Here is a 53299-nt window from a genome sequence, read left to right as displayed (position 1 = left end):
GAAGCTGCCTTTTTGTGGCTTCATCTCATCGTACTGATGTAATGCTGAAAGGCCTAGCATCCTTTAGGTATGGGTCAAATGTGAGGTCCTTCCCACCCCATTATGCCTTGACATGGATATGGGGTAAGAATGGATTGAGAAGGATTTGTCTTGCTGACCCTGCTGTATGGTGCCAGACTTTTAAATGTTCTATGACAGTGCCATGGATCCAAGCCAATGGAAAGCGACTTTGGTTAACTAATAATTGTAGTTGTCCTGGCATGGATCAGGAGGTCTCTAAATGCAGCCTTTCACTTTATCAGAATATTATGTTTGGTGTGTGCTTCCCACAATTGACATGTAAAGTGTGAACGACAGTCATGCACCTGTTGTGTGGGGAGCAGGGCTTCCAGGCATGTTTTCATAGATGTTAAGGATGCACATCTGTTGTACATACTTTGTGTGCTTTTGGCAACAAACTCTCGCATTACACACAAATGTAATTGCAGGAAGCCACTGCAGGCCTCACAAATGACAGGTATGATGATAAACCTGTGTCTTTTTCTTGACTGAACCACTTCAGACTGCAAGAGTCAAGTGACCACACAATGAAATATCCTTTTGTATAATCAGTGCCCTACACATAAGAAACTAGCAGGGGTGGATTGACCCTTTAACATGGGGAAAGCTCCTGGTGGGCAACTGCTCTGGAGGGCCACTGGCTACTTGTGAGAACAAGGCCTAAGACACTGATGTGGATTTGTGCTGTTTCTCGAAAGCATCTCTGCTGTTATGGGAAGAGAGAATTCCGTTCTGGAGCTGGCAGTGGGTGAGGGCAGCTGGTGGTGGTGTTGGGGACTGTTGTGTCTCTCGGTAGGTATATGAAGAACTACTCAGCTTTTGGATCACTGCTAAGAAATGCATGGCTCTGTGCCTGCTGGGTGCCAGTCCGTGACCATGCTTCCCCTCTCCCTCTGTACAGCCACAGGGCACATGGGGGATGGCCTCCACAAGAAGAAGCACACGCGGCCAACCTTCACGGGCCACCAGATCTTTGCACTGGAGAAAACCTTTGAGCAGACCAAATACTTGGCTGGGCCTGAGCGGGCACGACTGGCATATTCCCTTGGCATGAGTGAATCCCAGGTGAAGGTGAGTCTGCAGCACCAGACACAATACCCTAGCTGCTTCCCTAGCCTTGAGTTGTGTATGGAAAGTCAGGGAACCTGGTGCTGTACTCTGTGCTGATGGCCAAAGGCCTACCTGAGGGGTATATGACACCCTTTTGGCCAAATCCACCTCTAGCTCCGGGGTTGGGAGATACCTGGAGATCTTAGCGGTGGAACCTGAAGAGGGTGAGGTTTAAGGAGGGCAGAGACCACAGCAGGGTATAATGCAATACAGTCCACCCTCCAAAGCAGTGGGGCACAAAGCCTGTTTTATTCCATATGGGAGCATTCCATGAGTGACCAGCCTGGGGCAATGAGAGTTTATGCCTCACCTGCACAGAAGTAGGAAGCCCCAGATGCCTATGACATCGAGAGAGGCCCCACTTATGCCTTCTTCTCCAGTGCAACATTGTTGCTGTTCCACCATTCAAAAGAATATGGCTAGATGAGAAGGGAGACCTCAGGTAGGCTCTCCTGAGATTTTTTTTTTAAAAAAAGAAATAGCTGCAGAGACAATTGGCTTGTGACCCAGGGTGATTTTTAACTCTTTCCCCTACTACCTTTTCCCACTTTAATTATCTTACCCCACCCTTAGAACTGGGACCTTCATACCTTCGGGGCTGCCTCTCCTGGAATGAGCCTCCTTGTCTTTTCTGATCTTCATTTCAGCATTTATTGAAGGTCCCTGGTCCACAAACTGTCTGCCTTGTGTTCACAAGGGTGAGGGCCTTCTAGGTAGTGGCCCCTGTCCTGTGGAACCAGCTACCTGATGAGGTGTGTGCTTTGTGGGACCTCCCTAAGGTTCCTCAAGGCATGCAAGACTGCTCTTTTTCAGGTGGCCTTTGGCTGATCGTGATCCACCAGGCAGCTGGTATGTGTCAGCTGTGTCTTCACAATCCATGCATCCTACCCTGCTGGACAGTGGATAGATTTTAATGGGGAAAGATTTTTAATCATTTTATATTTTTAACATTTATTCATTGCATCTTTTGTATTATTTTATTGGTTATGTTTTATATGTTGTCAGCCATCCCGAGTCCCATTCGGGGAGAGGAAGTGGGATATAAATTTGATAAGTAAAATATTGGCCTGACGGCTAAAATGCAACCAATCAAATAAGCAGACAAAAACCTTTACCAGCCCTGACAGGAAGAAAAGTTGGCACCTTGAACCATTTTGCACAGGGCATCCCTGACCACTCGCATCCCATCACCTCCTTCCCAGGTGTGGTTCCAGAACCGACGCACCAAATGGAGGAAGAAGAGTGCCCTGGAGCCTTCATCATCCTCTCCCCAGGCAGGGGCTGGACCGGGCGAGCGTTCCATCTCTGATGAGGATGATGAATATAACAAGCCCCTGGACCCTGACTCGGATGATGAGAAGATCCGTCTCCTCCTGCGCAAACATCGGGCGGCCTTCTCTGTCGTAGGCCTTGGTTCTCACAGTGGCTGAGGGAGTCCTTTGCTGGTAGGGGAGATACTTGTAGCCCAAAGTGGGTGGAGGCTGGATCGGCAAGCTGGACTTGAGGGATTCATGATGGGGGGGGAGGGCTGTTGCAGCCTGGACCCCTCAAGAGGCCCATCCCAAAAGGAGGAGAAGCCACAACTCCCAGTTAGGGTTGTCAGCTCCCAATTTGACTGCATGCAGGTCTGAGGGTGAAGACAAAGGAAACATTTTAACAGTGGGCACAGCAGGTCTTTTGGGCACAGTGTGATCCTGGTCTCACAACTTGCCTTAAGTGTACACTCCAGCAAGTCCACTGTCAGTCCTGCCTCTCCTCACACTAACGACAGTGTTTTAATCAGCATTTATAAATATATATGTCATCTACCCTTCCCTTTATCAAAAATAAAACTATAAAACATTTTAATATCAGTTGCAAAACTGTTCCTAAGGGGTGGGAAGGTGTGTTGGTGATAGACTGAGTACTAGCCAATAGGCTCCCTCCACAACCAGCTTTCCCTATTTCAGGGTGTACCAGGTTGAATGGAAGAGCTCACTCTGGGTAAGAAAAGGCACATTTATATGGCAGACACTTTACAGGCAACGCTACTGTTATGCCTACCTTCACTCTTAATTTGAGCCAGGGCTCACAAAGCACCTGTCTTCAGTGCCAGGATTCCTGTGAGGCAATCATAAAGAAGCAGCTCTGAACATACGCTCAGTTCAGTCATAACTGAGTCATCATAGTCTAAGAGCCAGTTTGGTGTAGTGGTTAAGTGTGCGGACTCTTATCTGGGAGAACCAGGTTTGATTCCCCATTCCTCCACTTGCAGCTGTTGGAATGGCCTTGGGTCAGCCATAGTTCTGGCAGAGGTTGTCCTTGAAAGGGCAGCTGCTGTGAGAATCCTCTCAGCCCCACCCACCTCACAGGGTGTCTGTTGTGGGGGAAGGAGATAAAGGAGATTGTGAGCCACTCTGAGACTCTTGAGTGGAGGGCGGAATATAAATCCAATGTCGTCTTCTTCTTGTCTTCTTCTAACTCACCTCCAGTCAGGGATACAGAGATGGTTGCAGTTAGAATTTCAGATAAAAGGAAGTGGCTACACTTAGACCCTGGAAACTACTTGGTGTTATATCTGCATATGATGCACCTTTTTCACATACACAGAGTGCCTACCACTCTCCGCAACTTCTCTCAGTAGGCCAGGCAGTCATACATCACTATACAGCTTATGTCTGTTAGAATATATAGAGAACCATGACCATTTCAGATGCCAGGTCCTCTCTAGTCTCAGAGACATCACCAGACAGCCCAGCCCCCTTTAATAATTGCCCCTCACTCAAATACTGCACAGAGTTGTAGGGCTTGGGGACTCAAACACTGTTTCATTTACACAGTGCCACCATTTATTTATTATTATCCTAATATATATAGAGAGAGGCTGCAATTTTTGCTTGTGTGTGTTTCCTTCCCTGAGACAACTGGCCCATAGGGTTAAAAAAAAGGAGATTGTAAGCTGCTCTGAGACTCTGCGATTCAGAGTAAGGGTGGAGTATATATCCAATATCGTAATCATCGTCGTCTTCTTCTTCAACACTCAAGAAAGGTAGAGAGTACAAAGTTTCTTTTCAACTGAATTTTTGAACTGGTTTTCTATTTCAGCATTTGGGATCCTTTATTACAAGCTGACCTTTTCCAGTCAGCTTTAAGTTACTCATCTTCACAGCTTCACTTAGACATGCTCACACTTAACTCTCTAATTGCTATTTTAAATTCTCTTAACTGCTGTTTTCAACTGTCTTCCTCACCAACATTCCATTAGATCCCATTGGCTGCTCTGGGGGAGAAGTGTAGCCTAACCTGCTCATCACACTGCCTTATAGACTTAAACAGCTTGAAAAGTTGTTTTGTCTTCCTTGGGAATACTGGACACCATAGTTCTTCGATGGGGCTCCCGATCACCGAATTCTCTTAAGCACACTCACAAAACTATGATTTACAGCAAGCAAAGCTGAGAAAAGCATCTAATGTAATACAAACATATACCATTTTAGAAGCAGTCTGGCAGAGGGAAGTGTGATTTTTCCTATTTCAGAGCCAAATTGCATATGATATTGGAGTCCTTCACCAAATTCCACAGTGTATAATTTAATGTTAAATAACAGTCACTGGGGGAATTATCAAGGCCATGGTGTCATCTCCATGTTTGTTTTTATCCCAAAGGCTCAACCTTCATACGTAACATCAAATATAGTGGGTTATCCCTGCTGTCAGACTTTATGGCAAACCAGAATGTGATGAAAGGTTTCCAAAACAATGCAGTTTTCAGGTGCGTGCCCCCTGTGAGGGGAGAAGGGAGAGAGCACCAATAGCAAACAGGCTGTGTTTGTGTCTATAAGCTAATAGTTTCTTGTTGAATCTGAATGTAGCAGCTCAGGCTTATGTTTGTGTGTTGCCACATTAGAAATGGCAGCAAAACATAGTCTCTAGACTCATTTAGTTTGGATATCCATTGGGACAATTTTCAGGTACTACTTAGGAGGGGTTATTTTGCACTTCCTTTTTTATTTCCCCTTCATTGTTCTCTGCTGATTTAATTCCAGTGTTCAGCAGCACCAGGAGATTTAAAGATAGGATTTGGCAGCCCTAATAAAAACGGGCATTTTTCCTATAGCTATCCATCACATTTGTTTCTGTATAGCATCTCTATGGGATCACCTGGAAAATATATTAATATACTTCTCTATAATGGTTCCCCCTTAACTCCAAAGTCAGCTATAGAAGAGAGTGCCACTGAGCATGTACAAAGTATTTTGCCATCATCCAGCTCCTGCATATTTGGGATTCAGAAGCAAAGCTTCTCACTTCAAGATGTTCATGCTGCATTCACTGTAGCCCACCAGCTGTATTAGTTTTCTTCAGGATCTTCCGTTCTGGAGCAGGGGTTGTTTGGCTTGGTGGGACCTAGCTATTCATGTGGCTTTCTGGCAGACATTCACTCCACCTGCCATTGGGCAAATGAACCTTTGGATCTTCCTGTCCAGTTTCTCCCAGCTGTGTGGTGACTGAAGGCCCCAGAAGATCTGTCAAGGATAGGGGTGGCTGGCGACTCTAAAGGGGGATGGGAGGCTCACAGGACAATGGGCATCTTTGGTGGGATGCACTGTATATACATACAGGTAACGGACAATTTCCTAAATAAAAGTCTTAATCCTGAAGTGCATCTGGACCCAGTTTTTTCTCTGATGGGATCAGAAAGGAATTATGGGAGAGAAGAGTGGGAAGTGTTGGCTTAAGTGTAGGGCTGCTAAAGGACCATTTTTTAATTAATGTCATTATTATAACTAGGTCTCGGATTCAGTGGGAGCTCACAGGAGTGCAGCTCCTGAACCTTTCTGAGAGTTCCTCTTCCTTGTCCATTGAATAGTATGTGCAGCTGCATAACAATCCCTGGATGAGCTCCAACACCTATTTTTCTACTATTATAACTAGGTCTCGGATTCAGTGGGAGCTCACAGGAGTGCAGCTCCTGAACCTTTCTGAGAGTTCCACCTCCTCTTTCTGAGAGTTCCTCTTCCTTGTCCATTGAATAGTATGCGCAGCTGCATAACAATCCCTGAATGAGCTCCAACACCTATTTTTCTACAAAATGACCCCTGATTATAACACAAACACATTTGGTAGTTGGTTTTTTGGTTATGTTGGTTTCTGGATGTCTGTTTAACATTAATGGAGACAGAGTTTAGAGAAGGGAGAAGAAGAGAAGAGATTATATAACTGGTACAGAAACTTTCTTTCTCCCATTGGGACTAGAGTAGGCTTGCCAATCCCCAGGTCCCAGTGGGGGTTCTTCCGCTTTCCCAGGCTCCTTCCCACCCCCAGTCAGCTGGCTGGTGGGGGGAAGCCCCACCCCCAGAGGACCATGTGCCTTTCCACCTCTGGAGGCTTCAGTCTCTGGTTGAAAGGCTTCCTCTTGGGATGGTATGTCTGTGTTACTTTGAGGCAGTTGGCAGCAACTTGTGAGTAGAGAGGCCAATCCCTCCCTTCAGAGTCGCCAGAAAGGGAAATGTCTGCTGAGCACTTCATTATTCCCTATGTGGCGATTGATTCTCATAGGGTATAATGGGGAATTGATCTGGAGGTTTCAGGGGCTCTGGGGGAGCTGTTTATTGAGATAGAGGCTCCAAATTTTCAGTATAGTATCTAGTGCCTCTCCCCAAAGTACCCCCCAAGTTTCAAAATGATTGGACCAGGGGGTCCAATTCTATGAGCCCCAAAAGAAGGTGCCCCATCCTTCATTATTTCCTATGGAAGGAAGACATTTAAAAAGGTGTGCTGTCCCTTTAAATGCGATGGTCAGAACTCCCTTGGAGTTCAATTATGCTTGTCAACCCTTGTTCCTGGCTCTGCCCCCAATGTCTCCTGGCTCCACCCCCAAAGTCCCCAGATATTTCTTGAATTGGACTTGGCAACCCTAGACTAGAGCTAGAGCTGACCAGGCAGGGGAGCAGAAGGCCAAAAATCTTTCCCTGATTCACCTGGCACATGAAACTCTTTCTGATGCATTTACGGCACTGCATCTCAGTGCATGCTAGGGAGTGTAGTCCCAGGGTGCCTTACATGGTCACTCAGGTACTCCAAGACTACATTTTCCAGGGTGCATCATGGTTCAGGTGACTACAAAGAACATCTAAGGCACAGGGAGATTCTCTACCCACTGATCCCTTGTCTGGCATGCCTGGGCTGAGTCAGCTGTTGTGATGCCAGTGGCCCTGGCACAAGCTGTGGCATATGGAATGGGTGGGGAGAAAAAGAGGAGGAAGAGATAAAATGAAAATAATAGTATGAATAGGACTAATCATGAAAATAACAAAGCTGGAAAGGTCTTGTAATGAAAACAACAATTTGGCCCACTCTTACTTGCAGATACTCTGTAGTTAGAAGAGCCAGGTCTACTGTGGACTCAAACATTGTATTGAACAACTGGGTTGTGGTAGTCAACTTGCGATAGGGTTGCCAGCTTTGAGCTGGATAATTCCTGGAGCTTTGGGGATGGAATCTGGGGAGGGTGGTATTTGGAAAAAGAAGGATGCCCAGCAGAGATGTGTTGCCATTAAGTCCATTCTCCTAAGCTGCCATTTTCTCCAGAGATCAGCTCTATTGAAACATAAGAGCCCAGCTGAATCCAGAGGCCACCGTGCTTCCCTTGAAGGAAGGGCGAAAGGAACAAGTGCCCTTCTGCAGATGATAATTTACTGCAATGCAATGCCCTGTTAAGAATCACCCATTTTGTAAAAATACTTGATATTTATATAGCTCTTTCAATGTTTAAAGTATTTCATAATGCAATGTCCTTGTTGAAGCTATGCTGTTTGGAATTGGTCAGTTTCACAATGGTTGATTGTCTTGGAACTCTGGCTGTTTCCACACAGAGGCCTTTTTTCTTTTGTTTGCTTCCAACCTGGAGAGCTTTTTAGGAGGTTTCACACTACAAACTTTTTGTGTGCTACTAAACGATTCCTTTTTCACACCCTGCCATATTAAGCAGAATTGAAGCAGGGGTTCTATACAGTGTAGAAGCAGCCCAAGCTTCCTTCCTTATTCCTCAGAATAAATAGTTAATAGACTTTTACACAAATCGGTATTTTTCATCATAAATGCTTAACAATTTCCCCTTCTGGAACACAATTCCCTCCTAAGCCGTGCTAACATGATGGGAACAAATTTTACATACGAAAAATCTGAAGCAGGCATCAATGTCGGGCTCCATGTCAGCCACTTACTCTGAAATTACTGCAGTTAGTTCACACAATTTTTATGGAAAATCCAGAGAACATCATAGTCAAGCCACGGCATTCCCTCCCAGAATTTTGTTTTGTATTGCCATTGGTTTTTTTCCAGACCTCACTTATGGTTTCACTGAAAATATAATTGCAGCTCTGGCCATCTTCATGTGGATTCACAAGGAGGGTTACCCAGGTGTCCCAGGGCTACCATCCCTTTACCTTCTATTTGCCCTTGTGGTTTGAAGCTTCCAGTTATCTGCACTTCATTATTTCCAGTTCACTTGTGATGCTGTGCACTCCTGGGCACTCCTGGATGGACGCTTTTTCAAGGCTTTAATTGTCCCTGTTTTCATTAGCTGTGAAAGCGGTTTCTATATTTTTGTTATGATAACTGTGAATTACAATAGTGTTTATAAAGAAAGGAAGACATCAGGAAAAAATTTAAAAATGAATGAAAATACTTTGCAGTCAAAGAGACAAACAGTTATTCAGTGTTCTGTTCTTTTCAATTGTCTTTGCCTCTGTTGTTTCAAAGTTGCTTCTGATAGGGATGCAATGATTTCTTGTTCATTCCAGTGCCCTGCAATACCTAAATGGGTTCTCTCCTTCCAAGGTGAGGAAGGGAAGGAGGCAGGGCTCTTTTTTTGTAGAAAAAGTCCAGCAGGAGCTCTCCTGTGCCTTCTCCAGCATGCTCGTAGGCCACACACAAGAGAAACTTCCCAGTGGATCAGGCCTCGTGTTCACTGGAATAAGAAGTTATTTGGATTTTCTGAGTTGGGCCCTAAAATGTTTTGGGCCAGTCTTGCTTCACTTTGTTGTTAGACCCTGTGGCATGGCTCAGCCTGACGGTCTGCACTTGGCTGCAGGCATTGAAAAGAAAATCTTGGCAGATGTCAATTGTTCGTAGATCCCTGGAAAGAGCTGAGCTGATGATCCCTATAACTTGTCATGCGGCTCAATCAGCAGTCTGGAGAAGATTATGCCAGACAGTCTGTGCAGCATGATTTTTCTTTCGGGCTGTGAGAGTCACCCAAAGTGTCAGTTCAGAAGTCCCTCATTAGGGCCTCTTGCTGGAACATATTAGCTCCCAATCAATCTCAATTTATCTTGGGGCGACCAGCAAAAACCCATTGAGTTGTCAGAGCTGCAGGATTGATGGTGTGTCAATAGCAGTGGAGTGTTTGCTCACACTTCTGCCCTGCCTGAGGAGCCGTGCGGTGTGTGTGCAGCAAATCAGGGGCTGAAAGCCCTGCATGGAGCCTTGTTGCAGTTCTGTCACTAGGATAGGAGAGGGGTTGGTAGGGTCACTGGCCTGGGCTTGGCTGCAGCCTAGGCACAGAAGGAGCATGAGTCAAAGAACATCAGTTCATAAACATGTTGTTATGTCGATTTTTTTCAGAGTTATTGAGGGCAGTAAGGTGTGTAGGGTGGAACCATTATGCTTTCTGGTTGCTTTGGTGCCTGCAAGCCTAAATCAGTAAAGCAGGGGTGACCAACGGTAGCTCTCCAGATGTTTTTTTGCCTACAACTCCCATCAGCCCCAGCCAGCATGGCCAATGGCTGGGGCTGATGGGAGTTGTAGGCAAAAAACATCTGGAGAGCTACCGTTGGCAACCCCTGCAGTAAAGCATATTTTGCCACTAATCATTATGGAGGGGAAGGGGGTGAAATGTTAAGTCATGGGACAGCAGAAGTTACCAGTTTTTTTGGTGGGGGGTGGGTGGGTTAAACAGCAGTTTCTGAGCAGGAGTAGTGTATCTGTGCAGTGAGACTTGGAATTTCAGCCACAGTCCTCTGAAAGGCTCAGAACTGTGTTGCTGGTTTCTGGGTTTGAGAGGGGGGCATCTAGAGTTCCTGATCCAAGCATAGCAATGACTTGTTGTCCGGTGCCTTCACACCCACACACACCAGTTTCCTGATTACAGTTAATGTAACCCTTGACTTGGCTCAGCATTCGCTGAGTTCCAGAACAACCAAGATGAAGGCCGCAGATTTCTATCAGTCTGTGAAAAGTATATTGCATGCGAGTGCAGTTGTGATCTGGACAGCAGCCCTACAAGAAGGGAAGATGGGATTTAAATATTCAAACCCCTGGTTAGCTTTACTAAATTGATACCAGCACTTTTAAAGAGAATTGTATCCAGAGCTTTTTTTTTTTTTTTTTTTTAGGAACGCACAGGAACGCCGTTCCGGCTGGCTTGGTGTCAGGGGTGTGGCCTAATATGCAAATGAGTTCCTGCTGGGGCTTTTTCTACAAAAAAGCCCTGTGTAAAACAATGGTTATATCAGGACGTGTGGCCTAGTATACAAATATTGTGACTGATTGTGCCCTTCTAAAACCTGTGTCTAGCTCAGGGGTGGCCAAACTTTCTCAATGTAAGAGCCACATAGAATAAATGTCAGATGTTTGAGAGCTGCAAGACAGGCAGGCAAGTAAGCAAATAGATGAGGGGGAGGTGGAAAGAAAGCAACTTTAGCTTTAAATGCATTCTCCAAGCTGCCAGCTGGCTTGCAGAAGTGATTTAAAGAAATAAATTCCTTCTCCAAGCTGACTGACAAGGCAGTGGGAGCTTTGAGAGCCACACAATGTGTGTGAAAGAGCCATATGTGGCTCCTGAGCTGCAGTTTGGCCACTTCAAGTGGCTCACATAATGGAATGCTCCTCTTCACAATCATCCCCAGTACCCCAAAACCCAGAGTAATTCCTTTCCGTTCTTTTTTCTGTGTGGAGGGTCTTTTTCTCCTTGGAGAAGCATTCAACTATGTGACCCCTCACCAGCATTCTTAAGTAGTACAGCCCAAACACAAATTCACAACTTCTGTGAGGGCCAGACTACATGGTGCATGGAAGGTCTGTGATCATAATGCCCCTCCCCAATATTTTCTTTACTATTAAAAAGAAGACTTTAGATTTATACCCCACCCTTCTTTCTGAATCAGAGACTCAGAGCGGCTCACAATCTTCTATATCTTCTCCCCCCACAACAGACACCCTGTGAGGTGGGTGGGGCTGAGAGGGCTCTCCCAGAAGCTGCCATTTCAAGGACAACTCCTGCAATAGCTATGGCTGACCCAAGGCTGTAAGTGGAGGAGTGGGGAATCAAACCTGGTTCTCCCAGATAAGAGTCCGCACACTTAACCACTACACCAAACTGGCTCTCTGGATAGGGGTCTGGTCTGGATAGCAGCCAGAGTCTTGAAGGGAGGTGACCTTATCCCCAGGGTTCCTGACTAGCTGTCTCTCTTCCTTATTGTAGCTAGTAGTACCATGGGAGGAGGGCAAGTTTCTATCAGATAAACAGTCTAGAGGGCAATAGGATAAAGCCCTCCCCTCCTCAAGTCACCCACCTCCTTCATCAAAGTGCTCTCACTGTTGAAGAAAACATTGGGTGATGCATTCATGAATCTCCCACTTAGTATATAGTTGGGCCTGCAACCTAGGGTTGCCAAGTCCAATTCAATAAATATCTGGGGACTTTGAGGGTGGAGCCAGGAGACTTTGAGGGTGGAGCCAGGAGACTTTGGGGGTGGAGCCAAAATCAAGGCTGTGATAAGCATAATTGAACTCCAAGGGAATTCTGGCCATCACATTTAAAGGGACGGCACACCTTTTCAATTCCTTCTTTTTATAGGAAATAATGAAGGATAGGGGCACCTTCTTTTGGGGCTCATAGAATTGGACCCCCTGGTCCAATCTTTTTGAACTTGGGGGGTATTTTGGGGAGAGGCACTAGATGCTATATGGAAAATTTGGTGCCTCTACCCCAAAAAACAGCCCCCCCCAGAGCCCCAGATACCCGCGGATCAATTCTCCATGATTTTCTATGGGAATAAATCTCCATAGGGAATAACAGAGTTCCCAGCAGACATTTCCCTCCCCTCCCCCCGCTTTCTGACGACCCTGAAGCGGGGAGAGGGCCTCCAAACCGGGGGATCCCCTGCCCCCACCTGGGGATTGGCAACCCTACACCTAAGCCTTAGCATTAAAACCAAACTAGGTAGGATGGTGGCAACTATGTTTGTTCATCTACCACATTTATGATAAAGTTGGGAGGAGGCTACAAATTACACCAAAAGAAACATATAGGTGAGGTGACCTGAGCTCTCCTTCCTCTAGTACCTTCCCCCCCCCCCCACTATCAGGGGATGGGAGGATAGGGTTGCCAGATCCAGGTTGGGAAATTCCTGGAGATATGGGGATGGAGACTGGAAAGGGCAGGACCCTCAGTGAGGTTCAATGCGATAGAGTCCGTCCTCCTAAGCCTCCATTCTCTTCTAGAACTAGGCCAGAGTGAGGAGAAACGGGGTCTGACTGAATAATGACAGGGAGGCTTTAATTACTCTCCTCACCCCAAAGCCTTTTTGATGTCAGTGTGATGTTTATATAGCACTCATGTAGTGTACTGGTTGGACTAGGCCGGGTGGCCAGGTTGCCCCTTTGGCAGACAACTTGCTGTCAAATGCTTTCGTTCTCTTGCCACAGCTCCATAGAGAAGCAGGAGAAAAATGGGCCGATCTGAATGACATTTGTTGACGCCGTGACATCACTTCCAGCTGCATGACTGAAAGAAATGTCACCACGTTGCAGGGTGCTGTGGGATTCACCTGGAACTCAATGGTTTTTATCATAGATTTTTGAGTAACTCAGGATATTTTTCTTTACTCTGAAGTAGTTCTCATTTAAGAAAAGGTTGGCAAACCTAACTTGGAGAAAAGGTTGGGATAAAAGTGTACCAAATAAGTAAAATGTTAAAATGACATAGGGTTGCCAACTCCAGTTTAGAAAATCGCTGGATATTTGGAGATGGAGCCTGGAGAGGGTTGAGTTTGAGGAGGGGGAACCTCAGTAGGTTATACTGCCAGAGTGCATCCTCCAAAGTCACCATTTCCTCCAGGGGAACTGATTTCTGTGTCTGGAGATCAAGGTAATTCTGAGTGATCTCTACTGGATGCTGACAACCCTATGAACAAATACATATATCTGCGAGTCTTAGATCTACTTTGATCCCAAGGATCCCAGTGGGCCCATTTCGCTGCCCTAAACAACACCTGAACCATGCAATTGCGTACAAATGATCACTGTTATATATGATGCCATCTGTGCAGCCAATGAATTTGGGGGTAACAAATGGATAACAATGACAACATGGTAACCAGTATTTCATTGGTCGCAGAAACAACTGTGTGCAATCCACATTTTAAAGTCCCTTTTAAAAAAAACCTATCAGCTACCAGAAGTTATATAAATAAGTCCATAAAAAGGAGGAAAAAAAGAGAGCTCGATTTGAGGGACAACAGCACCACAGCAGCTGGCCGGAAGCAAACATGACTGCAGAGTCCCAGCAAGGAAAATCAATGAGAGATAAAGGAGATCATACAGCAATTAATTAATGAAGAGAGTTAGGGTGGGGGTGGGGTGCGCTGTGTGTACTGGAACTGCTACCTACTCCAAGCCCAGTGCAACCTTTCCAGATCTCCCTAGGCCTTCTCTTCTTGCCTCTTGCAGCATTACCTCGGTGCTAGACAAATACATTCTTGTCTTGGGAGCATTGGCTGGAGAAATACAAAGATATGCAGAGTTTGTTTTTGCAAGCATCACCACTTTCTTGGCCACTAGAAGAAATCCCCACTTGGCACGGTCTGAGGATGATTAAAGTTAGGAAAAGGGAAATCTCTGCACCTCTGTTCTGTCCATGTCTGATGAAGATCACTGATCTGGGGCAGTCTGTAAAAGGTCAATGGTGCACACGCCTCTGCAGCTGCTGTTAGGATCTGGGGCATGCAGAAAGGAGAGAAGAAATGCAATCCTTCGACCCACACCCTTTTTCATGAAACAAACTTGGTTTCCTCCCTGCACTTTTGTGGCGGAAAGGCTATCAAGTTGCAGCCAACTTATGGCAACCTATAGGGAGGGTCTTCAAGGCATGATGAGACAAACGGGATCTGCTTGCCATTGCCTGTCTCTGTGCTGCTGTTGGAGTGAGCGACTCAGCATGCCAGGGTCGCCAGGTCCTATTCAAAAAATATCTGGGGACTTTGGGGGTGGAGCCAGGAGACTTTGGGAGTGGAGCTTCAGCTGGGAGCAATGGTGGGATAAGCACAATTGAACTCCAAAGGGAGTTCTGGCCATCATATGTAAAGGGACCACACTCCTTTTAAATGCCTCCCCTCCATTTGGAATAATGAAGAATAGGGGCACCTTATTTTGGGGGTCACAGAATTGGACCCCCTGGTCCAATCTTTTTGAAACTTGGGGGATTTTTTTAGGAGAGGCACCAGATGCTATGCTGAGAATTTGGTGTTTCTACATCAGTCTAAGTGTGTCAAGATGTTACCTTCTTGAATGGGATGCCTCTCTTTGTCTTAACCTGGGAGCTGCCCTCTGACCCCTCCTCTCTCGCTTTGTCCTCTCACCTAATGTACATGGCCTTCCGTGCAGACACATTATTATACCATTTCCACAGCTGTGAAATTCCCCACATTGACGTTTTTAAATTGCATGTTATGTGAAATTTTCTGCAGTAGATTTTTCCTCACCAGGTGCAAACCCAAAGTTTTTTCCTTCTTACCCCACATTTTTGGAACCCCCATTTTTAGGAAGTTCTGAAAATATGGGGTAAGAAGGAGAAAACTTCAGGTTGTACCTAGGGAGGAAAAATCTACTGTGGAAATTTCATATAACACACCATTTTGAAAATGTCAATGTGGAAACTACTGTGGAAACCGTCTAGATTAGGCTTCTTTCTCTTCTTTTGACTGCAACCTGAATGTGAACTAATGTGAATTAAAACTACTTGAATAAATGTGAGTTTACCTTTGTTTTTGCAATTTCCTTGGGAGATTTATTTACCACACTCAGTATCATGCTTCTATGACTGGGCAAACTCTGGCATAAGGGAGGAAGAATTATACATGAAACAGCCACCAGTGATTACAGATGAAAAGAATAAACATCTTGTTTGTAAACTTCAAGGAGGGCTTTATGGGCTTAAACAAACTGTGAAAGCATGGTCAGACAAGCTGACCGAGATGCCCTACTCAATCAGGGCTTCAGACAAGGCAAAACTGACATCTGTCTTTACAGTAGACACAAAGATAGAAGATGGACATTTATTCTGATCTATGTTGGTGATCTGATTATTTGCCATGAAAATCAAAATAACTGGGCTGAAATTGCATCCCAACAAAACAAGGAAGTAGTAGTCAAACATCCAGGCAATGCTAATTTCTACTTGGGGATTCAGACTGAATGGGAACCAGATGGAAGTTGTCGTCTTAGTCAAAAGCAGAAGGTATTGGAAATATTGCATAGCCTGGGTTTGGAAGGTATTAATCCAATGCCCACACCAATGGAATCAGGCATCTATAAAGAAAAAGGTACCTGATGAACCACTGCAAGACAGCAATAACTACAGAAGTGTTGTAGGCAAGCTTCTATACTCAGCAATGACAAGAAGGCCTGACATTGCAACAGCTGTAAGTATATTATCTAGAAGTGTTAGCACACCCACCACAAAGGATTGAACTGCAACTAAAAAGGTGATAAAGTACTTAAAGGTATTGCACATTTTAAACTGAGATTGCCAGAAACTAATAATCCCATACTGTTGGGATATGCTGATGCAGACTAGGATGGAGAAAGATCAGTCCAGAAAAATGACCCATTAACTGCTTACCATTAGCAGTAAGCAGTTATATATTTTTCTGTGAATTGGTTCTATATGTTGGGCAAGTTCATAAACAAGAAATTGTTGTCCACTCATCTACTGAAGCAGAATGTGTATCCACTTCTGAAGTGTGCAAAAAATTAGGGGGGCTTATAATGTTACTGGAGGGTTTTGGTATCAAGAAACCTTTCTCTGGTTTCCAGGTTTGCGGTCCTCTTGGCCACTCTGCCCCAACTAATGTGGTGATAAAGGAATAGGATTCTCACAACCAAACCTCCTATTCCACGTGCAGCTTGGCAACTTATTTTGGGTTGAAAGCCTTGCCTTGAATTTTGGCCATAAGAAACACAAACATCATTTGTTTCAGATTTTGTTGGTAATCAGGGTAAGTTGAACTACACATATATGAACTTGCTAAGTGGTTGGAGGCATGTTTTGGGATTCTAAAGGGAAAGCCATTTAAAAAGAATCCGGCTCAATAGTGCCTATTTTTGTAGACAAACTATTGATTAAAAGAAGGGGATGGAGGGGGAATGAATTCCTGAAAAGCTAACTTTGTGCAGATGAACAGGTGAGATTTTAAACACCAGGACTGATGTGCTCCTTTTTCCTGTGCCTCAGGATGTACAATTGCACATGTAGTGTTCAGCTGCGGGGAGAACATTTGTGAAGGAGAGGATTCGTGCCTCATCTTTTTGCTGCTGTCTGAAGGGTCTTCACACTTGCCTTTTTCCAGGTGCTGAGAAAATAAGCAGTGTTGGCAGGTCAGGGATCTTGGGGGCTGGGGCTGCCCACCGCTCTTTTGAAAGTCTGGGCAAGTGCTGGTCCCAGAAGCCTCATGTCTCCCCTGGCAGCCAGCAGTGGGAAGGCCTCTGCCCGGTTCAGCTCCTACGGCTGGAATATGTTTTTGACATTTTCTAAGCTGTTCGGCGTAGCTGACAATTTTTAATGTACTAACTGCCTGGTCCACTGAGCTGATTAATTGGTGCTGGGGAGATCAATACAAAACACAAAATTAAAACAATTTTAAAGTGATTAAGTAGTTTAACACCTGTCTGCCATGCCGTCACCGCAGGAAGAAAAATTCAGCAGGTGGCAAAGGGGCCTCAGGCAGCCGGGGGAAATGACAAATGGCATCTGAAGGGCGGGCTGGCCCAGCTTGGCCCGTGTTTCCCAGTGGCACAGAGGAAAAAGTCTGGCTTTCCCCACACCATCCTCCATAGCCAATAAAGAGCCCACTTCTGGGTTACTGTGGGGTAAGCTCCTGAGGATGTGCCTACTTGCCTGCTATTTTAGATTCTCAAGGCAGGAAGGAAAATGGGCAGGAAGATCAGTCAGTTTGCAGCAGCTGCCTCTGGAATGTGAGGGGGGGGGGACAGGCAGACATTGTGATTTCAGAAGGAAAGAGAGAATGCAGCATGTGGTTACAAATGCAAGAGGCATGCAATCAGAGTAGCCAGCTTGGGTTGCCAACTTGGGTTGGGAAATCCCTGGGGATTTGGGGGTGATGCCTGGAAAGGATAGAATTTGGGGAGGGAAGAGGTCTCAGGGGTATAATGCCCTGGAGGTCACTCTTCAAAGCAGCCATTTTCTCCAGGGAAATGGATCTCTGTAGTCAGGAGATCAGTTGTAATTCCAGGAGATCTCCAGGCCATGCCTGGAGGTTGGCAACACTAGGTCCAGCATGGGCACCAGAACCGCCCACTATGAGTAAGCTGGAAGATAGGAGGAACCTGATGTTTGATTCTAGAGAATACATGAATGACCCCACCCCAAGAACTATCAGTTGCCAACTTGGTGTCTGAGAGGGTGGGCAGCAAGCTGCATGGCTGCAGCCCCTTGTGTACACCCACCCACCCTTTCTAGGTTGGCAACTGGAGGTCAGATGATGCCTCCCAGGCAGCTGGAGCTGACCCACAGGCCATCAGTTTTTGATGCCCTAAAGCAAGCTGCTACCGGTGTAAACCTGCACCACATTAAAACAGCTTAATTTCCAACACGGTCCCAAAGCTGTTGCTATAATTTCCACAGACTCAAAGCTGGGATGGGTGGGGCTCTTTATTTCAGCAGCCTTGGTTGTTTGGGCAAATGGCTTTAGCATCTCTCTTTTCTAAGATAGTTTTCTTCTGATTTTAACACCATACCCAGTCATCCATTCTGGACCTATGAATCCAGACAAATTCCTGAAATGAAGATTGAGCAGCCAGCATATAGTGCCTGCTGAAGAGCTTTGTCTCTCTCTAAAGTTTGCATCCTCTCATATGGTCCCAACTATTTGCATTGGAAGCACTGGAGCAGCACAAAACTCTTTGCTTGAATGCAGGAAGATACTTTCACTTATTGAACTCACTTTGCAGTGGAAGGCAAAGTTTAGCTGGAAAGGGAAGGTTTTGTTCTCGTTGTGGGTGGCGAGAGCAAAGCGGACAGCCAAAGGGGGTGTGAGAGAAGGAAGGTGGCAGCCGGATGGATGGTGTCTCCATTTCAATTCCACATTCCTTTTCTCCCAGACAAACCCCGTCGGATTTTCATAAATCAAAGCACCACACTCTTTAATAAAAATTTATTGACTTACAAGTGATTATTTATCAAAAGGCCATTAATAGCGGATCCTGGAATGATGGGCTATTGGGTGGTGCAGGGAGAGTAATAGGAAATCAATGCCCACAGCAGGGCAGAATGCAGATGAGGGGCTCTGGCGTCCCCCACCAACCCCGTGGCAGCTCCAGCCAGCCTCTGCTTCGCCTGCCGTCCATGGAGCCCTCTATTTATATATCATTTACAAATGAAATGATCGATACTTTTAATCTAGAGCTAAATTTATTAACTTTCCCATCGGAGAGAGAGATGTATTGACTGGGGCTGGGGGGGGGGGCAACGGTGGGCAGCAGGAGACTAGGACATCTGGGCCAAGATGGATGCTTTTGTAGTCATCTGTGTGGCCTTGTAGAGTGGACGCCCCCTTACCCAAACTGACCAGCTTTCTGCTTGCTCATTCACCAGGCATTCTTCAGAGATCGTAGGGTGCTTATCAGAAAGGAGGTGGGAAGGACGTGCTGACAAACTCATCCAGCTTCATTGAGGACTGGGCCCTCATCAGGCGAGAAAGGGATGCAGAACACGTCATGCAGTAAACCCCGTACAGGGAAACGAGGCATTGTGGGTTAGGGTTTGTCTGCCTGTCATGGCTGCCAAACCTACTCTGCTGTAGCAATAGAAGTGTCCATTGTTAAAATTCTCTCTGCTGTGAACTGTTACCCTTACAGTGGTCAGTAGCTGGAGGTGAGTAGGGTGTAAAGGACTAATGGCCATGAATCTCAAGGCTGGACTTTACTAGACTTAATTCTCAAGGAATTATGGGTTTTCCTGGCCATTGAAATAATACTTAATTGGGACCTGTGTTTACAATGTGGCTTTGGAGTTTCACAGAACTCTCTCAAAATTGTTTTTTTAAGAAGTGTCAGTTCTTCAGTGACAGGTGTAGCAGTGGTCAAATGGCTGTCACCATGACAGCCAGTCTGCTGAAGTAGTGTCATACCAGGACCAAAGAACCCTTAGTTCAAATGCCTTCTGCTGTGAAACTTGGTGAATGGCCTTGGAGAGAGTTACTCTGTCCCTCAGCCTAACCTACTTCACAGAGTTGTTGTGAAGATGAACAGGAGAGGAGAACTATGTCTACTGCTTCAGATTTCTCAGAGGAAGAGCAGGATAAAATATGACAGGCAGAAAAACAAACGGTATGGCTACATTAGAAGTCCAGTCTGGTTACCTGGGAAAACCGATTCACCTGACACCTACCTAAGGTATCCTGTACCACCCTCTATGGGCTGTATGTCATTGAGAACCAGATGGGTTTTGCTTCTGGTCAGTTGTTCCCAGAGAGCTCTGGGAACAGATACAGTTTGCCGAAATACCTGGAACCCTGCAAAAGAAGCTATTGCTACAAAATCTAAAGCAACAAAGAAGTGAGTGGACTCACAGAGAGGGGGAATGAGGGCCCATTTCAGGCAGTGAAGGGAGAAGGGCTTCAAAGCATTTCCAATACCATGTCAAGCCTATGTGCAATGCTCAAGCCATTCCACAGCTGCATGCATAAAAGTGTGCATCGTTCTACCTTTCCCTTTTCTCAAGAACTATTTCAGAGCTGTAAAAATGGCCCAGTGCAAGTGTTAGACTTCCTCCCCACGGTTCTAAGCCTTTTCCTCTTCCCCGAAGGTGCTATTTATGAGAATTTAGAAACCAGAGACCTGACCACTTTATCTCATGTAGTTGCAGCTACCATGTTGATATATATGAGGCATACTGTACTAGCGGAATCCAGATGTAATGACAAGCTACCCAATAGCTGTTAACAGTTAAACGGAACCTCTATATGCAATTTCTTGTTTGGGGGGGGGGGCGGGAATAGCAGGAGCATACTGTTGCCTCCATGCTCTGCCTCTAATCTTCATGGAGGCATCTAGGCATGCTGGGTAAGACAGACCTCAAGTCCAATGCAGAAGAACTCCTTCTGTTCTCAAATAATCCTGATGGAAGTGCTTTAGTAAAAAGGTAAAGGTAGTCCCCTGTGCAAGCACTAGTCATTTCCGACTCTGGGGTGATGTTGCTTTCACATTTTCATGGCAGACTTTTTACGGGGTGGTTTGCCATTGCCTTCCCCATTCATCTACACTTTCCCTCCAGCAAGCTGGGTACTCATTTTACCGACCTCGGAAGGATGGAAGGCTGAGTTAACCTGGAGCCGGCTACCTGAACCCAGCTTCTGCCGGGATTGAACTCCAAGTAATGAGCAGAGCTTAGGACTGCAGTACTGCAGCTTTACCACTCTGAGCCACAGGGCTAAAAACTGCTGCCATTTGTTCCTGGAAAGCTGTTCAGTGCTTTCCTCCCTTCTACAAAAACACCAGGTGCAGCCAGAGGAAACTGCAATATCCCAAACCCACCCTTTGACCAAAAGTCAGTGTGAAGAACATTCCTCCCCCAGCCTGTTTACCTTTGTGGGATGGGAGATGCTAAGGAACTGGGTGTGGTGGTGGCAGTTGTGTTAAACTGGCCCCTGGAAGAAGCAGGCTTCTCCTTATCAGCTCTGGGCAAAGTTCAGGGCTGAGTATACACAGGAGGGAACAAAGAGGCTGGGCTGTTTCCCAGAGGGGTCCTGGACAGAGTTATCTTCCTGTCTCCAGGAAGTGGCAACCAGGCCAGAACCTGCTGCAGGCATAGGGAAGACCTCTGCCCCATCCTGGGGAGAACAGCCCACCACCACAGAGACCAGAAAGACAGGAAGTTTCATGGAGATTATCTGCAAGCAACAAGAGAAAGGCAGCAATTTGGGTGCATGGCTGACTCGAGGACTGGGGGAGGGGAGGGCTGCTGCAAGCCATCTCTGGTAATCTTTGCCTAGGAAAAAGCCAGGCGTACTCATTAAGGCTGCTCCCACTTTGCTTCAAACTTTTTTGAGCGGGCTACAGAAAGCAAGAATGATGATGTCATTGAAAAGAGGGCACTCGACCAGGGAGAGTTCAGCTTCACCATGCTGAGATGTCAGCCCTGTGGGGCAGAGCCCGACTTCAAAGACTTTACAGGCATGAATTAAAACCTGAGTTTGCCTCAGCTCAACAGGACCCAAAAGGATGCTATTGAAAAGGACTGGGAAATTCAGCATGCCAGACAACTTGCCATTCAATGAGGTAAGAAAAACCTAGCTCTGCCTGATTGCTACCTGTATAGGGACACAGGAGGACAAGGCGCTTCACAGACTGGGGATGGGGTTGTACTTCTCAAGCTCAACATATGTACACAAAACCAGCACAGCTCTGAGTTGAGCACTTTTGTGCACTAGTTGCCCTAAATTAGGCAGTCAGCAGCCTTGTGTGTGGGATCTGCCTATCAGTCATTCACTGGACAACAGAACCCACCCAGTTTAATCCGTTTGTTTACTTTTCTCACCCAGAAAAGTAAACAAACTGATTTTTAAAAATCTACAACATTAATCAAATCTAGCAACCACTGCAGAATCCTGAGATTTCTTTTGTTTAAATGTCAAACTTCTCGCCTACATGGACATAGAAAAATAATATTTTTGCTAGATGCTCAAAAATAATGACCTGAGACTTTGCAACATTCCAAAAACAGGACTTTGGAATTTCCACTCTGGTTCCTGGAGATTATGGGCCTCCTCTCACATTATAGAGTGACAAATGGTAAATGTATGTGGGGATGAATCTAACCCTAACCCTTGGGAGGGAAAAGGATGAAACTGGCCCTGAAGCTGGCTGTGCCAGGGAATCTGAGAAAGAACTCCTGTTAGAGCAGAGGCATGCATACAGTTAGGGAAGGAACCACATTCTGTCCTGAGTAGCTCCAGTTTCAAAAGGTGGTAGCAATGCTGGGTGCACGGCTGCAATCTTGAAGAGCTACTGCCGGAAAATACAGTACTGGGCTAGACAGACCACCAATCTAACTCCCTGTGAGACAGTATCTTCTGCTCAAAGACCTTTTCTATGTTTAGGTAGAAAGTGCAATGCTTTGAAAAATGACAGCACCTTCCTCTCGCTTTCATTCCAATATAAGTATTTTATTCTTGTGTAGATGGCTGTGGGCGTGTTCATTCTGATCTGCTTTGGCTTTAAAGGGTTTGTGTCTTCTTTCTCTGGTGCCCATCCCTGGGCTGAGGAAACAGGGTGGCTTTAGAAATTTATAACAATCAGGCTTGGGAAGCAGTTTTTGAGACCTTTGAACACCTTAAGGTGGCACGGATAAAATTACCCTATGGTTGCCTCTCTCAGATAGATGGCATTTATCACATCCCCCAAATTCACTGCTACACCTTGCTTTTGTGGCTAGGCTGTGAAGTGTGGGAAGGAAGGCAAATTCTATGGGCAGCCCTCCAGCCCACTAAAGAGCTGGACATGGCAGGAGACCAGAAAAGCCCCAGCTAAAATACCTAGCTGTGCTTTTTTTTTTTTAAAAATGGGAGAACTCCTCCTGCTTTGAGCTGCACAGTTTTGCTCTAAAGGCACCAGGGAACAGTCAACACAAGGCTTCTGTTCATATCATCATTTAATTATAAAATGCAAAGTGTGTCCATGCATCCATAGTCAGTTGGGGGGGAAGGGGAGAGAAAGGAGGCAAAAAGATCTTTGTGCCTTTCCCCTGAGATTGCAACAGGGGAAAAATCTGCAGGAGGCATCTGTCACTGGCAGTAGGGGCTTGACTAGTCCAGCTGTGCTCCAAGCCACACTGGAGAAGCCTGCACACGCTCACACCCACACACACATTATATATATATATATATATATATATAGACACACACACACACACAGGCATCCTCCAGCATGTACACACACACGCACACACACAAATACGGGCAGCCCAAACTGCCACTCCGAAGCATGGCAACGAGTCCTTCGATGCTGCTGTTTGGGCAACAATGTTTAAGACAAGGCCTCTTTCTCAGTGGCCCCTAAGCAGGACCACTGGGGGGCTGCTGAAGTCAAAGACAGCCAGAGCCTGAAGAAGAACCTGCTGCTCCAGGGGGGACCTGGAAAGACAGGGCTGGAAAGAGTTCTGAGGCAGTGGGTAATGCAGTCGCCGCCATCCAGGATACTCAGGAGCGGCTCCGGTCCTCGTGGTTGCCCACAATCATCTTGCTGTAGAGTTTCTGCTGCTCCTCTTTGAATGTGTCCTTCACCTTCTCCCTCTTTAGACCTCCATCCCTAGAAAGGAGCAGGGGTTGGGTGAGATGGGGATAGAGAACAATGAAATCCTGGATAGAAAACTCACTCAATCTGCCGAAGAGAAAGGCAGGTTTAACACTCCACCCTCCAGCCCAATAAAAAACTGGCAGGAACAGAGATAGGAGGAACTTGTGCCGCACCCCCATGCCCTGCTGGTTTCAAAAAGGTCTCCTCCCACTGTGAGAATCAAGTTCTACAGCATCTTTGAACTGTACAGAAGAGCTGGCCAAGAGCATGTACAGAAGATCTGGCACCAGCTCTGCCTTCTCCACTCCCATGGAACTCTTTCATGCACAACGAATGATGGCTTTGCAAATTTTACCCTTGCATAGATCTCCTCCCATAGAATTCACATGCTGTGGGGCAGAGCAAAGAGACTTGTGTTCATGTGCCCCACTGCAACACACATGGAACCTTACAACATGACATGATGCCAGCACACATAAGCCCTGGTCTCACAAGGAGTCTGCTGTGGAAAAAGAGATTTCTGGAGATCATGTAATCCCCAGCAAACACAGAGGGTCCCCTACATGGAGGGAAGGTGAACTGAAAGCTTCCTTTCCAGTACTGGACCTGGTGTGAAACTTACACCCTGCAACTGTGTTTGAAGTTCATTTCAGCTACAGATGCTGGGGTGGGGGTGGGATTTGTGAACTAGAAATAGTAAAGAAATATCCAGAAGGAGCTGAGTTGGGTGGGGTGGAGAGAAGAAGCAGGAATGCTGAAAGAGGAGAATGGGGAGAAAAGCCCTTCCGGCCAAATTTGTTTGTCTACAGAATGGCAAGATCTCAGTCTAACAGTGCTTTCATTTTATCCACCCCATACATGAACCTCATTCATGGATTTTCGCCTGTGATGACATAGGATTTATGGGCTGTGTGCATGTACAGTGCAATCAATTAGAGATGGCACACCGGGGGTGGGGAGCCACATATGTGATTAGAGTACAGGTTCTATGTTTCTTCCGTGCCTGACAGTATCTTCAGTATAGAAAAAGTATTAAGATGCAAAGCAATCTGCAGCCTTTAAGATTCAATGCAGTATTCTGCATTGTCCAGCGTCTGTTCCCATTAATGCCAGCTCCTGAGCTCCCAAAGCTGGACCATATTAAAACCCCCTAGGTTTGGTGAAGGGAAGAGAGAAATGGCCCTCTAGATGCCAACTGCAGCTCTCTTTCCTTTTCGAGGCTCAAACTGCACTTAGTGTGGTTGTTGTTTCTAAAGACTCAAAGTAGGCTGCACCCAAACAGAAGAAATGCATTTAGAAAGCGGCTGCATAATATGTTGTCCTCCAGCCTTTTAAATCTCAAAATTGGCCTCCCAAACTGTTTTCCCACCTGCAGGGGTGAAGTGTATTCTACTATTCCCTGCAGCACTCTTCACCACCCACTATTGGTAGAAGAGCAACTTGAGGAGGATAACTTTGAACTGAAATAACTTGAGTACAAAAAGTTTAGCAGACTTTTCCTGCCTGACTTTTGTTTGCTCAGACGCAGCCTGATTTGGTTTTAAAAAGAAATGCAGAACAAGAATAAAAGAATTCCACATAATGTGTGATCTGAACATGAGGTCAGAGGTCTGGGGATGTGCTGTCCCAACAAAATGATGGGATGGCAGAGCACTTGCTTTGCATCGAGAAGATAAATAGGTAGCACAGGAATGAACGGGCTAATAATCTGATGGAGCAATCAGCCCAAGGATCAGGAGTTCAGTGAATCTGCTCCCTTCCTGCCTTCTCCCCAGAGAAGAGTCAGAAGATAGCTTTGCCTTGGGACTCACCACAAGAGATCCACAAGGCCCCCCTGTCGAGCAATGGCAGACTTCACCCGGTTGGCAAATTGCACTGCATCCTCATCAGCCTAAGGAAGAACAGAGTCGATCATTTCTGGCAAAAGGGGGTGGGGGCATGGTTGCTAAGCTACCTGTTCATCCACCATCAGCCCAATCCCAGCCCAGTTCGCTCACCTGCCGGGTCATTGGGGGCAAATACCAGACACTGCAGACAATTGCCCAGCTGCTCATCATCCTCAGCAAATAGGTCACCATGCCATACTTGCTGCTGTTAAAAAAGGCGTCTCCAAACTGGGGGTCATACTGAAGGACAGAAATAGGGGAAGCAAAACAGTGAAATGTTCTGGCACCAGCCAGGGCCAAGGCAAAAGCATCACCAAAGCTAGACAGTTTCTACACCTCCCATTCTCTGTGGCTTACAGAATGCATCAAGAAACATCCTGTAAGCAACTGCCTAAAAGGAAGAGTTCCAGTTGATGTATATTAGTTATCTGATGTGTGCTGTATCCTCTCTTCAAGGAGCAAATGGCAGCAGACATGATTTACTTCACTGTAGCTTCACAACAACCCTATGAGGCAGATAAAAGCCAGCTGCACAGCATGCTGATTGCTTGATCCCTAGGGCAACTATGAAGACCTGGGCAATACTTCAGGTTAAAAACAACAACAACAACAATAAAGGAGATTCATGACGAAAGGGCATCAACAAATTGATATTTATCTATTAAAACATGATGGGCACCTGAAAAGAAAAGGCTAAAAAACACCAAAGGTCACCCAAACCATAGAGAGAGGGGGGCAGAAATCTATGTTGAAGCCAGAGTGAGGTGTGTGGGTCAGCAGAGAAACAGGAAGAGAGTTCCCTCTGGAGCCCCCCACCCTTGCTCCAGCTCCAGGAAGAAGGTATGCCTATCTAGAATCCACACCCATCTGCCCACTGCTTGTGAAGAATCTGAATGGTAAATTACAGTAATGTTTTTCAAGTGCATGTCTATCATGAAATGCAAAAGTGTACTTTATTTTAAGTGGAAGCTGAGATTGCGCACACACACACACACAAGTATGGAAGGCAAACAATTCTTGACCAGAACTAAAGGCTGTGGAAATCTCCACAACCATCTGCACACAAGAGTGGTTTAAAAAGAAATGCAAAAGAAGAAATCAAAGAATTCCACATACCATGTGATTTGAACATGTTAAAATTCTCTCTTAAAAATCCCAAGATTCTCTCCTAAACATTAAGTGTCTAGGCTTATTTAGCTAGAGATAATATTTTAAAATAGAAAGCTGAGATTTGGGTGGGTTTCTGGCTACAGGAGAGATCAGAAAAGCACAACATGAAGGGCAAACAGGATTTATCACGGCTACTCCTCAGGATTTATTACATACCTCAACATGTTTCAAGAAATCTTTGGGAAGAACTCAGCTAAGGGGTGGGGGGTGGGGACAGGGACTTCTTCCAAGATTTTACTTGTCCAGCAAAGTGAAACTGCTGATTACCACTCCCATGCATCATCCTGAGTACTTCTACCCCTCCTTCTAGTGCCTTTGCATTTAATTAAAGCACTTCCACAAACTCTCCGCTCGGGTGGCTCCCATTCATTTCAACAGGGCTCTCGCAGCAGAACTTCGCAATGGTCTGCGTACTTCTGTTGGTCTATTTTCAGCTTCATATAATTTGATTCTTTGGAGTGCCAGGGCCTTGGTTTCATAATAGAGAATTCCAGAGCCCCTGTCTGTAAGACTGCATAATTTCTCAATGCTGGTCTCAATACAGATACTGTCCTCCAGCTCTACCCAGCAAACTTCAGGATGCTTGACTAAAAGGGGACTTATTTCTCACCTTGATGGCAACAGGATAAACTGTGGCACCGATCTCAAAGCTCCCTTTCTTGAACATCATTACAGATGTGTTGTTGATGCAGGTACCTGCCAAGAGAAACAGCATCATTGCAAGACCAGTTATCGCTAGCAGTGCAGCACAGCACAGCACAGGACAGAATTAGTACTCAAAGCCAGGGCTTTTTTGGTAGAAAGAGCCCAGAAGGAACTCATTTGCGTATTAGGCCATACCCCGATGTCACCATTGTTTTGCACAGGACTTTTTTTGTAGAAAAAGCCCATCAGGAACTCATTTGCGTATTAGGTCACATCCCTGACACCAAGCCAGCGGAACTGCATTCCTGCTCAAAAAAAGCTCTGCTCAAAGCTATCAATAACAGGGAGTGTTTGTGTGAAGGCAAGCAAGTCCCAATGAAGTCTGACAAGCAGCTTTGGTTTCAAATGGAGCAAAGCTATTTTTAGGGCTTTCACCCTACAGGTGTGAAAATAGAGTGTCTCTCCCAGTCGCCACCATAGTCCTGCAACTCAAATCACAGGTTTGAATGAAAAAGTATAAGAGCTGAGTTCATTCAGCTCTACGCTTTAATTTCCCAACTCCCATTTCCATCCATCAATAAATTGGAACACCATGGCAACATGGAATGGAGTTTTACAGGAGTTACTTGTCTGCTTTAATTCCTGCTTACCTTCTGGGAAAATCAGGATGGGTAATTTGTTTTTATCGTGAGCATGCTCTGATAGTCTGCGGGCAGAAAGAGCGAGACAGTCAGTCTGTGTGCACATTGCCAATTAGCACATCTTTGGCTGCTTCGGAGGGAGATTCTAGTGCTGAGCCTACAAGGTCCTCCCATCAGCCAGTCATCTTTATTTAGAAGCCTCCCATCCACACCCTGCAAGTGGTTGCTAACAATTCGCTCTACCGAGACAGACCACGGGGCACTGTGTACATACCTTCTGGCCACTAGATGACGATCCTTAACCTCAGAGCGTTCAAACCACACATGGGGACATGCTTTCACCATGGCCCTCTGGATCATCCCCATGAGTCCTCCATGAACCTGGCCCACCTGAGTCAGAGAAAAGATTGTAATGCTAGCCTGAAGAGGAAGATAAGAGTCTCTTGCCTTCATGGGCAGCTTTGATTAAGCTGCCTCCAGCCCAATTAAGACAGCCTTCCCAAATAACAAGTATTTTAACTTACATGCATCTTTAATTGCATAAAAACATGCCAGGCTGCAGGGCATGGGTCAAGAAAGTTAACTTTTGTCACTACCTCAGTGGGTGGGGTGCCAGTCTCACAGAAAAGGAAGGGACTCCCCCCCTCCCCTCTTCATCAGCAGGCATGGGGGAAGTCTTCAGACAGCACTGTGGAAGAACAGTCTTCCTTTGACCCATATGATGTCAAGATAGCAAACTGCTCAAGTACATCCTCCTCCGAAGTGTGGAAAGGGGTTGAGAATCACAGTGAACCACAAACAGAATCACACCCCCCCCAATCCCATAAGATTGATAGTGCATCCTGAACTCACCATGGCATAGTAGCCATCACTGGCCAGAATTATGACATCAATAGGAGATGTGTGGTTAGCCACACAGATCCCTCCATTGCGGGGTCGGTTTTCCCTGAAGACGGAAGGAAAAGAAATCAGCATGAAAGACCAAAGGTCAAATGCCATCTGCTCTAGAAGAGAATTAGAGAGAGGTTCTCTCTCAGGTGCTACCTCTTCCTAAGCACCCACCTTCCCATGAGCAATTAACCTTCATGTCCAGTTCCACAAATGGTGACCCAGTTAACATACCAAAGGCATGCCTGTGTATAGTTTGCACAAAACTGAAATTATGTTCATATTGCTCAATTCTGTGACCAGTGATATGAAAATCAAACTGATTTGCATTTTTCCTGGGGTGGAGCAAGGAGTTATCTGGAGTACTGAAGCCCCACCCTTTGAACCCTGATTCATTCACTTCGTTATATATGAGTTTTCACTAGTACCGCCCACACACTTCTATGTGTTCCTCTGCAAACATAAAGGACAAGAAACATTAATTTTTTTTTAAAAGCTGAGATCCCTAGAAATGTTTTCAATATACCATATTCTGCAGGTTTTCCCATGGAATACACAAGCCTAATCAGTGTCAACATGGGAATCAGACTTTCTTGGGAAAATGAACCACATTGTCCCACTTAATCCCCTGCATACCGGTGGTGGTAGGTAATGATAGCGGTGAGGGCTCGCACACAGATCCGATAGCACATCAAGTGGACATGCCTGCTCAGAAACTCTTTGCACCTGAAATGGCAAGGTAAACCACCTTGTTAGGTAGCCTTAATCTGAGGACTAAATTCAAATCTCCCCTCCCCTCCCCACCTTATAAATCTATCTTTTTCTTAAAGGCTAGGCCACATTGCAGGCAACTTTTAGTGTCTTAGAGAGCACTCCACAGAACTGAACTTTACAATGACCACTGTTGGGGTCTCTCTTCCCACCCCATCAGGAGAATGGCTAGCAGCATGGCTCTGAAGGAAGTCTCTTTCTAGATGATCTAATCATGAGGAATGACTCCAAGTCCAGCCTGCTGATACCCACTAGATTCCAGTCCTTTCTCAAGGTAAGATCAGGAAGGAGGATTCTGTCCTTCCTGGGGCTGGCACCTCTTCTGTGAAGGAGTCAATAGCAACCTTTCCTTGACAATCAACCAGTGAGGAAGGTTTGGCTGAGAGGTCACCCAAGTAATGGTCACATCTGAGATGGGATGGAAATCTTTTCTGCAGTCCAAATGCAAGAACTCACCTTCCGTTGGGCAGGTAGCCCACCACTGTAGTGCCGGTTATCAAGAGGCTAATGCCAGTGAAAGCCAGGGCTATCCTGCAAAAGAGAGAAAAAGACAAGGAAATGAAGCACAAACTTCAGAGGATGGGGAGGAGGGAGGGCTTTCAAACTAGCCCTTTCAAACAGGAGTGATTCCTATCATAAACTACTGCCCGCTCCTGCTCTCAAGCTACTAGCCTTGTTTTCCTACCAGGGCAGAGAATGGGTAACACAAAATGCCTAACCTGGTTTTTGTGCACATCTTTAATGACCTGGTCATCACACAGATCTTTATTGGTGTTCCTATTGGGGGCCCCCAAGCAATGCTGGATCTTACCTGAGTGGCAGCAAAAAGCAGTAGCGAATGATGACACCCAGCCCCCAGAGCACTGTGAGCCGCAGGCTGATGTAATGGAAGTTGTAGTTGGTCCTGCTCAGCAGATTCCAGGATGCCAGCTCTTCAGCTGAGAAGCGCTTGGTCACCTCATCATCCATGATAGTCTCCATGCCCTTGCGGCAGAAGTAGAAGATGTCGGAAAGCTCAAACTCAGGGGCATCCAGGGCCTTGTTGCTATTGCTTCGCCGGATCTCCTTGATCTCCTCCTCCAATGAAGTGGGTTCCTTTGCAATGATACCTAAAGCAAAAACACATGCTGAACTTTCCAGCCAGACACAGTGAAGGGACGTGCACCCCTCCCCACCCCAAGAGAAGGGGGTCTCTTACCATTGGCATAGGGCTTGTAAAGTAGATGGTTCTTCTCTTTGGCACCCCGTTCAATCCTCAGTGTTGCCCACTGCAAAAGACAAGAAACTAGATCCTACCACCCAATGAACTTCTGCAATTCACTGCCACCAGAAGGTGATGTTCAGTATCAATGGCTATTAAGAAAACTTCCATTTAGTAATATATAGCTAAATACCACAAGCTGCAGGAAAATAAGGTTGGCTTTCACCAATACACTCTGCTTGCAAGCTTCCTAGAATCCTGACTGGCCACTGCTGGAGACAGAATTCCAGTCTAGATGTTTGGTCTGTTCTAGCAATCTTAAATTTGTGTCAACAGTGGGATTAATCTCTGTCACCTCTCAAAAAGGGCAGGGGATATAAGAGGAGCCTCTCTTAGTCTGTGCAAATGCCAAGAGCAGGGCTTTTTTTGAGCAGGAACGGACAGGAACACAGCTCCAGCTGGCTTGGCATAAGGAGGTGTGGCCTAATATACAAACGAGTTCATGATGGGCTTTTGCTACCAAAAAAGCCCTATGTGAAACAATGGTGAGATCAGAGGTGTGGCCTAATATGCAAATGAGTTTTCTACCAAAAAAGCCCTGGCCAAGAATAAGATAAGCTTAGAGCACTGATCCAGCAGGCCCACCATGGCGGAAGTTTCCAGAAATCATTTGAAGAGTCTTGGGCTCTAAAGGCAGACTCAAGTCTTGCAACACCCAATTTCCTGTACAGCTTTTCAGTGTCAAGCAAAAACCTGCCCCTTTCAAAAGGCTTTCCCTGCTGGCTAATTGGAGGCTTTCATCTGCCGCTATATTTTATCTTTTATCTTGCAATAGTTGGTTTATTTACTACAAAGGGTATATTGGGGTTGTTCTTGACTTTTCTGAATTCAGATTATTTTTGTTTCTCACTTTGGATAACGTCTACCAGAAGCATACTCTCTGTATGCTTAAATAAGTAACAGAAGGTTCCCAGTCTAATAACAGGAAGGATCTGGGATTCTACTGAGAAACCAACTTCAGGATCTGAATTATAAAAATTAGTAGCTTGAGTTCCAGCCTGACAGACAGTAGCTCTGAAAAACAGGGAAGGGCTTGCCAAGCCTAAAAGACCTTTGGAAAGCTTTGGTGAAAGAGTTGCAAATCTATGGAGGCTTAGCATAAAGAACACCCCCCCCCCCGCACTGTCTCAAATTGACCCTCAGGTGACACAATAACTGGCAGGAGTCCCCTAAACAAGGCCAAGGGCAAAGCTCTTTCCTTTGCCAGATGTTGCTGCTGTTGGTATATTGGCTTTGATGTTTAAAACAATTTTATTTAGTAACATATGGTAACAATATCTATTTCTTGCATCGTTAATAACTTCTTTTTATCTATCCCATATATTACTTTCTAACCACCCCTCCCCCCGTTACTTGACCCCCGCCGGTGTTATTTACTTAAAATACTAACATTTAAAGGTACCCTTAACTAATAAAAACAAAGATTAATATTCTTCTTCCTTCTAAGACTTAATCATTATCAAAAATTGTCCAATGTCCTTTTATTTTCCACTCTTTTTCTACATATCTTCTAAACTTTTTCCACTCCATCTTAAAAACTTCTAAGTCATAGTCTCTTAAAATTCTTGTTAATTTGTCCATTTCACTCCATGTCATAACTTTTACAATCCAATCCCATTTTTCGGGTATTTTTTCTTGCTTCCACAACTGCACATACAGTGTCCTAGCAGCTGAACGCAAGTACCAGATTATAGTTCTATCTTCTTTTGGAAATTTTTCCATTTGTAATCCCAACAGAAAGGTCTCTGCAACTTTCTTACATTCGTATCCCAAAATCCTAGAAATTTCTTGTTGAATCATCTGCCGATACTTTTTTGCTCTTTCACAAGTCCACCACATATGGTAGAAAGAACCTTCATGTTTTTTAGATTTCCAACATCTATCTGGCATCTTTTTGTTCATCTTTGCCAACTTTTTAGGAGTCATATACCATCTGTACATCATTTTAAAACAGTTCTCTTTAATACTATGACATGTCAAAAGCTTTATAGAATTCTTACACAAATATTCCCAAGTTTCCATCTGTATTTCTTTATTTACATTAATTGCCCACTTAATCATTTGAGATTTCACTACTTCATCTTCCGTAGACCATTTAAAAAGTAATTTATATAATTTTGAAATTAATTTTTCATTGTCTCCAAGCAGAACTTTTTCCATTTCTGTTTGCTCTCTTCTTATTCCTTCAGTTTTAATATCATTTTCCACCAAGCTCTTTATTTGTTGCATTTGGAACTAATCATATTTATTATTCAACTCTTCAGCAGTTTTCAATTCTATTTTGCCACTTTGTATTTTTAATAGTTGATTGTATGACAACCACTTTTCTTCACCCGTCTCAGCTGTTATTTTTATTAGTTCTGCTGGCACTATCCATAACGGTTTTCTCTCGTCCCCATACTTCTTATATTTCATCCAAGTATTTACAAATTATTTCTTATATAATAGTGAGAGAAAAAAAATCCATCTTTTCCCCATAGTACATATAAGTGTGCCAGCCAAATTTATTTCCATGACCTTCCAACGCTAGAAGTTTTTTGTTTAACGGCATCACCCATTCTCTTATCCACACTAGACAAACTGCTTCATGATATAATTTAAAATCTGGTAATTGGAATCCTCCTCTCTTTTGCATCTGTTAAGATTTTCATTTTGATCCTTGGTTTCTTCCCAGCCCACACAAACTCTGAAATTTTCCTTTGCCATTTATTAAATTGTTTACTGTCTTTCACAATCGGAATAGTTTGAAACAAATACATTATTTTTGGCAAAATATTCATCTTAATTGCAGCTATTCTGCCAAGCAACGACAAATTAAGTTTATTCCATTTTATCATATCTTCATCCATTTTACGCCATAGCTTCTCATAATTGTTTTTCAACAAGTCAATATTCTTCATTGTTATCTCCACACCCAAATATTTTACCTTAGAGGTAACTTCACATCCCGTTATCTTCTGCAGTTCCTTTTGTTTGCTTACTTGCATATTTTTACATAGAAGTTTTGATTTTTCTTTATTAATACACAGTCCCGCCAATTCCTCATATTCTTATATTTTAGCTAACAAAAGTGTGACTTGTATGGGATTTTCATTTATAAACATTATATCATCTGCAAATGCTCTATATTTGTAAGTAAATCCTTTTACTTTTAATCCTTCTATTTCTTTATCTTCTTGGATTTGCATCAGTAAGATTTCAAGAGTCATTATAAACAACAGTGGGGAAAGCGGACAACCTTATCTTGTACCTTTGCTAATGATCATGTCTTCTGTAAGATCTGTATTTATACATAACCTTGCACGTTGTTCAGTATATATTGCTTTTATCATCCTTATAAAGTTTTCCCCCAACTCCATTTTTTCCATTACTGCAAACATAAAGTCCCAATTTAAATTATCAAATGCTTTCTCTGCATCCGCAAAGAATAATGCTACTTCCTTTTCTGGATGTCTTTCATAATATTCTACAATATTTACAACAGCTCTAATATTGTCTCTTATTTGCCTTTTGGGGAGAAACCCCGCTTGATCTTCCTTTATAAAATTTATCAAATATTGTTTAAGCCGTTCTGCTAAGATTCTTGTATATATTTTATAGACATTATTTAATAGTGAGATTGGTTTATAATTTTTTACATTCGTGACATCTCTATCTTCCTTTGGAATCAACGAAATAACAGCTTCCTTCCATGTATTTGGTATTTTCCTTTTTATTCTTATCATGTTCATCAATTTCTGAAGTTTCGGAATTAGCTCCTCTTTGAAGGTTTTAAAAAATTTAGCTGTATATCCATCTGGCCCAGGTGCTTTTCCATTTTTCATTGCATTAATTGCAGTAGAGGTTGGACTACTGTAATGCCCTCTACATGGGGCTGCCCTTGTGTCAAACCCGGAAGTTGCAGTTAGTGCAGAATGCCACGGCCTGGTTGTTATTGGGGCTCCCAAGATGGGAGCACATTCAGCCAGGGCTCCGGACTCTGCACTGGCTGCCAATAATATACAGAGTTTGGTACAAGGTGCTGGTTATTACCTTTAAAGCCCTATATGGCCTAGGACCTGCCTACCTTAGGGACCGTCTATCCTCACATGTTCCCCAGAGAGTACTGAGATCAGGATCTCAAAATCTGCTTGTTATCCCCGCGCCAAAGGAGGCCCGCCTGCAATCCACCAGGGACAGGGCCTTCTCCATAACGGCTCCTTTCTGGTGGAACCAACTGCCGGAAGAGGTGAGGGCCCTGCGGGACCTTGGTCAGTTCTGCAGGGCCTGTAAGACAGCCCTCTTCCAGCTGGCTTATAATTAACTGGCATTGGAAGCTGAGTGTAGTTCTGATAGACCGCCGTTATATGTTTTATATGTTTTATTATTCTACTGTTTTAACCGTGTAAGATGTTTTAAATTCAAATTATGTTAGATTTTTATGTGCTGTGAGCCGCCCTGAGCCACTTCGGTGGGAAGGGCGGGATATAAATAAACTTGAACTTGAACTTGCTTCAATTTCTATTTTTTTTCAATTGGATCATTCAAGACTTTCCCCATATTTTCTGTTAAGGGTGTTATTTTAATCTTTTGTAAATACTCTTCCATCTTTTCTTTCTTTCTTTATTTTAACACCCTTAAATAATTTGGCATAGTACTTAAAGAATTCTGTTTTTATTCCTTCTTGATCTACCACCTCTCTTCCCTCCACCACAATTTTATTAATAATTTTACTTTCTTTTTCTTCAATTGCCAGGCCAAATATTTTCCAGATTTATTTGCTCCCTCGAAAGATTTCTGCTGCAACCTTTTCAGATTCCATTCCAGTTCTTTTTTTTAACAAATGTCTCATTTGTGTTTGTAATATTGTAATCTCCCTCATAATTTTCTTTTTCCCTGGCCTTTTTCTCAGTTCTCCTTTTTTCTTTATTTCATTTTGAATGTCCAGCATCTGTTTTTCTTTTGCCCTCTTGTCTTTATTATTCAATGTAATCAATATTCTTCTCATTACTGCTTTATAAGCATCCCACACCGTCTGAAATTCCTATATCTTCTTTATCATTTATTTGGAAGAAAGCTTTAGTTTCATTTTCTAGAGATGTCACTATTTCTTTATTCTGTAGTAAATCTTCATTCAATCTCCATCTTCTCGACTTTTTAGACAATTTTGTAATCCACATTACTGGGTTATGATCAGCCCCTATTTTAGGTAAAATCTCTATTTTCCTTGTTATAAGGCCTAAATCTTTAATACCCCAAAACATGTCAATTCTGAAAAAAGTTTTATGTCTTGCTGAAAAAAAGGTAGTCCTGCACTTCAGGATTAAATTTCCTCCATATATCCTCCAAGTTTTCTTGTTTGACCAATTCAAAAAAAGACTTTGGCAATTTTCCTTCCTTATTATTCCCGCCCCCCCCCCCCCGACCTATCCAGTGTGTTCTTAATTGTTCCATTAAAATCCCCCATTATCAAAACCTGATCATATGTCACTTCATCAAATTGTTGTATGTCTTTTAAAAAAAGCATCCTTTGCTCCATTTGGTGCATACAGTCCCAGTAACGTTTTTTTTGCATTTAATATTATTTCTACCGCTACAAATCTTCCATCTTTATCTTTAAACACTAGTTTCGGGTCCAATTCTTGTTTAATATAAAAAATCACTCCCCCTTTCTTCTGTTCAGCCAATGAATGAAATTCTAGTCCCAACTGTTTATTCCATAACAATTTGGAATCCTTTTGTTTGATATGTACTTCTTGTTAACAAACTATATTACAATTTTGCTTTTTAATCCAATGAAACGTTGCCTTTCTTTTTTGTGGTGAATTTAGTCCATTTACATTCCAAGATAATAATTTGTAATCCATCATGGTGCAAATTCTTTATGTTCTTTATAAAATCCATGCAGTTCCTGTGTGCTTGTAATTGTAATCCTTTTTCCTTGTAGCTCAAAGCTTCAGGTATTATCCATCTATACCTCATTTCATAGTCCCGTAATTTTTCTGTCAATTTCTTATATGCTCTTGTCATTTATCACTTGTCTTGGCAACTCCTTCATAATTCTTACTCTGCTTACTCCTAGTATCAATGTCTTTTCAAAGTTTTTATTCATGATTTTTCCCACCATTTCTTGTGTCATGTATCTTATAACCACATTTTTGGTAGATTATTTTTTTTTGGCATATAGTGAGTTCACTCTATATAGTCATACATGTTTCTAGTCCCTTCAGGATCTTCCTCCAAAAATTCTGCAATTATTTTTATTATATATTCTTTCAAATCAGTTTCTTCATCCTCAGGTACTCCTCTCAGACGTATCTGGGTCTCCATCAATTTGCAGTCATGAATTGCCACTTTTTCTTGTATTTTTAACAAGGTGGAATCATGTACTTTCACTCTCCCTTCCACCTTCCTTTTCAAAAATGGCGGTCGCAACTTTCTGCTTCACTTTAATTTTTTTCCTTTTTTCTCTAGAGGCTTCTAAAATAGTTATTAACAGTAATGTCCAATAGTATTTACCTTATAATTGTCACCTCTGTCGGCTCCACCAATTTTTAATGTCCTGAACACTTTAAAAATTTTATTTAATTTTTAGCCTCCTAGCAATGGCTGCCGATGTTTTTCTATGATATTATAGTCCCAGAGCAGGCTGGCTGCTTCAATGATTTCACTTTTCCATCCAATACTTCCTGCTTTGCTTGCCACCAAATCCCGTTTTCGCTGGTAGATAGATCTCACGATGCTTGACATATTTCCTGTGTTGGCTGTGGGAGCTGCAAGTCTATGACGATGGGGCTTTCCCCCCAAAACCGCAAGTAGACAAAACAATAAATTCCTTTCCACTTTTTAGCACTGTCCTTTAAATTTACAAAGTCCAAATTTTGCCCCTTCTTCTTCCAAGCTTTCTAGATTTCAATTTCCCACCTTCTGATTTTATTTTGTTTAACTTTAATTAGTCCCGGAAGGAAAGATAGCCATCTGTACCTTTTCTGTAGTTATCCAGATCAATACTGGTCTAGTATAGCTTTAGATGTTTAGCAGTATCAAAGATTAGGATCCTGTCGAGCTTATGTCAAATAAAAGATTCTCGAAACTTCTGCAGATGATGAAAATGCAACTTGTCTCTGGAGATCCTTCAAAGGAGCCCCCCCTGGGACACCCTTTTAGCCAAGGTAAATCTCCTCAAAGTTTCCTATGCATATCTTGGACTGATCTCTGACTGAGAAAAGTAGGCAGTAGGCATTAGATTGCCTTCCACTACCCTGAACAGAAGTTCCAGCCTGCTCCCCTTCTGAGAAGCAGTTCAGCTCGGCATTTTCCAACCCCGGAAGTCCCTGTCGGTATATTGGCTTTTACCTGCTTACCCTCTGTCTTTAGCAGAAGGCAGGCAGGGTGCTCTGCTGAAGCTGGGAGGAAGGTTAGAGGGCCATGGGGTTGCCGATCCTGGCATGATTAGAAGCAGAAAATAATTTTCAAGTCTGCTAATATAGCCCGTTTAATGAGTTATCATTAGTGGCATTTTCCAACCTCACCTGATGATCCAGAAGGATCTCCAAAGCTGCTCACATAAAATAATAAAACCTTATAAATAAATAGGGGTCCTTCTGTTCTCTCCAACATACGACTTTGCCTTGTGGTGGCAGCCCCTCCTCCCAATTATGATTCAGCTACTTTTCTCCCACTTCAGCACATCTCCCTACTGGCCCTTGGGTAATCTGTTGCCTGGCCAGCTGCCTAGACATGCACTCCTGGCTCCCTTCTCCAGAGGGCTGCAGATCTCTTCACTATCCCAAGGCAAAGGGAGAAGGTGCCAGGGACAACAGCTGAGATGCTGAGCAACACATGATCCACGCAACTTTTCAGGCAGTATGCCCAAGGGCCAAGCTTGCCTCCACAGTACACTCAGGTCAGTCTCTCCTCTCAAGGGCACAGCACATAGGCTTCTTTTCAGATAAATCGGCTTCCCTCTCTCAGACAGTGTAACGCAAGCTTCCACAACAGACTCCTAAGTAGGGCTGAATACAAGATACAATCTTGTGGAAGTTCTTAATGTGGTGTGAGGCAGAGTTCAGCACCCAAGGAAAGACACCCCCCCCCAAAAAAAAGATTTCCCCTCCATCTCTTATGATTATGAAGACATGTGGGCAATGCCTGGTGAAAAGTGCATGAACATAAAAGTGTGTGCACATAATAAGAGTTCCAGGATGTGGGGCTTCAGCACCCCACATAATTTCCTGTCCTCTTTCTATGATAGCAAAATCAGAATTTATCTTGTAAAGCTGTACAAGACAAACAGAACATCTGAAATTGCTCAATCTGTGTAACTTACACTGACGAGCGCTGAGATTGGGAGGAGAAAGCACAAGGTCTATTTGCAAAGACAATGCAAGAACAGCTCCTCCTCTCTCAATGTCAGCCAGACAGAGCAGCCCGGGGAAGGCAGAGGACAGGAGAAAAAATGGGGAAAAAACCTGAGGTTTTTCTCCTCCCCTTAAAAGGACTTCTAGAATCACCAAGATATAAAATCTATGAGAGTTCAACTGAAAGCTGCCAAGGAGAAACCATCTCCCACTAACAGAGACAGGCTGGCCTGCTTTGGGATGGAAACATTCGACAGAAGTTGCTATATCTGCAGTGTGCAGGTATGTAGGAGACCTTGTTTGCTTAGCGACTGGCCAAAGAACACAGACAAGTTCTGTACAGGCCTCTCAGGACAAAACATTTGCATGGCAGGACCAAACTCCCGCACTCTTTTTGCCCACCTCCAGTGGAGGAAGCAAACCACAGAAGATCATGGCACAACTGCATGGCCCACTTTTTCCACTGCCCTAAAACAGTAATTCTAAAGTCTGATTATGACAAGTTTCTCCACAGTCCAAAAAACACAACTGTGAAGCGGAGATAAAGTCTGGACGGTGATGCTCATTCAAAATGGGGTAAATGCATTTGTAAACCAACCTGGGTTTAGGCATCATAAACAGGGTGTGCCTTCCCACTGCCCCTTCCCTTTTACCTGTAAATCAAACATTTTAAAAACTCACTTGGGACCATGGAGAATTAACTTGGTAGTAATGGAACCAAGTTCTCAAAAGTTGATTGAGGAAAGCTCCTGTGCTTGTTTTAAACTAGGTCCAAAATCTGGATCCAATACTACAAAGTCAACCTCCCCTCATTCCTCTATTCCTGCTTTGGTTTTTTATTACCTATTAGATGGTATACCTGTGAGAAGAGCCCACCTTTGTTGTTATTTAACTTGTAACTCTGATATGAAAGCCCTTCCTTAAAAATATTGTTGTTATTTTAATCCAGGCTGGTGACAACCCTTGCAAGACTGAACCTGGCTGGAAGGGGAAATTCACACACCATTCCCCCAAAACCACTTAACTACATGTCTGTACTAGTCCTCAGGCACGAGCCTGAGGGAAACTTGTTCGCACAGGCCCATGGCAAGCTTTTCGGCTATTGTAAAGGCTGACCTTAAACAGCAACAAATCATAGAAAGATATAAAAAAGCATGATCTCCCACACACTTTCAATAAACACAAGACACAGTCTACTCGTCTGAGCTCAGATGCTTTGTGTAACAAAGCCTTGAATAGTGGACTGATTAGAGAATGTTTGATCTTCATTCTCTGATCAATTAACAAACAGATAGTATCTCTTTATTCTGCTCTGGTTAGACCTCACCTAGAGTATTGTGTTCAGTTTTGGGCACCACAATTTAAGGACATAAACAAGCTGGAATGTGTCCAGAGGAGGGCAACGAGGATGGTGCAGGGTTTGAAGAACAAGTCCTAGAGGAAAGGCTGAAGGAGCTGGGTACGTTTAGCCTGGAGAGGAGACATCTGAGTGGTGATATGATCACCATCTTCCAGTATTTGAAGGGCTGTCATATAGAGGATGGTGCACAGTTGTTTCCTGTTGCCCCAGAAGGTCAGACCAGAACCAACATGTTGAAATTAAAACAGTTTTTGGCTAAACATTAAGAACATCTTGAAAGAGTGGTTCCTCAGTGGAAGAGGCTTCCTCAGGAGGTGGTAGGCTCTCCTTGGTTTTTAGAGGTTAGATGGCCATCTGACAGCAATGCAGATTCTGTGAACTTAGGCAGATCATGAGAAGGTGGGCAAGAAGGGTTGCATCAGTGCTTACTTCTTGTGGCCCTTTCTTACATACTCAGGGAAATGCTGATCAACACTTTGGGGTCAGGCAGCAATTTTTCTCCAGGCTATTTTTGCCAGGGATCCTGGAGGGTTTTGGGGTTTTTTTGCTATCTTCTGGATGTGGAGCAGGTGTCACTGGGTATGTGTGTGTGTGTGTGTGGGGGGGGGATTTGTGAGCTTCCTGCATTGTGAAAGGAGATGGATTAGATGGCCCTGGACATCCCTTCCGACTCTCTAAATCCTAAAAGTCAAGAGAAAGTGTAAGAAGCAAGCTTGCACTTCTCCCAGTGCCTGTATCTTCCTAGGAAGGTATAGCCTATCCTCACCCTTTTCATAAAAACATGATCTTATAAACCCCATTCTCAGAATCTAGATGATTCCAATTTAAAGTCTGTCTGGAACTGCTACTCCCTGATCTGAAATCTCTGACATGTGGAGAAATCTCTGTATTATTTATTCAATAGTAAAAGCATACTTTGCATCAGCTCAAGAACACCTTTTTTACTCTGTAGCTAGGCCTCAGAAGTTGAAACAGATGGTAGAACAAAATTCAAGCTTATTGACATCTTAGAGACCAAATCTCCCCCCCCCAAAAGGGTATAAGCTTTTATGAGTCAAACCTCTCTTCGTCAGAAGTGAAATTAAAGTTTATACCCTGGAAAATTTTGTTGGACTCTTATGGTGCTATTGAAATCATATTTTGTTCTACTAACATGGCTGTCCTCCCAAAAGACAACAGAATTGAACCCTATTACAAATTAGTCCTGGAGCGAAACACACCTGAAACTGAAATAAGCACCTACACACACACACACTCCTAGCAGGGCCAATTGTTCAGAAGCTCTTCAGTGCTGTGATTCATTGCTTCAGCTTTGCTACTGAGAGATTCCACACCCCACAGTACGTTCCCCCACGATAACATCAAGCAGCCTGACTCACCTGGAATATCTGCAACAGGGTTTTCATATAAAGCCTACGGATGCCAAAGGAAACCCCAAAGATGGCTGGCACGATAATGAAAATCAACAGCAGGGTGAAGAGGACAGTCAGGGAAATGCCCAGCAGGTTAACCACCAGGCTGTCAAAGGGCAGGAGTAGAAACATGATGAGGGGGAGGGGGACAGGCAAGGCCAATGCTTTGCAAGACCCTGAGGCAGGCAGAAAGAAGCTGCCTGGGGCAGTTAGCCAGTTCTCCTGTTAATCAGCAGCCTTGTGCATATAGGTCCCTGGCCTATTATAGGCTCCATTTCCAAGTTCACACCTTTCCCACAGAGAGCACGGGGTGGCCAAGAACTCCCATGATCCAGACTGGAAACAGGCCACAGCACAAATAGAAACGGTGAGGGCAGGCAAGCTACACAATGGTTGCCTGAAGAATACCAGATGAAGGAAGCTGCAGAAAGGGAAGCAGAGAAGCACCCATGAACGGCTTCTGGAAAACCGGAAGGATAAAGTCACTCTGAGATGTCAAGAGAATAAAAGGTCTATTTTCAAGGCTTAGTTGAACTCCTTATCTTGCCCTGCATTTAAGCAAAAGTCAGCTGCCTGCAGCATTACAGTCTTTTCTGAGACAGAAGGACTAGCACCAAGCCTCTCATGATGCCAGCACCAAGTGTTGCTCTGAAGGTCTCCAGTTCTCGTATGCAGAGGAAAGCTAAGACAGGTACCCACTTGGCAGTTTCTCTGGAGAGCAAGGAATTCACGTGTCCCAAGTACTAGGATAAGAAAAAAGAAATAGTATACATTTATTCATTTAAAATAGTTTTCTGCCAGCTATCCAGCAAACCTGCCTGAGGCAGCTTACAGAATAAAACTTTGCTAATAAAGAAAACATTCTGGAAAGTTTAATAAAAACCCAGTACAAGCATAAAACATACAACACAGAGAAGCTTAAAATTAGTCTTTCTCAGACTAAAAACTGACTACAAAAGATGCTTTAAGCAAACCCAGCCTCTAAATTCAAAACAGGGTAGAAAGAAATATTCTCTAAAAGAGAACAGTGAAGGCGCCTGGTGAGCCTCAAGGGGAAGGGAATTCTACAGGTGAGGTGCCACCACTGAAAAGCTCTGATTCTTGATACCATCTGCCTCACTTCTGAGGGCAGGTGTACAGAGAGAAAGGTCTGAGGAAGATCTTAGCTGGCAGGCTGGACAGTACCTCCAAACTACAACCCTACTCTTTCAGAAGAAGCAGGCCCCCTGTAGAATAGGCTGACTGCTGTCCTTGAGCAGATTCTCCACTGACCAACAGCACCTCAGTCTCGTCTAGATTTCATATTTTAGGCCTTGTCCATTCCATACATTCTCCAGACACTTGCTCAGGATTTCCACCAACCCACCTGAATCAACTTTTAAAGTGAAATAGAGCTATCACTGATGGGCCCTTACTTCAAATCCCCTAAAGATCTCTCCTAGCAGTTTCAATGAGACAGCAAGGGGGACGAGATGGATCCTTCAGGTCCCCATGGCATAAGTGTCATGGGGCCAAGCACCACCTTCTGGAATTGGTCAGTCAAAAAAATGCAGAACTACCATAGCATGGTATACTTTGCTCCCATCCCAGTCAATTTATTCTAAAAGAATACCATGACTGATGGTATCGAAAACCACAAAGAAGTCCATCAGAGAATCAACAGGGACAAACTGTCCTGTCACTTTTCCAGTAGAGGTCATCAGTGAGGGCAACAAAGGCCATTTGTCCCAGGCCTGAATGCAGATTTAAATTGATCCAGATAATCCATCTCCTTCAAGACTGCCTGAAGTTGTGTAGCCACCATCTCAAGTGCCTTGCCCCAAAAGGAATGTCGCCACCCCCAGCCTGGTGCAGCAACTGTTTATGTCAGTGGGGTTCAGAGATACCTCCTTCAGCAGAGGATTCATGATGGCCTCTTTCAAAGCCACATCTTGCCGATAGGCATTTATTACCTGCCACACTCACTTGACCAACCCAGCCAGACTGGGCATATCTAACCAGTGGCATCAAAATAGGTAGGATTGATTGCTCCATGACAGCAGAAGGAAGAGGACATGCTTTGTATGCAGGTGGTCCTACATTTAGCTCCTGGCGTCTCCAGATAAAGGCAGCACTAACTGGAAAAGATGCTTCTCTGCCAGAGTCATTGAAGACTGTCAGACAGTGAAGATGATACTGAGCTAGAGGGACCAAAAGTCTGCCTTGGTAATACTAGAGAAGTCCTAAAAATGAAGAGATGGATAAAACCAACTCATCCTACTATAACAGTTCAGTTTTTCTCAGCCAGCCAGCCCGTATGTACCTATCACTATTTTATATATATATACACACACACACACACACACACACACACACACCCTCAAGTCTTCTCTGCTGGCTAAAGACAAAATGTTCTTTACAAATCTGGCATGTTGACATATTTTATATTAATTATTAAACAAAACCTATGACAAAGTATCAATTTTAAAAGCAACTCCATCTGGAGCCTATGAACTATCTAGAGACACAGACTGTACTGTCAATCTTACGGTGTGTGTAACAACCTGCTCCAAGCTTTCCCCAAAGAACAAAGTACATGGACACACACTAGGTGTCCAGGTCTCCCACCTACCCCAAGCCCTGAGCAAGGCCTTGGGTTTGCAGCTTCCTCCCTCATTATAGATTGGAATCTTTGATGTACCACAAGCAGCTCAATAAAAGATGCTTCTTACCTAGGATCCCCTTCAGGCAGGAGCTAGGAGACCCAGAATGGCACTCCCTATCTGGAACCAATCTTTATTCATCTGGAGCCCAGAGGCAAATATCTATTTACAAACCTGGCTAATACCATGACGCATTACCCCCAGATTCTGCAGAGACTAGAATTCCCTCAGGATTTCAGCTAGAGCCAGACAAGGCCTTGTTACTTTCCCCGCATATTACTCACTGTAAGAAGTCGAGTCAAATCAAACAGGCAGGCAGGGAAGAATTGGAGCTGTAACCCAAGAGACTTTCTGTTCATGTTCTAGACAAGCAGGAAGGGAGAAAGCCTTAACTAGAAGACAGACCTCCCACTGCTCTCAGACGGATCTCAGCCCATGCAGCCCTAGCCTTGCATCACTGCTGGAATGAAGCAGGAGTTAAGTTAACCTTGTCGCGATGTTTAATCACTGCAACATGTTCCAAAAGATTCCAGTGTTCATGCTGGGAATGATGAATCAGCTTCCTCCACGTGGGAAGCAACATGTTGGTCATGAGAAGCCACTGCCTGAGGGCACCAACCTGATTCTAAGAAGCAGGCCATATTTCAGAGCAGTTGCCTGTTCCCCAAAACCAACAAATGAAGCAGAACTTTGCATGTAATACAAGGAAGCCTGGACATTTTCAATAAAGAAAACACAGGACTACAATGTATTACTCATAAGGCAGCTAACCTTCATATTTCTGAAGACAAAAAGAATCAAGAAAAAAAAAATCAAATTTCCAAAAGCTGACCCCAGTATACCTGGCTTTCAAGAAATACACTATTCTACCACAAGCGGGTACTGTAAGAGTTCTGTATAATTTAAAAGAGAGAGAGAGAGAGGTATTCAAAATGCTAGAGGGAACAACTCCTCAGAACATTTGTACAGGAAGAACAAAATACACAAATAAGTTCACACAAGCAGATTCTCTTCAACTGTAATTTAAACTTTGGATGAGCATGACTGGATTGGGTTTTTTTTAGCAATGTATGTTTTTTTAATCGCTATCTAGAGGATGGAATGGTATCATAACATAAATCATTTTCACACAGCCTAAGTATTCCAGTATGGCAGCTGGTCAGTTACTGAACAGCAACGGGTTTCTGCTGTCATTTCAGACAGACTCGACTCAGTAACTGGCTGCTACCAGAATACCGTTACCTTTTCACACAGTCCTGCAGCTGTCCCGGCAGTGAGGAGTTCCTGAGTCGTTATTAAAAAAGAGCAGCTTCCTCCAGTCTTCAACCCCTCCGTCCAGGTTGAAATCGCAATGGGACGCTGTGTGAAATGTTCCATAGTGATTCCAGGAGTGCCGTTTTCACGCCCTTTTTGTCAGTGGGCGCGTGATCTCTGGCTTTTTTTTTAAATATCAGGCTGAAATCGCAATAGCGCGATAGCGATGTCTCAAAACAGCACCACCATTGGGATGCCTGAGATCACAGACATGTTTCTGTTTTCTTCTTCCTGGCTCCAATTAAATTTGGAACCAGTGCTCTATCTCTTTCACTTCACAGCAATCGCTCCCTATTTTCAAACTGGAGAACGGACTGCTAATGACCATCACCTGCACCACCTCCATAAGAAGTCTCATTACTGTTGTGATGGAAACCATGACTATTAGAATAGAACAATAGCCATCCACACAAATCACCCACCAACTACAACCCACAGAAATCTGTGGCTCCCCCCCCCACATTTATACCTGTCGCAGCTTGGCACAAGTCACTTTCCAGCCAATAGCCTGTGGGTATGGATGGGTGCACATAAGGCTGGGTTAGCAACATATGTCTCACCAATCACTGTTGGTCTGTTCTCCCACTGAAACCTGCTGCCCTATGGGCAACCCCTCTCCAGGTGGCAACAGCCTCCCCCACAAAAAAAAATGTGCCTCAGAGTAGCCTACAAACCAATCACATTCCCCTGATTCCCGTGTGGGCATGGACGTGATAGCAACAGGTGACAAACCAATGCCCGGTGAACTAATCTCCCGCTTGAACTGTGTATCCAATACGGCACTTGTTACCAAGTGTCAGTGGCAGTGATCTCAGGCATCTCAATGGAACCCAAGCATCCCAATGGTGTTGCTGTTTTGAAACATCACTATAGCGCCATAGCGATCTCAACCCAACGTTCCAAAAAAAAAAAAAGCTGGAGATCACACAAAAACAGCTGGCGCTCGTGGAAGCGAGATAAAAGTGGAATAGTGTGAAATGGCTCGCTTCGATCACGGAACCCTACCGGAAAAAAAAAATGTATCTGAAAACTCCCATCCTTGTCCTGGATTACCCCACAATACCGATTCCCTTCCGGTTTCCACTGGTAAGTGTGAAAAGGGCCATACTCTGTTGGCAAGATGCTTCCTCCAGGATGCATTAATCATAATTCATTAAAATAATAGTTTTAGTAAGGGCAACTACTGATGTTGTATGACATGACTGATGGAGATAATCCATCATGTTCTAAGTTCCTTATCACTCCACTCATCAAAAGAGGCCTTTTAAGTGATAAAGTTATCATTCAAAAGTTAATGCAACATCTGACTATGTTAACTGGTCTCAACATAAGCAAGACAAGGTTGGTATTGCCTGACAGCAGATTCAGGTCAGATGAGAGGAAGCACTTCCTCATACTATGGCTAATTAACTCATGGCACTCACTATCACAAGATGTGGTTATGGCCACTACCACAGACAGTTGTAAAACAGGATTTAACAAATGGGTTGTATTTGTGGCTGCTAAGCATGACAGCTAAAAGCAATCTTCACATTCAACAGGTCATATATATTATTTTGATACAACCCTGTGACTATTGTTACTTCTTCACAGTTAGTGGGTTAAAGTGAATATAATAGTGCCTTGCCAAGTTTAAGGGCAACTAGTTGGGTCCTTGAAGAAGCGACATCCGAACCAGAGGTCTTCCACAGCACCATCTTTTAACTGTCAGAGAGCAAATCAAATGCTCTGTCTGACTCCACCAGGGCCTTGGGCCCTTACTCATGTAATTCCAGAGAACACTAATATATAAAACAAATTATGAGCACCTTCCAGTTTAACAAGCAGTTAAGTAATTCCCTTACACAGATTGTTAGTAAAATGTGTGCTGTTAGGACATGAAGTGAAAGCCGCTTAAATGCCATGAGGATTCCTTGGGAACATACCCCCTGCAGGCTCACTGTCAATGAAGACAAATCACTCAGTCAGCAGCTTTTTTGCTCTCACTGCATAAGTGTTCCCCAGTGCAGCATGATATTTTCCACAGCAGTGAATGGTACCATTTCCTTATGTGGGAGCATTTAAGGGGTGGACCACATGACGCTACAGAGGCAGGAGCTAGAGTTCCTCCTGTCACTGGTGACTCCAATCACTGACCATGAAACATACTCCACCTGTGCAGCCTTATCTTGGGTTTGGTTTCCTGGCCATGCTAAAGTGAGACAGAACTCCATTTTTACACTTACACACACGTCAGCTCATATGCTGTGTTTCTGCTTTATTTTTAACCCACAACAGGAAAACTCAGGCTGCAAAGATGGAAAAAACAAAACAAAACTAGAAACATGTATGGGCAGGTCACAATAGGAATTTTAAATATTGTTACAGATTTGTTCTGGACTAGCATCTGATGTTGGGTATATTAAGAATCTGAAATATTTTTTCTAGTCCCTCAAAAGGGGACTCTGTGTGGCTTCCAGTGAACTGCAGTCAGTTTGTCTGCACATCTGCATGTTCTTGCACTCTCCCTCCCTCAAGCTCTTCTCCCTTTACACTTAACATTATTTATTATTATTTTCTATTTATAACCCACCTTCCCCAAAGATGAGTTCACCATATCTCCTCTTTTTTCTCTTTCTCCACCTCCCCATTCCCTTCTTAAAAACAAAAATCCCCCCTTTACATTCGGAACCCAGAATACTGGTCTAGGCTAGGTTTTTCTTTACTCCATTCAAAATTATATTATCTGTGTTATGAACACTGACCAACAAAATTTCAGAATTACCCAAGTGAAGTTATCCCGCTCCAAAACTTCAGCAGCATGGTCATCTCACTCCCCCATTTTTAAAAATCTAAAGTTTACAGAACACACATTTTAATGAAGGAAAATTTCATTTATTTATTGAAACAAATTCCTTAGAATTTCAGAACTGCTGGAAATTTTTCAACCCAGAATCCCAGAAAACCTTTCATTATGAGGCAGATATCCTGGGTACCTCTGCTTCAGCCAGTATTTCTGGGTTTAAACTCAATGGTACATAATTGGAGAACCAATTTAGATAATCTGCTCATCCTTAGAATTCCTTGGATTCTAGACTTGCCATTTCCCAGTCAGGACTCCTGCAAGCAATTAATGGTCAGCTACTGCTACGATGTAAACTTTAACTTGAGTTTTTTTCTTCATCCAGAAAACATTGACAGCTGGGGAAAAATCCTTGTTTGAAGAACAATCAGAGCTAGAACATTGCAAAGTCCAGATTCATTCAGCTTTTCAGGTAAATATATAAACAAAGTAGGTAGCTGTATGTGGTATGAAAGATACCCAAGGACTAAAATACTTTGGATTGCCTACCAAACCAGCACATGGAGCACGTAACGTACAAAGTTGCAGCCACACAAGCTGGGCCTATCAAGGAACCTCCATATGTTTATCATGGAATCTCCGAGTACAATCAGTATACAGCATACACAAACTGTGCTTCACCATTACAAAGTATAAGCTCACAGTATGATCCCAGAACATTATGACTTAGTTATGCCTGGCCCCTTTACAGGAGACACACTGTCTTTCACAGAAGAGCATTTGCCATTATTGAGTTTTTCACTGCAAAAGTTGTCCAAGGAATCCCAGAGTTCCATGGAATATGGTCTGAAGACCACTGATTTAGATATTAAGTACAGTTTTCTCAAGTAATTAAAAATAGGACAGATAGAGGCTTCCTTTGGACAAGGGCTGTAACCAGGGCTTTTTTTTTTTTTCAAGAGGGAAATGAAGGAGAAACGTACAGGTGCTCCTCATAAACTTGAAACATTTTTCCAAGAATTTTGTCTCCACAAAGAGGTTCCGGAACGCTGGTACACAGCATTCCCCGGACAAAAAGCTCTGGTTGCAACACTCAGATGTACAAAAAGGAGTCAGGAATAGAAAACTGTACAAGATTTGCTTTGTAATTCAAGAAGCAACAGCCATTCTTCAACCACTGAGAGCACAGGCAACAAGCTGCTTCAGCACAGCTTCTAAATGTTCCAAGTATTCAAGAGGCCTGAGCATTCCAGTGCAATTCTGAAGTATCAGTGGAGAGCAGCCACCGGGGGGGGGGGGGGGGGGGGGGAAACAAAGAACCTTGTGAGGCAGGTTATGCTGAGTGGCTCAGGGTCACCCAGCAAGCTTCTGCAGCATAAGTGGAGGTTCAAACTTTGAGTCTTCCAGATATTAGGCAGACACTCTTCACCACTACACCATATTAGTTCCCTAAATACAGTAGACAAGATTCAAGAAACCTCTGTCTATTCTAACAGGCATCTCTCTGTCTATTCTTCATAGCCTTAAGTAAAGATATTTCCCAGCTCTACTACTGAGAACCTTTAACTGGAGACACCAGAAACTGAACCTGGGACACTTCACATACAAAGTATGTACTCCCCCACTGAGCCACATCCAAAATCGGCAAATGATTGCAATGAAAGTCATCTCCTTCAGTGGAAGGAAGGAAACTGTTTCTTTCAAGTTGATTCTTTACTCGTTTAATTTAAATAATTCATTCTTCTGTTAGAAAGCTCAAAGCTGCTCTCATGGAGCTCTATCCATCCTAATTTTGCTATGTTATAGTCAACCCTTTCAGGGAAGGCTATTGTGTAAAAAATATCCCTCTGAATAAAGTTAGCATTTAAATGAGGATATGTGGTCGCATTGTCAATTTCAACTCTTCCTTCAATAAACAGTAATGCAGACATACGCATGAGTGTGCATTATATAGGTCATGTTTTTTTAATGGTGGTTACATCCAACTGACTATGGGTCACACAAGTAATGACAAAGTTTTATTTTTAAAGATATATATAGATATTTTAAAGATGAATATAAGAACAAGTGATAAAGCCAAAGGACAGATCTACATAGAAAAAAAATTAAAAACAAATCTCAAGTAACAGTTTGTATGTAGGGACTCATCCTGGGACCGATGAGGTAATGGCCGCTGATACAGGCAGAGGGTTTATGTGCAGACGGAGAGCTCTTGTGCTAATGCCACCCCCTAGTCCATCAATAAGAGGTCACAGACATTTACATGGCACTCCATGAAGACGCTGACCTCATTACAAAGGTGTCTTGGTGGTACCTAGTGGGATTCGTACAGTCTTATTTATGCCCTACCTTTCTCCCTGATGGGTGGCTTACATCATTAGGTTAGGCTAAGGATCCAAGGTTATATAGCAAGCTTCTATGGTAGAGTGGGGAATCGAAACCTTACTCTCCCAGATCCTAGTGTGACATTCTAACCATTACCTGATTTGTGTGTTTATTCAGAAGTAATTCCTACAGAGTTCAGTGGAGCTTACTTCCAAATAAATTTCCACATGATTGTACCTTTAGATCATTAAACATATGCATTTTAATCAGTCAGCTAAATCTGTCCAAGTAAAAGCAATGTTACAAAGGAAAATGCATACTCTCTCCTTGGGAACAATCACAAGCTTTCAGCCTAACCTACCTCACGGGTCTGTTGTGAGGTCACAGAGGGTTTACGGTAACATGCATGCTGCCTTCGGCTCTTTGCAGGCTGTCTGAAACAAAAATGCAGCAAACAGGTTTCAGTGTGAGAGACTGAAATGCAAACTTAGTGTCAGCTGGACTGTACCTATTACTCTTAACATGTATATAGCAAAATATCCATATTCACCTATCACTATAACTACAATGGTATGTATGACAGGTAAGAGCACAGACTTTCACATCTACAATAATGTGGGTCTATAGGATTCTCGCAGAGATGTCTGCAATACATATAGATAGCATAGTATCAATTGATGGTACATAAGGACCCACACTATTGATCCTCATACCTATATATGTGTGTGTATGTGTGTTGTTCTAGATCAAGATGGGTACTTATGTTCCGTCTGTCTCTAGCAGTAGAAAGGAGTAAGAGTCCAGTAACACCTAAAGACTAACAATATCTATGGTGGGCATGAGAGTTTGGTGACTCATTTTTCAGATACAAAGTGAACAGTGACTCACAAAAGCTCATACCCCACCAAAAATATGCTGTTCTGCGCATTTATAGCACATGATACACACTTATAGCTGTATAGACAGCTTAATACCTACACTATCACTTTATCCACAGACGTACAAGAGAAAAGAAACATACATACCAGTGAGTCTGTGACTGAAGCACACAGTACACAACAGTCTTCTAAACATATAGATACATCACAGGCTTGTAAAGTATGTGTGCATACATACCCAGACACACGTAAGCTATACAGGTCTACCATCTCCTCTATCCCTCCCTCTTGTGGACTTGATGAAGTGGGCTCCAGTCCATGAAAATTTACACTAGAAAACTTGCTGGTCTTCAAGATGTCAAAAGATTTGTTTAAGTCTGCATCAACAAACTAACACTAAAGTCCTCTTTACATGATACAGTGCATGTATCCGCTTATAATAAAAGTGTCAACAAGTGTTCACTTTGTAGATAGATCCGGGGACCAGAATCTGGATACACGTAGGGTTTCAATCACACATTCAGGTGAAAATGTACTGAATGTAACGTGAGAACTACTCAACACGCATAAGGAATAATCAAGTACACACTGAACACAGGCTATACGCACGTTCAACGTAGCTTGTGAACAGAGCTTAAACCTAGACGTCTTCAGGCGCGTGCATCATGCTCGCACACCCACCCACGTGTGTCTGCGAGGGTCCGATTTCCTCTCGCCCACTCCCAGGCGGAGGAAGAGCCCCGTCAACTGCTCAGCCAGGCCTCTGGAGATGAGGAGGGGAGGGAGAGAAGGGGGCGGGTCTTCCTCAACCCACCAGACCCCTGGCGGAGCTCGGGCAGGCGGGGGCGGAGCACTCACCTCACCTGTCGCCTCAGCCGCTTCCCCGCCCCTCCCCCTCCGGCCGAGGGACGGAAGGCGCCGCGGCTGCCGAAGACACCGCGTTTGCGCGCCCGCGCGAGCACGCGCACGCCACCGCTCCTCTCACGTCAATGCGTCGAGACCAGGGCCAAGTCACGCCACTACCGTTGCAGGACCCACACCCACACTATCGATCCCCTCAAGGCCCGCCTTCACCTCTCTTCCGGCAGCCAATCACCACCCGCTTTTCCGGAGCTCGGAAGAGGCCAATGGGAAAACTGACGGGGACTACTGCCGCGCGTGCGCAAAGGGGTCCGCCCGTCCTCTAAAGAGACACGTTGCTTTTCCGCTGCACCTGCTGGGAAAAGGAAATCAATGGATA

At 44.0% G+C, this 53299-nt stretch overlaps 2 protein-coding genes across 4 annotated transcripts in view; one reads left to right on the top strand and one right to left on the bottom strand.

Annotated features, from left to right (window-relative positions):
- NKX6-3 (NK6 homeobox 3) overlaps positions 1 to 2915 on the top strand; it is a 6006-nt gene extending 3091 nt beyond the window's left edge. Inside the window, exons 2-3 of the mRNA XM_060251160.1 lie at positions 962 to 1131; positions 2373 to 2915. Coding sequence (XP_060107143.1) covers positions 962 to 1131; positions 2373 to 2600 — 398 coding nt within the window. The 3' untranslated portion in view covers positions 2601 to 2915. The remainder of the gene's footprint in view (positions 1 to 961; positions 1132 to 2372) is intronic.
- Positions 2916 to 23083: 20168 nt separating this feature from the next.
- Positions 23084 to 53066, bottom strand: GPAT4 (glycerol-3-phosphate acyltransferase 4). Of its 3 annotated transcripts, none has more exons than XM_060250771.1 (14): positions 52923 to 53066; positions 51543 to 51615; positions 42086 to 42861; positions 30945 to 31014; positions 30558 to 30855; positions 30203 to 30277; positions 29612 to 29701; positions 28940 to 29033; positions 28362 to 28477; positions 28097 to 28152; positions 27412 to 27497; positions 25743 to 25871; positions 25557 to 25636; positions 23084 to 23757 (listed from the first exon to the last, which is right to left on the bottom strand). In XM_060250771.1, exons 3-14 carry the CDS (start codon positions 42248 to 42250, stop codon positions 23649 to 23651), a joined length of 1368 nt encoding a protein of 455 aa, XP_060106754.1. In that variant the 5' UTR covers positions 42251 to 42861; positions 51543 to 51615; positions 52923 to 53066; the 3' UTR covers positions 23084 to 23648. The 3 variants fall into 3 exon arrangements, with proteins under 3 accessions (XP_060106754.1, XP_060106755.1, XP_060106756.1); XM_060250772.1 differs by having other exon boundaries at positions 52669 to 52930; XM_060250773.1 differs by lacking the exon at positions 51543 to 51615 and having other exon boundaries at positions 52923 to 53065.
- Positions 53067 to 53299: the final 233 nt, after the last annotated feature.

The sequence above is a fragment of the Heteronotia binoei genome, chromosome 12 (assembly GCF_032191835.1).
Source record: "Heteronotia binoei isolate CCM8104 ecotype False Entrance Well chromosome 12, APGP_CSIRO_Hbin_v1, whole genome shotgun sequence".
In the NCBI taxonomy this organism is placed as follows: Eukaryota; Metazoa; Chordata; class Lepidosauria; order Squamata; family Gekkonidae; genus Heteronotia; species Heteronotia binoei.
The sequence above is the reverse complement of the archived record's forward strand: the minus strand, read 5'-3'. Positions and strand labels throughout refer to the sequence as shown.

Excerpts from the sequence above, each read along its gene's own strand:
- GPAT4 (XM_060250771.1), bottom strand. The coding sequence starts at position 42,250 with ATGTTTCTACTCCTGCCCTTTGACAGCCTGGTGGTTAACCTGCTGGGC. Across the intron at positions 30,856-30,944 it reads TTACAAGCCCTATGCCAATG|GTATCATTGCAAAGGAACCC; the intron begins GTAAGAGACCCC and ends TTTTTGCTTTAG. Across the intron at positions 23,758-25,556 it reads GGCCTTGTGGATCTCTTGTG|GGATGGAGGTCTAAAGAGGG; the intron begins GTGAGTCCCAAG and ends GCTCCTTTCTAG.